The sequence below is a fragment of the Podarcis bocagei genome, assembly GCF_964188305.1.
Source record: "Podarcis bocagei genome assembly, chromosome: 12".
Taxonomy (NCBI): Eukaryota; Metazoa; Chordata; class Lepidosauria; order Squamata; family Lacertidae; genus Podarcis; species Podarcis bocagei.
In genome coordinates, this window is record NC_138137.1 from 38,979,088 (window position 1) to 39,051,176 (window position 72,089).

Genomic DNA, 72,089 nt, shown 5'->3' on the forward strand with positions numbered 1-72,089 from the left:
GAGAGTTAAAATGCTTTGGCCTGGTGGAGCCCCCACCGTGGGAAGAAACCTCATAGATGTTAATTATTTTTCTTCCACCTATTCCCTGTGTTAATGATGGTGTGCGTGGGAACTTATAAGCTCTCTTCAGTGAAGAACATTATTTAGAAATAGGTTATCCAGATCTGTTGTGACATGTTGCACAAATCCCTTCCTTTCAGAGACAGATCCTGTTTCCACGTCCTTGGGAGAGTCAGTACAGTTCATTTCCAGGTATATCGGATTGACGTTCAAGTCTTGCATTTGTTTGTTAACCTCTATGCACAACCACACCAATATTTGCATATGCTTTTTAAACTGGTCTTACTCGTACTAGGTTAAATGACGGACAATAATGATAACCTTCACCTAAGAACATGGCCAATAAATTAACTGCTCTCCCAGGCAGTTGAGTGTGAGAACTTGAATTAGTGGAGGGACACCACATTAATTTGGAAACGAGTCCCACAAATTACTGAGAATCAAGCCCAGAAACACGGACCGCGTTCTTTGTCGGACCTGTCTAATCCAGATACTGATTCGTTTAACTGATTTGTGGACTTAGCTGCAGCAACCTTCCAGCTATTTACCCCGACATCTACTTTAAGAAGAGCTATTCGGGAATAATGGCATCGAACTTTATCAGGCTGACAAATAACAGGTGCACGCTTACAAAAGCGACCCCGGTATTATTTGGGAGCAAGGCTGCAAATTTTTAATTCCATAAAATAGGTGATAGAGCTGTGCGCACACCATGCATTTAAAACACATCACTCCCCACACCCCAACATCTGGGAACTGTCGTTTACTACTCTCAGAGCTACAATTCCCAGCACCCTTGGTGGACTGCAGTTCCCAATATTCTTTTTTTGGGGGGGGGAAGCCATGTGCTTTAAATATATGGTGCAAATATATCTTTCAATGTATCATTGCTTTTGTCCTTAATGTCAGTAGCGTGCCGAAACATTACCTTTTAATGCAAAAAGTCCACTTTTACTACAACTTGTGTGTTTGTGCATGTGGAAGTCTTATTCCTGAGACTGATCGTAAAACAACGCAACTGACGCCGCAGTCCCTTCTGGCCAAGGGACTCGTCCCCCATCCGACGCAGCCGCATAGAGACGTCTACGACGTGCTCGCCAAGGCGCTCGGGACCAGCTGGGTATGTGACGCGTCACGTCCTCAGGGAAGCGAAAGCGATTTTATTAAATATGAAAGGAATCCTTCCGCCCTGCGCATGCGCATTGCCCGCCGCAGGCAACTAGGAGTTATCCTTGCTGTAGACTCTGAACTTCCAAAAGGGGTTTTACTTTTCCCGGGGGAATTTTTATGTTGTTATGAAGCTGCGATCATCGCCGAATTTCTTGACCAGTAGAGAGAAGGAATCCTGCGGGGTTGCGATCCTTAAAATGCCAAACGGGACCCTTCCAGTATTTCCTGAGAGTAAGCACCACTGAATTCAACAGAACTCCCTTCCGAGTAGACAGGGTTAGACTACCCCTGTTCAGAGTCTTTTAAGTTAAGAGGTTTGCCGTTTGCTGCAAAACCAGCCACAGGCTCCTCCTCGCTGCAGCGGGAATCGTAGGCTAGTTTACCCGGGAGTAAGTCCCTCGGGGTTAGCTGGGACTTACTTCCGAGGAAACGTGCAGCGGGGTCGTGCTCCACCAGGATCGATCGGAGTTGGGGGCTGCAGGTGGGGCTGTGCGGTTACTCGGGGCGCCTGCTCTGCTTCCTGCCCCGGAGAGCCAGGCTGGCGGGCCGATCCTGTCTCTAGCCTGCAGGGCCTTCACTGCCGGGTTGAGCCGGGCGCGGCTTGGCCCAGAGCAGGCCGCTCAGATCACGCCGCCCCCTCGGGGCTTGGCGGAGCCTCGCGGCCTCCGTCGCCGATGCAGAAGCGGGTTGTCTAACCACGCAACCACCCCAGCCAGACAGGAAAATCCTTTGCAGGATCTGAAAGCAGCCTATCCACACTTTGAATAGCTAAGTGGGCGGGGATCTCTCTCTCTCTCCTCACGCTATGCTTTACTGTGGATCCGGACTGTGTGCAGTGCAGACCCTGGGCATTATTTACTCAGAAGCACCTAATGGGGCTTACTCAGTGGGCATAAGATTGCAGCCTTTAAATCGGGGCCCGGCATCAGACTACAGGAGATGTTAAAACAGACCTCGATCCTACGTGGCCGCTGCAGCCCCCGCATTCCTTAGCACAGGGCAGATCTTTGGTGTCTGAAGAGAAGCACACCCTCCTCTTTTTCAGACTTTTGATAAGGTCTCGCCCTGCCACGTGACGCTTATAACACTAGCGCAGGCCAAAAGGCGCCGCAGTGGCGTTTGGCAGGGACCTGAGTCTCAGGTAGGAATAAGAGGAGAGAGGTGTCCTTTTTTTTGTAGGTCAGCATTGGTAGTGGAATGAAAGAATGTTCTACCTGATGGTTCGATTTCAGCTAAATCTAGGGACTTGGGGGGGGCGGTCCTACGTGTGAAATACGAACTGGATGTTTTGTATGCTTTCATAAGGGGGGAAACTCCACCCACCGCCTCTCAGATTCTTTCCTGAATTTACGAGCCAATGAGAGGAATCAGACAGTGCGAGACTTTGGCTCAGAAGTCCAACTTGGACGGCCTGCTTGACCTTAATTGACATCCTCCCGGCCTCCTGCTCTGAAACATGAGAGAGTGGCTCAGCGGCAGACTATACGCTGGTGGGGAGGGGAAAGTCCAAGGTTCAATTGCTGGCATCTCCCAAGTGCTGCTGCGGGAACAAAAATCCCATTTGAAACTCAGGAGAGCCGCTGCCAGTCAGTGTCGACAATGCTGAACCAACAGACCAACAGACTCTGAATCCGTCCAATGCAGCTGCCTATTGATTTCAGGGAGAGACTCTACCGTGGAAAGGCGACCAGGGGCGAGTTGAAGATATTGTATGAGAAATTGTACTGCATTTGGCAAGGTTACGCGGTGATACAGAGCTTACACAATAACAGTAATACATTGCCATGGAGGGTTGTTTTTTTGCGGGAGGGGCGCGCAAGTGGCCAGCTATAACCGATCTCAGCTCCATACCCTGAAGCTTGGGAGCCCATAAGGAACATAGTGTACAATGTCATTCGAGCAAGCACATGAACATATATTTTAACGAGGGAGGAGCAGGACAGGGATATGAAAGACCTGAGCGTTATCTATTCCAGTTGAGCAGAGGCGAAGGGAGAAGAGACGGTTCAGACGCTGCTTTCAAGGACGGTTCAGAGTCCCAAGATCCCGAGAGTGGGGTGCATGTGAACCCCAAAGGCATTCATTCCAGTGCTGGAAGAGGATCAGCTAGCCTCAAACTTTGGCTCAGAGGATTTGACCAGGCAGGAGCCACTTTTGGTCGGGATCTGCGGGTCGTCATCCTGCTTCCAGCCCTGGCCGGCAGCAACACCCGCCAGGCACAACCCAGAAAGAAAACGCAGGCGTCATGCACACGGAGTAGTTCTTCTATCAAGACACGTTCCTGAGTGCGGGGGGCGGGGAATGTAAAACTCTGCATGGCATGGGGGATTCTGGTCGGATACGCTTCTCTCCTGCACAACGTGTGAAGTGGCCCTCGCGTGACAGTAGCAAGAGAGTTTGCGAGGCTTGCCGCAGAAGCTCTTTTACTGATATTTCCTTCCTCTTTCATGTCACATATGGGGGCGGGGGAGTATCCACAACGTAAATGGAAAATTAAAATTAAACTCAGAAGGACAACCGTGTTATTAGCTTAAATCCTTGGAAGGAACAGAAACTCAGTTGTTTCTTTAAGGATTTTTGGCATCGGAGAGGAGAGGAACACACGAAAGTGAGTTTCGGGTTGTGGGGAATCTTCCCTTCGATAGTCTGACACTGTGCACACAACATAAGTTTAAAGAAACCTCCTCCAAAAATGTAAAAAAAATCCAGGAAACTAGTTTGTTAAGGGTGCTGGGAACTGTAGCTCTGTTAGGGGTAAACTAGCGTCCCCAGGGAGAGGCCAATGCCTGTTGATTCGCGACAAGAGCGTTTACTTTAAACTTCGCATCTAGCTCAAGCCTAGCACGGTATTGTATATCTGCTATAGGAAGCGCATTAAAAAGTTACAAATAGTTAAATAGCGAGCACCTTGGTTTCATCCACTGAATACATAGAGGCGACTACTAAACGTGGAGAGTGACTTTTTGTGAGTGAGGGGGGAGGGAAGAAAACAAGGGAAATAGAGAAAAGGGAATGGGTAAAACAAAGTCGATGTTCATTTTTATTACTTTATTGCAACTTTGTCCATCTAGTCCTTCGATACACGTAGGACACGATCAAAGCCAAATGCTTCGGTTTAACTGGTCTGGGGATCGCATCCACGCAACAATGAACCGCAGTATTAGGAAGGAAAGAGAGTTGAACTTAAACAGGACCAAGTCTGGAATCCTGACTCTACTTACTGGGGAGTAAGTAAGTCCTGTTGAATCCTATAGGACTGTCTTCGGAGAAGGCATGGTTAGGATTGCGCTGTAAAGCGGCTTAGCGGTTGCCAGGTCACTCACTAGGGAAAATCGCTGTCTTTCATTTCAAACCCGTCTAAAAAAATGACCTACCTTCCAGGGCAGCTCCGAGTACTAGCCATTTTTAAGGCACTGCTGTGTTTTTAAATGAGGATTAAGACACGAAGAGGAAGCCAAGAGGGGCTGAGGATCTCGTTGCAAGGAACTGGGGGCAGAAACCTGCGCGCGAACTACTGAGCAGAGTGCGCAGCAAGGTCTCCAAACGCAGACGAGGCGGATTAGCGCAGTAAAGGCACATCACTACAGTCTTCCATAATAAGATCACAAGTAACCAATCTCATGACCAAACTCTACCCAGTGCCTCCTTGCCAGCGGCACCCGCACACACAGAGCGATGCCTGGGCAATTGCTTTCTATGCAGGAAGGTCCCTGGTTCAATTCCCAGCATCTCTGGGAGAGGGAGCTCCGTCTGGAGAGGCGCTGCCAGCCAAGGTGGGCAAGTGCTGAGCTAGATGGAACAAATGGTCTGGCTCGGTATAAGGCGGTTTCCCCCCGTTCCTATGTTCAAGCTCCTCCCATTGGCCTTAATGGCAAACGCTGACTCGCACTTGCTTCAGATGCAACCATCAGGTGTACTTAGTGTACGCCTAACCAGGATCGCAGCCAACCTTGGCAGGGAGAGACTTTCTTTTTGTAGATCCAAGCGGCAAGGACGTCGCCTGACGGCCTTTCCCAACGAGCTGGAGAAGCGCAGAGGGAGGGGGAGAAAAAGGGCTCAAGGAACGCAGCGTTAGGATCGCGTTGCGCCGGCCTTTCCGTACGAGAGCCCAGCGCAAGGCGCCGCCGGCTGGCCGGCCCTCTCGCTCCGCGCCCGCCTGATGTCACAATGAGGCGCAGGCCGCGGCCTCCCTCCCGCCCCTTGATGGCGCCGGCTTCCGTTCGGTTGCCAAGGAGAAGGATACACACCGCGGCCCAAACTGAAAAGGCCCCGGGGGAAGACGGGGAAGCGCGGAGCCCGAAGGGCAGGTGGAGCTGCAGGACCCGCTCGGGTTTCTGAGTGGAGAGGCGAAGCGGAGGAGCAAGACCCTCTCAAGGCCGCGGGGGGATCCAGGGGGCGAGACACCACCCCACGGGGACGCTGCCGAGGCTCTTGGAAGTGGGTGACCAGCAAGAGCCATGAGTCAGAGGCAGGTCTTGCAAGGTATTTTTAAGGCTGGGTTTTGTGTACTGGGGGGTTTCTGAGCTTTACAGTTTCTTGAAAAGGAAAGGAAAGGGGGGGGGAGCGCGCCCACGCAACAGAATCTTCCATTTACCTGCGAGTAAACCTCCTTGAATTAAATGAGACTTTCTGAGTAGTCCTGGTAATGTGTACACAGGACAATACAGTAATCCTCCTAGGTGTATTTGCTACTGAACTCACTGGAGTTTACTTGCCATGAATTGTCTGTTTTTATATTTTATTCTATTATGTACTGTTGTAATTTGGTTTCTAACCCCCTCCCCCCATTAATCCATAAGCCTCATTGAGTCATAAAGTCAATCTATAAAAGTTTATGGAAATAAACTTTAAGCATGAGAATATGTTTTGTTGAATTCAGTGGGGCTAACTCACAGGTAAGTAAAGGTAAAGGGACCCCTGACCATTAGGTCCAATTGTGAACGACTCTGGGGTTGCAGCAGTCATCTCGCTTTAGTGGCCGAGGGAGCCGACGTTTGTCCGCAGACAGTTTTTTCCGGGTTATGTGGCCAGCATGACTAAGCCGCTTCTGGGGAACCAGAGCAGCGCACGGAAATGCCGTTTACCAGTAGGGTTCGGAATACAGCCTTTGCTTCTTGCTCAGGACAGCTTGTGTCATCATCTTTTCTTTGATCTATAGACTCTATAAGATGTCACAATACATTTCCTGCTTATCTGGGCCTGTATCTAATGTGTGAAGGCTTGTGATAGGAAGCCCTCATTGAAATGCACTTATTCTGCCTTCTTCCTTCTTTGCAGTCTTTGAGCAGTATCAAAGAGCCCGAACGCAGTTTGTTCAGACTGTTGCAGAACTTGCTACTAGGCCGCAAAATATCGAGACTCTTCAGAATGCAGGTAAACAAACAAACACAACAAAAAACAGTGCTTCAGAATAAAAAAATGCATAAACCCTTTTGTTTATCTTACCATAGAACTGAGAGCAGTCTGATACTTTGAAGTCCCCTTCCTTATTAGATAGCTTAAAGATGGTCCAATAAAATGAGCAGGTAAGACATATGTCTATCCATTAAAGTCAGCTGAAATATTAGCTTCATATAGCCACACATTGCACCAAGGGAACTCCCCACATGTGTGACTATTTACAAGCTGTTTGCAGACTATTTCAAGTAATGAAAGACAGAGCAGGGGTGGGGACTGCAATTTACCACTCAGTGCCAAGTCTTTCTATTCTAGGCATTGCTGTTAGAAGAGGAGGGTATAAAACAGGTATTAATTGTACAGTACTTAACAATTCCCTTCTCAGGGTGCTACTTGAAACAGCAGAGTAAACAAACTGTTTTCAGAATTCACAATGCTGCTTTTCTAAAATACGATTTTTCCCAGACAAGCAAATCTTATATCCGGAGAAGAAGACATCACTGTGACACAAAAAGAAGTTTTATGTTGGTTTTTAATTTAATTTAATTTTATAATCTTTCAAACATATATATAGTCCAAAACTTGGTTGCCGAAGTTTACATACATACACACATATATAATGTTATTTGTATGTTGTCTTTCCATAGTTCAAATCATGCTCTAGATGAAACATGAAAAAAGAGTGCATAATTACAGTAAAACAAAAGTTGCCATAAACAATAAGTAAAACATTAAAAAAATTCACAATCAAATTGCACAATTTCAACATAAATAATAAAAAATCTATAATAAGGATGCAGTTTTTAAAATATCAATAGCAGCAACGGTTCCCTCATATCTCCTAAACAATACCCCAGCCCAAGAGTGTGTTCAGCAACCTCAGCTTTCGTAGCAGGAGTCACTTACTGCCCTCCTCCCAGGCCAGATTACAGAAATGTTACTTACTTGGAGAGTGATCCGTTTAAATTTTAATATTTTTAGTTTTAGACTGCAAGTCTAATCACAGTTACTAGAGACAAAGCACCATGGAATGTAATAGGACTTACTTCCAAGTAAATATGCATAGGATTGTTCTGCTAGGCTACAGTCCCATGTTCCTGAACATAGTGGGGACCAGGCTACTTCTGAAAAAAACCCCAACCACATTCATACGATGGTGATGCTAAAACAATCCTAAGAACTTCACCAAATATAAAAATGCATGTTCTTCTAATTTAGCCGATCTGTTTATAAATAGTGACATGATTTGTACTTGCGGCCTTGTGTGTGTGTGTGTGAAATCCCACGTGCTTGATTTCTTCCATATTGACTATTCATGGCATAGTGCTCACAAACAGTAGCTGATGTTTATACCTGTAACTAGACTGTGCTTTGTCAGACTGCAGATGGAGTAGGTACTGACATGATTGAATACTCCTCAATACAAAATAATAATAAAAAATCCCTGCATATAGAAGATGTCTTACAAGAGCGATGTAAGAGCTCTTGGACCCATTCATGTTCATTATATATTTGTCAATATTCAACTTATATCTGATTTTCATCAATTAAATCAGTTGAAGCCACTAATTCCTGAAATCCTTTCATCTGTTGTCTGCCATAAGTCAACCATGCAAATTTTGTGAGTTTATGCATTTTTGCAACCTTTCAGGATTTCCCCAACCAATCCTTCTCCTGTTCTCCTACTTATCAACATTTACCCTGTTGTTAGTAAATTCCTAACCTAGTTCTTTTCCCCCGATATCAGTAAGCTTACAAAAATTCTTAAGCTGGTAATTTGTCTCTTCAATTTTGTAAGATGTATCTTTTCAAATTGAGCTTTTATCATGAAGTGCCCTGGGAAAAGGAAGAAGAAAGAAACACATTTTCATATCAATGGGCTTTGTGTTAAAATTATAGCATGTTAAGGTATGTTCTTAAGATGGGCTTTGAATGTGACACACACCAAAAAAATAGCTGTCACCTTTATAACCTATTGTAAGTACCTATCTTAAAATGCTATAATTTTGTGCATTATACTCTTGTGGATAAGAGGTATCAGAACAAGGCTGTAATGTGTGTAACCTTCATTGAGGAGGTTTTTTAAATAAAAAAACATAATGAAGATGTTTGCTTCAATAACAGCAGATCACGGTTTAAGGGTGCAATATCCAGTGTAGAAATACAACGAAAAATTTTTAAACTTGAAAAAACTGTTTCTCTAAAAAGAAACCTTGTTCCAGCCCTGAAAATAGCGCTCACCATCACTGAAATCCTTCTAATTTCAGATTATAACTTTTAATTGTTAATGAGAAATGATTACGGTAATATTTATATTTAAGCCCCATACTTGTACATCTCAGGATATTTCACTTGTGTGAGATTTTTCAATTTTTTTTAAAAAATTAATCTGTAAGTCAGATTTAAATAACGATTGCAAGAGAGGAAACTCTTATAAGAATTGCAGCTAGTGAGGTATGAAAATACAAGCTGGTTCTTAAATGCTGAAGGAAAAAGAGGGATATAAATAAACATTGTGTTTAACAATATGGTTGCTGTGGCTGATGAAAAATGTATCGTTCAAAAAGTGGTGATGTATTTTAAATCATATGTTCACCTATAAAAAGTATCCTTTTCACTTTTTCAGTTATATTTCTCATACTTCTTGCAGCACCTCTGAGTATGTTGGCATCTCCTCATGTTGGAAGGGACCTGTATGTTGAAACAATGCAAAGAATTTTGATGACTCAGCCTGCACATTTATCACCCACCATGCTGAATGTAGCTCACACGCCCTGATACAGTGGTCTACCTGGAGCTCAGTAAACCTTTTTGTTGCTGTAGTCTCGATCTTCAAAAGCAGAGAGGGTTATCACTACACTACATAGCTAGTGAACTGAGTTTTCCATATGCCACAAGTTGTGCAGGTCTGATTTACAAATATGTAGTGTAGAAGGAGATACAGTATATCCTTTCAGGACAAGGACAACCCCTTTAAGTAAGGACATTTGACAAACTGCAACTAACCAAACTGGGAAATCCAGTTTTTACTCAGTACAGTTGCACCTCGGAAGTTGAACGCCTTGCGAGTCAAACCTTTTGTCTCCCGAATGCTGCAAACCTGGAAGTGAGTGTTCCGATTTGCGAGTGTTCTTTGGAACCCGAACATCTGATGCGGGTTCCGCAGCTTCTTATTGGCTGCAGGAGCTTCCTGCAGCCAATCGGAAGCAGTTCCTTGGTTTCCGAACATTTTGGAAGTCGAATGGACTTCCAGAACGGATTCCGTTTAACTTCTGAGGTACGGATGTAGTAATCAGGTGAAGCAGCACATTTTAGTGTCATATTTTTCAGTCTTTCTCAGAATATAAGGCCCATGCGTGGAATGGTGAACTATGTCAGTATTTCTACCAGTGTGTTCAAGGAATACAGATTCTCTCCCCCCCCCCCCCCCCCGGTTTTGGGTGCTTAACACTCCTCATCACACCCCCATGCATAGCTCTTTCCAGTGCTGCTAATCTCTTTCTTCATCACTAAATTAACCTACAAAGAAATGACAAGCATCACAACATATTTTTCCACTGTGATTATTCTTGACTAAATATTTGTTGTTGTTGTTAAAAGTAGAATTTTCTTGTCCAAATCTTCTGACTGTAATGAATTGGTACAGTGGTCATATTTTGACTAGAAACTCTTATGACAGAAAATGAGCGTAGTTAATTATTTCCATAAAGGAATATGAAATTCAGTTTGAGAAACACTTGTCTAGCCTACAACAGAGAAATCTGTTATGCTGCCTCTAAATAAAAACCAAGGCTGGAATGAAGCTATTTATATGGCACTGAAAAGGAAAAGAATTGTGATTGTCTCCTTCTGCTATCAGCTTATCTATCACTAAGAGCTTTCCCTTCATACATACAACTAACGTAAGAGAATTGAGCTCGGGAGCAACTCCCTCTTCCCAGGGTTGGCCCAATATATTTTGCTGCCTGAGGCAGGGGAGATGTACCTTCACCCGCATTTCCACCCACAACTCCATATACAGAAGGCAGGCAAATTGGCAATTGAATTTTAATGAAATGCTAGTGATGGGAGGGTGTCTTCAGTTGAACCTGAGGGCAGCAGCGGGTGCAGGGTAGGCCACGTGGCACATAAAACAACTGCCAACGCCTTGCTGCTACTACCTAAGGTTGCCTCCTCGCCTAGCCTAGTGGAAGGCACGCCCCTGATTCTGCTGGTTGTGCAGATTGGCTGGCCTTCTGACAGCCGTGAAGTCAATTCCTGTTCTGTTGCCCGGAGCAGTATATAAGCTAAAACACACACCCTAGAGTGGCTATATCAAAGTCCCAGGTAAGCATTAAATCAAAGAAGCATACCAGGCATTGGGAGAGGGAGGGGAGCCTGAGCACAGCATGGGGGTCATCCATGATTAATTTGGAACCAGAGCTTCTCCCACAACAGAAAAAAATCTCTGCTGTCTTACTGATACACACCTGAAGTGCGTGGTTGCATAAGACCCAATTCTAATCTAATGTACTGGTTTTTCAGTAGAATTCGGTTTAACATTAACAAGATGGAGTGCTATGCTCCTCTTCAGTATTTCAGCCTTCTAGCCGTACTCTCCTCAACAGCATTCCATTCCCCTCTTCACCCAGTTTTCTGTTCCCCACTGGGCCACTGAACATGTTCAGTCCTGACTCAACCGATTTTTGGGGCTGCTTCTTCTTCTTCTTAATTCTACAAACCCTAGATGTTCCCCCAAGTCTGCTGATACATCCCTCTTATGTGTGGATTTTGTTGCTTTGTCTACAGGAGGAATAAAACATCATCATTATATTCATCATTTTATTTGTACAGTGGTACCTCAGGTTACATACGCTTCAGGTTACATACGCTTCAGGTTACAGACTCCGCTAACCCAGAAATAGTGCTTCAGGTTAATAACTTTGCTTCAGGATGAGAACAGAAATCGTGCTCTGGCGGCGCAGCAGCAGCAGGAGGCCCCATTAGCTAAAGTGGTGCTTCAGGTTAAGAACAGTTTCAGGTTAAGTATGGACCTCCGGAACGAATTAAGTACTTAACCCGAGGTACCACTGTATGCTGCCTTTTCGTAGTTAAAACCTTGCTCAAGATGGCTTACAAGATGACAAGATTTACATAATTACGAACGTAACAAAAGCCATAAACAAAAAAGAAACCACATCAAAAAGTACACAATCAAATTGAAATCATTTCCACATAAATCCTAATAATATCTAAAAATGAATATGTATAAGTTAACAACAACAACCTCCAACAAAACAGCCCAAACAATACCACAAGAATTGTCTAGCAGCTTTTGTAGCTGGAGTCAGTCAGTCAGGCCAGAAAGGCAGGGAGCAGATCTTCCAGGGCTCACAGCCAAGATGGTCTCTGGCCTCTTCAACAGCCTCAGCTTTGACAAAGCCCTTGGAATTTTATTATCAGAGGGAACAAGTAAGGCCACACAACAAAATGTTGTATTGTGTCCTTGGTGTGTGTGTGACCTGATCCTGTGGCTAAGGGGATTGAAAACAAGCAAAAATTAATATCAAGAAAGAGTCTGTGCTCTAACTTGGGTCTTAAACCATCTGCAAATAAAAAAGAAGTTTTTGAACATTTTAAAAGTGTAACCAGTCTGCATCCATTCAGTACAGCTTAAGGTTGCGGCATGCAGTTGAGTGCTTGATTTGGCCTACAGGGAGGGCAATGTAAGTAGAATGACCTTTGCTGCAACCTGAGAGATATGTGAGACCCTTGATGGGAAGTGCAAGCCAGCCTTAGCCTCATTTCTGCCTTGCAGTGTTCACAGCAAGCTACATTGCTGGGCTGCTATAAGCTACTTTCAGTGCAGCCCTTTTAGGAGTGATAGGAGTAAAGCAGTGAGTTATACTGAAGAGTTGTTGTTTACTACTGCCCAGCCTGCAATGTGGGGAACAAAAGCAAGGGTTGTTAGAATCTCTCAGCTTCAGTTCAACTCCTCATGAGCAGTAGGGGATCTAATATCACTGGACAACACTGCAGGGTTGTTGTGAACCAGTCAGAGCCTAGTATGCAGTGTGAACTACACATTACTTGTCTGTCATAAGCCATTTTGGAAAATGGACTATTAATTGCATTTGCTTGGAATTTGTAGGCTTCTTTTAATATTCTGTACTAATTAAGAACTGATTTAGAAAGAGTGGGAAGTCTTCTCTTTGCTGCTGCGTGGACACACTGGTGCCCAATCGTAGCTATATTAAAATATTGAATTTCTCCATCAATTACCATAGGCAGCTCTCATTTCCATCCCTGAGGACATGTAAAAATAGCTTCTCAGCGTGAGCCAGAAAATGACATATCCAGACAATGAGATTGGTCTGTCTAAGCTTTTTTATTTCTGTTTGTCTCTTCCTCCCTTTTTAGCTCTTCTTTCTTAGCATTTGGTTTCTGTTTCCTCCCCAGCAATCAGTACACATTTTGTCCCCACTGAGTGTGTATAGTCCCTCACTGGGTTGTTTTGGGATTCCCCTGCCTTAGGTTTTCCCCCATACTTTTTTTTTTGGGTGCTTCTGAAAACCTTGGGGTTTTCCTGAGTCCGCTGGTTCTTCCCTCTCTTGGGCTTGTCACTGTTGTTTTGGTTTCAAAAGTGCAGACGCTCTCTGAAATTGGAAGTAGGATATAAAATGGTGTTCTGATGTGCTTATTATCAAATAAAGGAATCCCAGCACAAGAGTACAACCAATCATTTGGTGTAGGGGCTGGAACATGACTATCCCCAGTGAGGAAGAGACCAGCATATTTATTCAGAGCGCAACTGTTTTTAGAAAAGGTATAGGCACATCTTTTAAATTTGACCTTTTAATTTTTCTGTGACGTTGTTCGCTGTAATGCTTTTATTGACCTTGATCTTTTACGCCACCATGGTAATTTTCAGAAAGGCAGTGTAACAATACTGAGAGCCAAGTGCGGTGTAGAAGTCAGAGTGTAGGACTTGGGAAACCAGGGTTCAAATACCCCCTTAGCCACGAAGCTCACTGGATGACTTTGGGCCAGTCAGTTTTGCAGCCTAACCAGCCTCATAGTCTTGCTGTGGGGATTAATTGAGGAGGGGGGAAACCATGGAGGCCACCTTGATCTCCTTGGAGAAGTAATAATAAAAAAGTAAACGCAATAAATAAATATATAGGCGGGATTCAACTAAGTTTTACTCCAAGTAGTCCTGCTGAAATTAATGAATGTGACTATGTTAGGTCCATTAATTTCGGTGGGTCTACTCTGAGTAAAATTTACTGCCCATCAGTTTCGAAGCTGCACTGCACAGGCGATTGGATTCTCTGCTACGTTTCTTGGGATACTAATCTTGGATCCTGCTGTGGATTTGTTCTGCTCCTTCAGTAACAGTTGGCAGTTGTGATAACAGATATATGGTACTAACTGAGTTTAAAAATAGAATAGCCCAAGTTGCCTCCAGTTGCCTTGCACAGACAGGTCTCTGCACTTTTACAGTGAATGCAAACATATGCAGAGATCCTCTCTATGTGGTTTGGGTTCCATGTTACGGGAGGAAGAGGAAGAGGAAGGGGGAAGACTGATTATCTGTATATTCCTCTATCAATCTACTGATCTAGACTACTTGCCCACCTATCCCTAGAGGTTTGGGCAGGCAGCTATACTAAAACGAAGATTCAAATCCGTAAATAAAATATGAGTCAACATGCCACAATACAACCTGGGAATTTAAATAACCCCAATGTTGATTTAAGTCTCTCCCCCCCCCCCCCGCCCAGTGTTCAGGTTTGGTCTTTGCTAAGTTTCCAGGGGAAGATCCTCAGCTGTGGCTTAATCCCTAGCACACTGTCATTTGTGGCAGAACCACAGTGTATAAAAACCAATGCTTGAATTCTAGGAGGAAAGGAGGAGGCGCTTTAGTGAAATCCATATTCCATCCCCTGTCCCTCCTCTCAATATTAGCTAAATCATACCCCACCTTCTAAAAATGGTAGCTGGGAGGGCACCACAAAATTACTGTCCCCCTGTAATTTGAATACTGATAAAAAAGGCTTTGGGGATCAATTTGGACCATTCCATTTGTGTAGAGTTGTCAACACCTGAAGGAAAGGTAGTTAGTTCCTTTGCTTTGCAGCGGTGAAAAGTCATCAAGTCATTTCCCATCCCATTGCGGCAGTAAAAGCAGGCATCCTTGTTGATTGTCTCACAGCTGGCAACATGCGGCCTTCAAGGGAAGAGCTCCTCTTGGGGGGAGCATTATGTCGTATGTGGGAGAATGTGATGCCTTTAGTTTAGAAGCCCTTTTGCCACCATCTCCTCATATGTAGACTTTTCCTTGTGTTCTCTTGGGAGTGCTACTCTTCAGCCCGATGAAAGGCTGCAGATGTTGGATGCTCAGGTCCCGACATATGGAGGTGGCGTGGGGGGTGGGGAGAAGCACTTCTTCTGATGAAAATGCTGCTGAAATATTGGCAAGCAATTTGCCCATCAACTTTTTATTTCTGCCCTGCTGTGATTTATGTTCTGGGTCTGTTTCTGCGTTTAATATTTTCTTTCAGGCATTGCCTTTTAAGCATATCTATATCCTTTTGGCAGTTTCAGATCTGGAGGTTTGGTCTCAATATGCATCATTATAGGCAGCTGGTGGCCAGGCCTTTTAAAATGGGGGTGGTGAAGTATCTCTTCTGAGCCAGTCAGCACTGATTGCAGGCACATTTCCAGCAGTGTATCCTTGCTTGCATTTAATCTCTCTGAAACTATCTCTATCCTCTCTTCCCCCAATCAACCGTAGGGGAGTTTTAGAGCCCCCTGTTTCTTAGAGTCCACAAGTGCCACTGGGATTTTATCCTCCTCCTGAGAATATAAGATTACTCTCAGAATATAGAATACCCTTCCGCTTTGCATGCAGAAGGTGACAGTCAGTGTACATAATGGACCAGTGGTCTGATTCAGTACAGTGGTACCTTGGTTCTCGAACGTAACCCATTCCGGAAGTCTGTTCAACTTCCGAAACGTTCGAAAACCAAGGCGCGGCTTCCGATTGGTGCAGGAGCCCTGGAAACAATAGACGACAGCCGCATCGGAAGTCCGACTTCCAAAAAATGTTCGAAAACTGGAACACTTACTTCCAGGTTTTCAGTGTTTGGGAGCTAAAATGTTCGAGGACCAAGGTGTTCAAGAACCAAGATTCCACTGTATAAGGCAGCTTCCTATGGATGGAGAGTTTTGTCTCCCCAGGACCGTCCTAAGACATTTTGCAGCCTGAGGGAAAGGACTTCACAGGGATTTTGACAGGTGAGAGGGACAACTCACCTGTCAGTCAGCTGACTTCATGAATCAACCACAGTGGTCCCTCGGGTTATAGACGCTTCAGGTTACAGCCTCTGCTAACCCAGAAATAGTACCTCAGGTTAAGAACTTTGCTTCAGGATGAGAACAGAAATTGCGCGGCGGTGGTGCGGCGGCAGACCCCATTAGATAAAGTGGTGCTTCAGGTTAAGAACAGAACAGGTTAAGAAGGGACCTCCAGAACGAATTAAGTTCTTAACCTGAGGTACCACTGTACCCCTGAAAGTTGGCTCACAGGGGTGGGGCTCACAGTTAACAGTCTGTCCCACTGAACCAAAAAGGTTCCCCACCCCTGCTGTGCTGCACCTGAAGACAACAGATTACCTTAAGGCATACAAGTCAGGTTGTGTCTGGTGACCACAGCTCTGACCTGTTATCCTACAAAGGGGTTTAGACACTCCCACACTTTGCAGTTGCTCTCTTCTCCTCCATCATGGAAACATTTCTCCCTACCTCCTGGTTGGTTGGTCTAAATCCCTCCCGCCCCCTTCTGAAAAACTCATTCTTCTATTTCTTCTCTTTGCCTTTCCCTCCATTAGTTAAGGCCTTACCTAAGCCACAGCATTGGACAGGGCTGAGATTTCCTAAGACTTTCTCCTCTTGCCCCAATCTCCACCTGTACATCAGTGATGGCCTGCAGACCCTGAGGAGGGGGTAAAAATTGCAAGGAGGCAATGCCACCTTCTCTCTCTTACATGCCACCAAGCCCAGCTCTGAGTTTGGGGTCCATCAGGTTTCAGGGGTACTGGGCAGGCTTTGGTTTTGCTATTGTGTTCTCGGAGTGCTTTTTTTTGCATTGGGACAAATGGCAGATATTTTCTGTTGTGGGAAAAGGTGTGCTCATTCAACAACATTGTTCACGTGTGTTCTAAATGATAAGAACACATTAGAGTGAGGCTTGGCTAGGGAGGATTGCTAAGGATGCATTTTGGAAGTGGTTGCTGTGTTGCAGGGGAGAGGGGTGTGAGGATGTAGCTTCTTTCTCCGTTCTTTTGTTTAGGTACTAATGATGTTATTTTATGGAGTTTATTGTATTTTGAATTGGATTTCTATCTGTAAAGATTTTCTTTTTTAAGATAGCATTTTATTTTCCTTTTAACTAGGCTGCTTTAAATGTATATTGCTTACCTTCCTCTATCATGTCTTATTTTGATATTTTGGAAGTGATTTTAATAATAGCAATAGCAGTGGCAATAATAATAATAATAATAATAATAATAATAATAATAATAATAATAATAATGTGATTATTTTTGAAAAGCCTTTCTGGATCAGACTAAGGTCTGCTGAAGATGCCCAGTATTCTGCTTTCAGTGGTGGCCTGCCAAACGCTTACAAATTGGACATGAAGGTGGTTGTCATTTCCTGTTAGTGGTGGTATTCTCAGAAATATTCTGCTTTTGTAGATGGAGATTTCATTTAGCTAGTTGTTGATAGGCCCAGCCGCCAGGAGTTTTGTTTAATCCTTTAAAAAGGTCATTTAAGCCAACGGCCATCATCATATCTTTGGTGTATGTGTGTGAATTCCCTAAGTTTATTATGTGTAGTGTGAAGAAGCATTTTCTTTTTTCTGCCCTGAATCTACTGTAAATTGACTTCATTGGGTGACCTGAGTTCCTGTGCTATGACAGAGGGAGAAAGATTTCTCTCTCCATATTGTTCATAACTTGTTCATAAACTGCTATCATGGCACTTGATTATGCACATAAACTCAAGCTTTAGTTCATATTTGTTCTTTTCATTCAAGTGACATATTTTTTCCTGCTCGGTAGGGTTTTTTGTTTTTTTAAAATAAAAAGAAAATCAGAAGTACATGTCAGAAACTGTGGCTGAACACTACCACTGAGTAATTTTGGTATTCTCTCTGGATAGTTTCACTTACCTATGGAACATACTGCTTCAAAAAACCTTGCATCACACAGTAGGCATACGCTAAATCTTTTACACAGGGACTGTGCCATTGTCTAGCTTTGACTCAGCACAAGTGCTGTGAGGGCTACTGTAATTAAGTATATAAATAAACAAGAGTCGCTGAGGGTTGCTTATAATTGCTATCTGAAGGGAATAGATTATAGAGGTTGTTCCCCAGTTAAGTTGTTTCTCATATATGTAGCACAATGTGGTGTTATTCCTTCAGGACATTCTGATGGGCTGATATGACACATACTTAAGTTTTGGACCGCACAATGGAATTTTTTTAATGGGTATTTGCATTTCTTCTTTGATGTAATTGAAACATATTAGCATATGTTTCTATACAGAATTAGACCACCTTTTAAAAATCATTTAGATATTTGGAACACTGTTATCACCACAGTGAGATGAGGTGAGTACTATTCTGTTTTTAGGTTTCCTAAACTAACTAGGACTGCACAACCAATTAAATTATTTTTATTGATCATATGCCCTTTAACTAATTAATTCATTTATCAGTTTGAATTAAACATATTTGCACACCACAGACACCAACTGCAGATCCTTTTTGAGATAATGAAGGGAGTTGCATTTTTTAAAAAATGCTCATTAAATTTTAAGATATTAGTAATTTTAAATTTTGTTTTTTTGAGACATGCACTGCTTCTGTTTTCAAAATATTCAGTGTAATGCTGAGATCTAGAAGCTTAACATTAAAAAAACCCTGAAATCATGATGTTACAACAGTCTCACATGTCCTTGGAACATCTCCAGATAGTTCACAGTGACAACCTTTGTTTAGGGCTTAGTGCTCCCTACCTAAGCCCATTGACATGTTTTCTGTGAACAGTCATTTTACATTGGTTTCCTGTAATTTATCATAAACTGCCAAGCAGCTCATGGCCCATAGTGGTTGGGTAAACTAGGTTATTTTAGGGTAGTGGCTGCAAGATAGCTAAGGTAAATTGGTGGGCTTATATTTAAGAATATTAACACAGATGAACTGCCCTTTAAAATTGTTAAAAGACAAATTTTCTCACCCTTTTGTTTGTGGGTGGGTAAGATGGGAATTTAGACTTGCATGTGAGTACAAATAGAATGTCATACTTATTCCAGATTAATTACCACAATGTACAACGGTGCAGTCTTATGCATATTGGGTGCATGTGTCTTTAGAACACCTATGCTTTATTATTTTCTTAATATTTTACTGAATTTTCTTGCTGTATTTTACATTATTTTGCATATTTTATTATGTACTGTCCTGGGAATGTTTTTTTTTGGATGGGTGGGATGGGAATGCTTAAAACAGATAATTTATTTGAGTAAGTACAGGCTTACTTTACAATAGACTAGAGCAAAAAAAGAAGGCAGAGGTCAATAAGACCAAAATTGCTGATTGAATTACATTGTTTTGAAAGGGCAGTACTTTCATTCTGGGAGCAATGTGGTTACTGCTTCCTTTTGACTCCATCCCATAATGCCCTGCTGACATTAGGACGTGAAATTCACATGGGACATTGCTCCTTATTCCCAGACAAAAATGTAGTATTGGCATGGAAAGTCACCATGGTTCCAACTCTTCCCACATGCAAACATTTCTGCTCCAGTCTTCCTGGTACAGCATGGGAAGTGACCACAGAGGAAAAGCAGATAGCTTCCTCTTCTCATACAAGAACCAGTTGTGATCCTCTTGAGATAATGCAGATCTCCATTTTGAGATCTCCATTTTTCTAATCCTCTTCTTTCCCCGCCCCCAATCAGTGGCGTAGCGTGGGGGGTGCAGGGGGGGCCGGCCGCACCGGGCGCAACATCTGGGGGTTAGGGTTAGGGGGCACAAATTACTTGCCTTGCCCCGGGTGCTGACAACCCACGCTACGCCACTGCCACCAATGGTTTTAAGCTAGTTCTCTCTGCTTCCGAACATTTTAAATTTTACACCTGCCATTCAAATACAGTGTGTTTGGGGGAGGGGAGGGTGAGCATCTTGCTGATTGACAATAGAGGTTGTCATTCAACAACAGATTCAGACAAGGGCTCTCTCAGAGGATAGAAGTCTACCCACTCAAGCTGATATTGCACAAAGCTGTTTGAAATTCCGACGTGGCAGCTCCCTCTCCAGAGCCAGCTGGTTGTGTTCAGCAGGAGCCATGGGAAGTGATGACCTTTCTTGGGTGACCCAAGAAATTTGCAGCTGTGTGCCAAAGAGTTGAGTTTTGCATGTGTCAGCAGCTGCACACCACCAGGTGGCCATGGGCAGGAAGCGGGCACAGGCAAATTTCAGACCACTGTGGTGTACCCAGTGGAAACTGGTTTTCGTGAGGTCATGTGTGGATTTCTTCAACTCTTTTCCTAAGGCAAATAGCATCAATGAAGGGAGGAGACGGCCCCATTATTGGGATTGCAGTAGTTCCAACACTGAAGGTGGCATTTGCTTTGGAGGAAACTTCCCCATGGGTGCCCTCCTTTCACTATGAGTAGTCAAAACCGTATCTGAGATTAGGTGACGGGTCTCTGTGTCCCAGAATGTGACTTTACAGGAAGAGATTAGATCTGGTGCATCTCTTTTTCTAGAAATGAATCACTGGCCAGTGAAAAACTGCAAACAGACTGTTGTGTCTTTGTGCTGAAAAAGTGTTCTTCATATTAACTAAAAAGCTGACTTAAGCGGTTGGAAGTTTTGCTGGATGTGAAGAATGTGGTATAGGTTGAGTTTGTTTGTTTGTTGTTAGTACAACATTCTAACCACTACACTACACAGTGGTCAATCGGATGCCTCTGGGAAGCCTACAAGAACATCATCAGGTGGTCTCTTTTGCTTCACCAGCTGCATTTGTGCAATATCAACAAGCCACCAATAGTAGAGTATTAATATCTCAGAAAATTAGTTTAATAATTTAGCAGTATAAAACTGTATCATAGGTTGTGATTACTGTGTCTTTGCATTTTTGTTTTTTTCTTCACCATTATATTCATGCTAACACACCCTTTCCCCTAATATATGCATCCTTGTAAAGATTGTTTGGGGACATGCATCACAAATTCTGTGGAAATATGGATTTCAAAGGATGGTTCTCATATTGTTTTGGTTCTCATATTGCTTCAAGAAGGGCAAATTAGGTATGTTGGCCTTTAAATGTGAACTGAATTGAATTTCTCCCCGATTCCTAACGGTGTCGCCCACTTTGGATGGGTAAAAGGTGTACTGCAGGAATGGTTCTTAACACAGAGCTTAGGTTTACTTGCAGCAGATTTCCTTAACGTTAGCATTCACTGTGTTTTATTTTATTTTATTTTTCTCTTTTGAAAGTAGCATTTGATTCGTTTCTCTAATTACTGTGTGGACTTTCCCTCCTTTCTCATAACTCAGGTGTAATGGCTCTGCTGAGGCCGCTCCTATTGGATGTGGTTCCAAATATTCAACAGACAGCTGCTTTGGCCCTTGGGAGACTTGCCAATTATAATGATGACCTGGCAGAAGCTGTAGTTAAGGGAGATATTCTTCCGCAGCTCGTGTATTCATTGGCTGAGCAGAATGTAAGGAACTATTATTTTCTTAAAGAAGCCTTTTCTCACTGCCATATGGGGTTAAAATCTTCTGCCTTATATTTATGTTTAATATATGTGCCTGTTTTATGTATATTTTATAGATTGTATACATTATGTTTTTTAATGAAAAACTATTCTGTCTTAATTAGACTCTGTAGATTCATCTTTTGTCATTGCCACAACATACATGCTTAGTTCATTGATCCCTCTTGATAGAAGTTGTCCATAATTGTAATTTAATGACCCTTTAAAAAAAAAGGAAAATGAAAAGATTTTATTCTTACTTCATTAACTGAAGTATATTACTGGTAATTTTATTTCCTGAACTGTTTAATGAAGTGATGGCATGGAGAAGGTTGTTTTATCAATGAAATAATTGGAAAACACACACCCAGTAATTAGCTATTTGTTAACAGTGACTGAGTAAAATGCATGTAAGACTAAATTTTGTAGCATAAATGATACCACAACACATGAGAGTCTAGAAACCCTTAGCAGTTTAATATCAAATGTATTTGTGTTTGAGTAGCAAAATATTTTTAAAAACTTTTATATTTGCTGATAAATGGGTTGTATTATATAGTCAAGTAGTTCAATCATTTTGATCTTTTTGAAATAGTGTACAACATACATGGCATTTGTGACATGGTGTAGGTCTTGCACCAGATTGTTGGGGTACATGCATCCTCCGGCTATTTCTTTTTTTAAAGACCAACTCAATGAAGTTGACAGAAAAGGGACTTTAAGGACCTGTTACAGTGTTTCCCAACCTTGTACCCTCCAGATCTTGTTGTACTTCAGCTCACATTAGCCCCTCTTGGCATAACCAATAATCAGGGATTATAGGAGTTGTAGTCTTAGGGTTTCCAGGTTCCAACCTGGTGTTGGATGCCATGTCTTTTAAAATCACCAGCAAAGTCTTGCCTGTACAGTCCTTGGTTTTCTCATCCTCGCCCTTTTGCTGCTTGCATAGAATCCTGCTTGTTCCTGCTCTCTTCTCCTTTAAACAAGGACCCTCTTTGGAATCCAGAATTCCTTATATAAGCTGTGCTTTCTGGCTATACTTGTTTTCCTATCAGTGAACTAATAACTTCCTTTTGGAACCAAGAATACTCTAGAATGAATGAAGTACCAAACATGGTATTTCTCACATCCCTGCAGTGTTTCAGCTAAATTTGTGTGCTGCTTTGATGTTTATTGTCTGATCTTACATTGTCTTCTGTTTTTCTGTAAAATCTTTTCCCTGCCAAAAATGGTCAGTTTTGCCCTGAGCTATAAAAACATTCTCACTAGTGAATCTTTTCTTCTGCTTGTTACTCAGATAAATGGTTCCTTAGGAAGATAGCTGGTGAAATTGAAAATCTCTCTATGGTGCCAGCTACTTGGGCATTTCTTCATGGTTTGCCATAAAATGTGGCAGCAGAGTGGCAGCTATTAAAGTCTCAGCACTGATGTGAAATTTGGTTAGTCTTATTTTTTCTCCAATGCTAAAAGTTATCCCTGAGCTGGCTCTGAGTGTGTAAAGCATGTTGGTGCAGTGACATCAGCCCCTGGGTCTGTGACGCTTTGTAATGTGTATTATTTCAGAAGTACCGGTAGTTCATTTTGAATAATAATAATGGATGCAGTCCTTTGGGAGTTTAGCTGTGCAGGCACCAGTGAAATGAATGGGAATTGCATAGATAGGCCTCCCTGCAGATTTTACCAACCAATATTAAAAAGCCTTTGAAACACAGCCTCCTGCTTAAAACATAATTATTTGAAAGTAATAATATGCATGCTCTGATGCACATACAAGTACTTGCTAATAATAATGCTGGCACTCTTAAACTGTTGTCCTCTGAGCAGCCATCAACATTTTGCAATATTTTATAGCCAGTCTGCTGACAGGGTTTATTTTTTCCTGTTTCAAGATCAAGGTCTTTTCACACTGGCCATTCTTACGGTATTTTCTCATTATTTTTAAAAGTGGGAGTCTTGTTTAGATAGTATCTTTCTCATATGCAAGCCTTGCACAATTCTTTGCAATATGTGTGCATGGACAGCAGCTAGGCAAATCATTTCAGGTGTGCTGATGACCTGCTGAGGCCTAGTTGCACCACAACCTCAAAATCACACCCTCTCACTTTCCTGGTTCAGCTCTTGCAATCTGTAAAGTGGGTTCCATCCTTTTAGTCATTCTCACCTCTTTGTGTATGCATCTGTTGAAACAGGCCTGTGCAGAGAGGGGGCTGCAGCTGGGTACACTTACCCCAGGCCTTGGAGGGCTAAGCTGGCCAGGTTCCCCTCCCAGGGATGGGCTGCTTTTTTGTTTGAGTTCATAACTTTATTCTAATAAGACTCCCACCTCAGGCCTCAGGCAAGCTCTGCATGGGCCTGCATTGAAATGGTGGAGCTTGTCCACCTTTTACCACACAGATTTCCAATATGTACAGTCGTACCTCGGAAGCTGAATGGAATCTGTTCCAGAAGTCCATTTGACTTCCGAAACTTTTGGAAACCAAAGCGCAGCCAGTTGGAGGCCATGGAAGCCCCGTCGGACGTTTGGCTTCCAAAAGAACAGTCGGAAACCAGAACACTCACTTCTGGTTTTTGATTGTTCGGGAGCCGGAATGTCAGACTCCCAAGGTGTTCGGGAGCTGAGGTACAACTGTATAGCATGATGACGGGGAAGTCAGCTGTGACTTTGCCCTGGTTCAGGCACAATACAACTGGCCCCAACCATTTTGTGCGATAGAGAAATGGACCCTTGCCTCTAGAGGTGTTGTGGTTCCCCCACAATACCCATCATTTTAGACAGCTGATGGAAGGGAGGAGTCATACCCTCCAATGTGTTGCAGCGGGAAACTGGAATGCCCATCTTCTGGGGCTCACCCACTGCGTGAGTCACATGACCTGTTTGAGAGCACAACACCCGCAAAATGTTCATTTTGGGGCGCCATGCTCTTATGCAAGAGCACAGCCCCCCAAAACGGGATGTCCAGTTGAGGGGTCTGGAGGAGCTTGTGTTCACTCTCCCAGCACATGAAAGAACTGGAGTATCTGACTCCTGAGTATCTGTTTTCCTTTAAAAACACCGCCAATGCTGTACTTCAAACCAGCAGTTTGTTCATACTTTTACTCCGAGTTATAGATGGTTCCTGATAATGAACAGTCTGTTGGATAGTCCCTTCAAAGCACAGATGGGTTGCTGCTTGGGGAATATTGCTTGGCTGTAATAAAGTATACGGACATGACTGTGGCTTGTGGGAGGGGAGAGGGAGGTTCTGCTTGGCTTCTACAGGGTAAACCACAATGTAGCATGCTGGGGGAAGCAGGGTTGCACTTTTAGCTTAAAGTTTCCTAACCTGCTAGGACGTTCAAAGACCAGTTTAGTCATCTGCTGCATATCAAATGTATCTCTAGAGACCTCGCAAGAGCATGCTGTAAAATTCCCTACATAGGAAGCTGCCTTCCCTCAAACTCAGTATTGTCTGCCCTCCAGGATTTTAGACTGGAGCTTCTTCCAGCCAGAGCTGGAGATGTTGGGGATTGAAATGGGGACCTTCTGCATGCAAAGCAGCTACTCTGACCCTGACCTCTGGCCCTTTCCCAAATATACGCCCTTTGTATATACAGTATTCTCACAGTGAAAAATACGCCAGAAAGCCCCTCATGCCCTGGTGTGATAGGAACAAATTGCTCTACTTGTATAAAACCGTTTAGTGCAAAGTTTTGCTGTCTTGCAAGACCTTAGAAAAACCCTCAGATAATTGCAGTGTATTCTCCTCTCCCTGATGCTTCTGCAGCGCTTCTACAAGAAAGCAGCTGCGTTTGTATTGCGAGCAGTTGGAAAACATTCTCCCCAGCTAGCCCAGGCGATAGTTGACTGTGGAGCACTAGACACGCTGGTCATCTGCTTGGAGGATTTTGACCCTGGAGTAAAGGAAGCTGCGTCCTGGGCCCTTGGCTATATAGCGAGACACAATGCAGGTAACAGCATTCCTAGCGTTTGAGAAGGTTTTTGTGTGTGCTAACATGGTGACAACTGTCAGAGGGGACACAGAAAGCAGCATGGTCACAGCTCCTTTATTGCCAAATAAGCAGGTAACAGGCCAAGCAACATCCATTGTAGCTTCATCGGATAGCATGTCCCAGATGCGATATTAGCAGATAAGAGCTATTGTAGCATAATGGATAAGAGAGTCCCCAGTTCAAATTTTGCCTTAAAATTGAATATGGGGATATTAATGCTGACCCACCATACAGAACTGTTGGCAGGAACACAGAGTTAATGCATGCAAAATTATTTGAACACTCAAAAAAGTTCCATATAAATCAGGAGTGAGGGAAGAATTAAGGGAGGCAGTAATGAAACCACAAGCACTACTTCCTAAATCTCCCACTAGTATCTAGTGGTTGTAGCTCTGTGGGCGGGGCATAATTACAGTTCCCAGGACTCTTTGGCGAGGAGTCCAGTGCTTTAAATGTATGGTGTGGATCTGCCCATAATCACAACTGCTTTGTTATAGAGTTTCTAGGCCATATTTATTTATGTATTTGCAAGAATATTTATAAACTGCCAACTCACAAATAATATTAGTAGAATGTACAGCAGAGGTTTGTGGTCCAGATTCTTATCTTCCCCACTACCATCCCCCTACAGGACAAGGGCCAGCCACCTGTCAATCACCTGATATTTGAATGATGACAGCACCTATGTGATTTGGGGGGCTTGCAAAGGCCCATACCCCATGCAGGGGCCAAATACAGATCCCTGGAGCCCTGGGGAGCTGCTGTTCCTCCTGTTTGTTCTCATTGCCTGTTCACCTGCCCTCTCCAAGCATGCAGGGACAAGAGTGAGGAGGTGAAGCAGCAACATCCCCTATCCTGTGCTTTCCCTCTGGGGTGGTTGTGTGGATTGGGCTTAGAGGGAGAGGGCATGTCAATTGGCAGTGGGGCTGGAAGCAAAGAGGAGGTGGGCCTACCCAGAAAGGTGTCCCAAGGATCGCCCTCCCAAGCCTAGAACTAGTACTTTGTAGAACAATATGATAATAGCTAGCTAATATATAATATAATATATAAGACCTGTGTTCCCTGTTTCCTCTCTGCCAACTTCCTTTTAAGTATGTTTAGAAACCAGAAACAGGCAAGTGATTTTTTTTTAAAAAAGTGTAGAATTATACTTACATCCTTGGCCATATTTTTCAAATCTTCCACTAAATTATCAGAATAATTTGTTTTCCAAATCACAGAAAGCTTGCATGACAAAGCTCCTGAATAAACTGGAGGGAAAATAATTACTTAGGAAAAAGCAAAAAGAGAGCAAGATTTATTTGGGAAAAACCAGAATATAGGAAAATAAAGGAAATGTTGAATAGATTTCTAGTATGTACACTATCCTAGTTTAGACGGTGAAGACTAGAAGACAGGGGAAAATACTTGTTACAAAGAGTTCGTAAATTACCAGAGCATGCTTCTAGAGAGCTATGCCTCTTCTCCTCTCATGAAGCAATTGTAGATTCAGACACGCAGAGAACCTGTGTCCATGGAAACAGTAATACATAGCAAACAAAATGGACCACACAGCCAATCAGGAAATCCTCTCTCTCATACGGATCACAGTCTTTGATTCTGAATGACATCAAACCTTGTGGGGCTGAGCCAAACCACAAACCACTTTTCTGAAGTGCTCCAATTAACAGTGGACAATCAATATGCAGATGGTTGTAGGTAAGAATTAGAAAGCGAACTGAAATCTGATCAGTACAAACAGTGGTACTGGAATCCTAGTGGGTAGTAAGGCATACCTTGGAGTTTAAAGGAAGACCTTTACAATGGTGTTAAGGGGTTTCCAGGTGCATCTTGACCATCTTAGTATGTACTTCCCAATCTTCTGAACTAATGTTGATTTTAGCATGCAAGATGGAAATCCAGGATGGCCACAGTTTTGCTGATAGAATAAAACCAGGGGAACCTGCAACAAAATGTTGCAGTGTATGCCTGGTGCGCCTCCTTGGCCAACCTGGAACAGTGGTCTCATTCTTAGCTGTGGGGGAGCAGGGAGATTTTCAGGAGGGGAACAGGAGAATAGGATACTGTACATTTCCCCCCTTTCCACCATATTGAGGTCTTCCCTATTGTGCCATAGCATTGGAGGGATCAGGTTTTCAGGTTTCACTGCAAGCTCCAGACCTGAGCATTACATAGCAGTGGGTGGAGTTCTAGAGAAAATTCCTTTATGTTTCAAGGAGGGGAGATTTTTAACCTCCCAGCACACATCATACTAAGCCTAATCCACTCCTCCAAGATTTTTACTATAAATTCTTAAGAGCTTGAACATGCATGTTTCTTGTCTCCCTCCCTCCACCTCCAGATTACATGTTTTTCCTTTACTGACACCTAAACATTATGTACACCCTGGAAGCTTATAGATCCTAATCAGACAATGTTTGTTTTAAATTTTAACTTACACATTTATATACTTCTACAACGCCAGGGTTTTTTTAATATATAAAAAATTGCTGGCTTACTCTTGCATGACTCCATTTCGCTTTCTGACAGGCATTTGACCTCCTAAATTCACTCTTACGGGGAATGATACAATCTGATTTATAATATATATATTTCCCTTGTATCACCTCACATAGGTCTTCCATCTGCTCCCTTTATTTAAACTTAACATTCTTTGTTCAGAACCCTTCTGTGCCTTTCCCCTGAACTAGAATTAATTCCCATAGCCTAATTCTTTTTTTAAAAAATCCCTCCGCCACCACCACCATCCCCTTCTTCATCTAGGTTGTGGGTGTTGGAGTGAAATAGTGTTGTTTCTGGAGTGTGATAAACAATGCAAAATCTATATAGTATTCATTTTCTGAGAAAGGGAAAATAAGCTTTTATACATAAACATGCATGTACCTAAACTTATGACAGAGCTCTTCAAATCTGTAAATGTAAACGAGAATATTTTCAATATTCTGTTTTAAGATGAGATCATATTCATTATATTTTATCTACAAGTTGGCTTGACACATGGGAAAAGAGGGAAGTCACAAGTCAGACATCTCTTCAGATAACCCTATAGTATTTAACAGCAACATACTAAAAGAGCAACAATTCAAGCAAAGGCCTATTAATTAAATGCACTGGCCTATTAGCTTAAGATCCTTTTTAGATTTTTGTTTGGATTGTTCAGTTTCATTGTTGTATAGGTATCATATTTAAGCAAAATACAATACCATCAGTCAGATTTTTAATGATTGTAGCCAATGGCTGTTACTATATGAATAATACAAAACCAAATAAGAACATCCAAGAGTAAATTAAAAAACTTTCAGGACTGCAGATTATCAAACCTTTAAATTATAAAATCCACCAATTTATTTAGATTTCAAACCCTGTGTCAAACCCTGTTTCTAATGTGGAGGACTGGAGCATTTTGGCTGAATGGTGCTCTTTAGTAACTATCTATATAATAATAAAATATATAAACTATGCCATGAGCAAGCACATCAGTAGAGAATCCAAGTTTGTGGTTATAACACAGTGATTGGGAAAGTTCCATTGAAGGCTTTGATTGATGGACTGTAAATGCAAAATCAAAGTTGAATCCTTGAATTACAACAGCTATTTGTTGCCATGGCAGTGTAAGGCAGGTTAAATGTTAAAGATAAGAGAGTATGTGCATAACAAGGAGAGGACCTAACAAAACCTTATTTAAGAACCTATAATAGCCCATTTGAAATTAATGGGGTTTGTGTTCATTTTTCATCATCTCCAAAAATAGCCCTTGTTCTATTCCATGCATTTGCTATCCCGCAATTTTCTACTTCAGTACTGAAGCTAATGACAAATATGTGGAGGGAGGGTAATGAATTTCTGCTATAACAGTACGCTGACTATATCAGTTAATTGTGGGTTCTTGGGTTAAGATGCAAGCAACTGGCCATGGCAGCTTAATGCAACTGTCTGTTGCAGTGATTTAATGTAGGGAAAGACGGTTATTGGTAGTTTACTGATGAGGAATGCACTGTTGAAAGAAAGAAAGAAAGAAAGAAAGAAAGAAAGAAAGAAAGAAAGAAAGAGAGCGAAAGAGCATTTTGATGTCCAAAATTAGCAAGCCAGATTTTGCAGTGGAGTATACTATTATATATAGATTTCTTCTTCTTTTTAAAAATTGAGTGCATTTATTTAGGCATGTTATTTTTTTGCTTCGTATACGAATGGGGATTAATGCCATCTAAATTAGCTTTGTGGGAGAGGGGGACACGTTTTGGCATTTTGGCTTTTCTTTATTGTTAGCTGTGCAGAAACTGCTTGCCTATTGATCAGTGCCCCAACAGTCAGGGCTTAAACAGCTGACATCTGCTTACTCTTTTTAAACACACACACACACACACACACACACACACACACACGGTAACGAAACCATTTCAGCCTAATCTACCTCAAATGTGTACATGTAAATGGAGGTCCATCTATTGACCTGTATTCTTTTCAGCCAAGGATTGGTCCACATGGTTTATGAAACTAGGAGGGCTGATTTGAAATGCAGATGTCAAGGCACTGAAGTACACCCTCCCCTCTCCCCCTCCTGCTGTATCTGTCAGGGTGAAAAATGGCTCGCACAAGGGTCAGTCACCCATACTCGCTTAATTACTTTCATTGGACCAACAGAACTGTCACAGGCTGTGGTGGATGCTGGAGCCATTCCTCTCTTAGTCCTCTGTATCCAGGAGCCAGAGATTGCTTTGAGAAGGATTGCAGCTTCCGCGCTCAGTGATGTTTCAAAGCATTCTCCGGAGTTAGCACAGACGGTTGTGGACGCGGGGGCAATTGCTCACTTGGCTCAGATGATCCTCAACCCCGATGCCAAACTAAAGGTACTTTTCAAACTATTTCCCCCTTCTCATGACATGGAACCCATTTTCAGCTGTGATGGTGTGTTGAGAAAAAAAATGTATTAATCTAAATGTTGGATTCTAAAGGACTCTTATCCCAAAAGACACTTAGCTAACTTGACTATTGTAGAGATCCGACTGCTTTTAATGTGACTTCTGCATACATAGTGGAAATAACTGGTGGGGGAAAAGTGAGCCCACTCACCTTTAAATGTTGAGATTATTTTGTTTCTAATCAGCAGTCCATATTCAGATATCTGTGATAATTATCTCAAGGGCTAGTCCAAGGTATAGTGGTATTTTCTTTACATTTGAAACCTTCCTAACATTGATTCAGTAGGTCGAATATATAGTGTGAAGTGTTGTAATGGGGTTCTTAAAATGGTAATTCTGCATTCTTAAGCACATGCATTTGGTCATAGTTTCATTTCTTTTAGTGGTACTTGGTTCCTACTTAATCAGCTGAGAAACTTGGTACAGGACTGTAGGTTTCTCATAATATATATGTTTTCTTTTTTACTGTTTAATTTCATAGCTATTTTCTACAGAAAATCATGACACAATAAACTGGATAGTTATTTAAAGGACCTCAACTTCCTTTGTCTTTTTAATAATATGGTATTTTATGCCAATTAACAGCAAATGACATTTTCCACATGCATGTTTAATTAAAATAGTTTTTTTTAAAAAAAATGTTATTTCAGATATTAAAATTTAAATTATAACAGCTGATGAAAAATTGTGGGGTCTGTACTTTGTAACATAAAAGAAAAAAGCAGTTACTTCATGTGTAATGCTTTTAAATGAGACCAATAAACTGCATGTCTTCTGTTTTGAATTTCTTGTAGCATGAGTGCATTTTCTTCCACTCTGATTCCATATTTTATTTACTCAAAACTAGCGCCTCTGAACTTAATGAGACTGTCTTTAAGTAAATGTGTTTTTCTTGATAATTATATTTTGTTTGTTTGTTGCTTTGTTGCTGTTACACTAGGAGGACTGCGAGTTTTGTAAAAGTTGTGGGTGGTTTCATTCTTTCACAGCATGAGAGGAAGTTTTCTTTTTTTTAAATTGTTCTATATGTGTGTGTGTCTGCGTCTGTAAAGTGTTTGCCCAATAAGCCATTTATAAAACAATCCTTCTTATTTACCAGCGTCAGGTGCTCTCAGCTCTCAGCCAGATAGCAAAGCATTCTGTGGATCTGGCAGAAATGGTGGTTGAAGCAGAAATTTTCCCTGTTGTACTCACATGCCTGAAGGACTCGGATGAATATGTCAAGAAAAATGCTGCAACTCTAATTAGAGAGATAGCAAGGCATACGCCTGAGGTAAAACCTTGAGAATGCAAATACAAGGTCATGTTATTAGTGTGTATACTTTAAATAAATGTTAAAAATTCCCAGTATTATTCTGTCATTAGGCAAAGTGAAAAGCTCTGTGGAATTTCCATTGGTGGAAAAAAAAAAGAGGAAATGTTTGTTGCTGTTATTGAATGTGTTTGGAATACAAATAGGGAAATGGGCAAAATAGGCTTTCCTTGCTTGTGGGTTTCATTATGGAGAGTATTCTTAACGTTTAGGACACAAAGGAGAGTGTAGGGAAGGCAATTATGAAGTGCGTTTTTTCTTAAACTACCATTCAACACACAGATAAGTGCTGTTAAGATCTCTCAAATCAATAGATTTATGCATGTTTCAGGGTGCATTGAAGTGTGGCCCCTCAGTTTTTGCGACATGGCCCCTTCAGGATGTCCAATCAGTGTGAAATCCATTTTTAAATGTGCTGCCCTAGCAAGATACTAATACTTACATTACCTTTAAAATGCTTATTGTATACTGATGTGAAAATCTCTGAAAACATCATGTTTTTGAGCAGATCTGAGTTAAGCTCAGTGCATGGACTATGGACTAAAGTAAAAATAAACTGATAACTAAGTGAGATCCATCTGCCTCCATTGAACTAAATACAGTGAATCACATACTGCATAATTGTCTTGCACAGATTCCCTCTGAAACAAATGTGGGGCTCCACATGTCAGGTTTGGGACATTACTCCTTACATTTCTTCTGCAAACGTTGTGGAACCTCAATACTCCAAAACTTGACTTTAAAAAACCCCCCGTCTTGAAATATTATCAACTAGGCTGAGAAGGTTGTAAAGAAACAAGAGTGTGTGTGAGGGGGAGCTCCCCCCTCTTGTGGTTCGTGAACATTTAGAGCACACTAGGGTCTCATTATTGAGAGCTTTTTATTAATTTAAGCCACAAAACCCCACGTCGAAATCCGATATTCTCATTATTTCAGGTGCTCTGGGGCTTTAGGGAAAACCCCCCAGATGCCACAGGGATAATGTGAGAGGTGCTGCTTTCCGTAGCTCTGGTGCTGCTGGGGGTGGGGGGAGGAGGAAGGATTTGGGGAATCCTTGCTGTAGTCAAAACTTCCTTTGTGCCACAGGAGCACAATCTCCACAGGAGTCCTCGCTCTGCTTCTCAAAGCTCATGCATTTGAAGCAGAGGATTGGGAGGGGGAGGGGCTGCTTGGGTTGCAGGCTGGAGCAGACTCTGTAGATGAATCTGGTATTGCGCTCCAGCGCCGAGGATTTATTTCTCACCAGGCCTTTTCTCGGATGTAGGATTTGATCTTGAGAGAGTCCTGTTGATACTTGTTCTTCAAAGGACAGCGTACTACATATACACAGTTAGTTTTCCAAAGCGATTCAGCGAGCAAAATTGGCATCAAATGATGAAGCCAAATTGAAACAACGCACAGTATTAGTTTCACTGTTTGGCTTTCATTTGTCAGGCTGGCTGGTCTTGTTAAAAATTCAAGCAGTGCACAGCCCTTGTATGACTTTAAATGCTAGCCAGAGAGGCGGCTATTAAATATTGGAAAGCAGATTTATTTATCTTCAACTGAGTTGCTTGAGTAAATAGCCCTCGAAAAAGGGGGGGGGGGGAAATGGCTTTATTTATTTATCTGAGGGATTTATAACCCACCCTGCCATAAAATTCTGAGGACAGTTACAAAATTTAGAAATGCAGCAAAATAAATTTAAAATGTACAACTTTTGAAATATACTAAAACAGTAAAATCAACAGGAGCAGTATGAAACCCATAAGCCCCGCCAATATAAAACAGACCAAACTGAAGTAAAATAAAATTTAAAAAGTCTTTGCCTGGTGCCCAAATGCCATCAGTATAGGTGTCAGGCAAATAGGTCTGGTGTCCGCCCCCAGCATGGTGAGACAAATGCCAGGTCCACTGCTGCAGACATCAGCTTCCTTATATATAAAAAAAATCAGCACAGCACTCTGCAAAAGAACCATGAGGTGAGGAAGCTGTAGCCACCATAGTAATATCCCCAGAATCCCTCCAGCTTCTGAGGTGGGGCCCAGAGACATTCTGGGGAAATTTCTGGGGAAATTAAGTTGGTGGTGGCTGCAGATGTTTCTCACCTGATGTTTCTCTGTTGCTCACACACTCTGCTGCTTTCTGTGCCACTGCTGCCATCGGGTAAATTTGTGGGTGCCCAACCTCAGCAGTACTGTAGGGACCACTCCGGGGACCACTGCGCAGAACCCCTACAAACCTGGCAAGCTTCTGTAGACAAGCCTCCTTGGTGACAGCATTCCGCAATTGGAGCACCTCCAATGAAAAGGCCCTTTCCCCAGTAGCCATCCACAAAACATTGGATGGGCAGCGTACCCCAGAATAGGGTCTCTGATAAGGCTCTCATTTTAGATAGACATATGTAGAGATAGGGTTTTTTTAAAAGAAAAGTCTGTTTGAAGGTTTCTTCACTGTGATAAGAGTATAGTCTTGAGAAGTAGTGGCATAAGCAGACTCTTGGAAAAGCATATTTTTAAAATCCATTAAGGATGCAGTCCTGCACAGTGATGTGTGTACAAGTCCATGGATTTCAGTGGAACTTTTAAGTAAATTTGTGCAGGCTATGCTTCCATGAATATCATGGGTGTAGCTGCCTCCCCACCCCCAACAAATCAAGTAAATAATTAAAAATACTTAATTGACCAAATCTGTCACAGATAACTCAATTCTGCCCCACCCTCCATAAAGCCAGGCCCCTTCTAAAATAAATCCTGGCTACACCCATGATGAATATCCTTTCTCAGTGGTGAAACATGTTCACTAACTGCTACAGTGTTCTGCTTTTAGAGACTGTTTTGAAAAAAAGAGAACACAGTTGCTGGGGACACTTTGCATCACTGATCCAAAAGCTCCGATGGCTTTTAATTTGCTTTGCAAGCACACTTCAAGGTGCTGATTTTAACCTGTAAGGTCTTAGATTAAACAGTTCCAGACAGCTATGTCTATAGTTTCCTCTCCTAGTTTTGTTATAATTTAAGTTAGAAGGAGAATGCATGCTTGGAGAGCTGGGTTCAAGCTCCCAGGTGGCTGTGAAATTCACATATGTGGCTTTTGGCCTCACTGCTTAACCTACCTGGTAGGATTGTTGTAACTACAGAATTGATAAAACTCTGTGGATGTCACGTTGAGCTCCTTAGAGAAAAGGCAGGGTGGCAATGTGATAAATTAAAGTTGGCAATTCTGTCTGTGTGATGAAAGCATATTCTTGATGGCCTCTTTCCAATTACCTCCTCTTGGATACATGCCAAAGCCAGAGAATGAATATTTTCTGGAAGTATTTGGGGTGGGGGCAAGATCCTATTTAGACTAATTTAAAGGTCAAGATTACTATTGAGTGAGTTCTCTCTTGGGATTAACACTGAACCTTTCAGGTAGGGATGAAAATAAAAAAACTAAAAATGCTAAATGAGTTTTGTATTGGGTTTAAATAATCTTCATCCAGTTTTCTTAGGACTCCAGCGGTGCCTCAACACACCTTCGCTTACCAGGGTTCTTGGGAATGTTCACCCTTAAAAAGGAAGCAAGGCTCTGCTCTGAATGCTAAACCAAGAGCATTCATTCTGTTCTCAGAATGTTCAGCTTTTCATTCATTTGTCCATGATAAATTTGACTTAATCCTTCCCATCCCCAATTGGCTATGTCTTTTTGAAAAAAAATAGAGTAATTTGTAAAGAAGTTGTGGCAAGAAAGAGATGACACTAAAGAGCAGGTCAGTGGGAGAAAGAATAGGATCCTTGGGATCCTATTCCCGCACAAGCTTTTTCCATAGCTCTGCTTTAATTCCACAGACAATATAATTTTCAAACTTTGCTTGATAAGAGCTGGAAACTTTCAGAGTTTACATTTTACACAGCACAGTGCACATGTAGACACCCAGGAATGTGAACAGGCCTGCGTTTAGTGTATAGGCATAGTCCTAAATGTTTGAATGTGCTTAAACCCACTGAAATAAATTTAGGCTTGCCTTACTCTTTATTAGGAAGTATACCAAGCACTTCCATAGCTCAGTGGTAGAGCATATGCTTTGCATGTAAAATATCTCAGGTTCAACTCCTGACATGTCCAGATAGGGCTGGGGAAGATTCCTGTCCGAAACCCTGGAGAAGTGCTGACAGTCACTGTAGACAGCACGGACCTAGATGAACCAATATTCATATAGGTTGTTGCTTATGCACATATCTTGAACAAAAGGGGCATCTATATGCCTGTGGGTGACAGCGGTTTACACCCTACGCTGTAACTCCTTATGTGTTGCATATGTAACAATGTATTTAAATATACTCCCCTTTTGTGTGTGCAGCACTGCTCTTCCACTGAAGCAAATGGGAAAGTCCTTGTGGACCAAAACCTCTGAATCCACGAGAATAATCAAATCTAGCTATTCACTTACAAATCAATACATCCCAATGCTTACTAGTAAGCTCCTTGTCTTCAGCTGATTTCTGTGGAGCAAAATGGGTTTGCCCTGGTTGCTAGGGCCAGTAGAACAAAGATGATGAACCTGTTCCACTCCTGATATTGTGAATTCAGCCCTATGGCCAATAGTCAGGGATGATAGGAGTTATAGTTCAGTAACATTTGGAGGACCACAGTTTCTCCATCCTTTCAGTGGAAGGCTGCATTGTATTATACTTTGCTAATTTGAATACATCTGTAAGTATCTGTTTAGCATATAATGTGGCTGATTAAGCACTAGGGGCTTCTTCAGCTCAATTATATCCATATGAATAGAATGGCTCATTTTTTTAAAAAAAATTAATTTTTGTTGTGCATCAATAGGGATGGAGTCACTTGGCCATAGACTGCTTGACTGCACTGTTTGACAGTTACTTGAAATCCTTTCTGATTTATCTGTTTTCAGCTTTCACAACTCATAGTGAATGCAGGGGGAGTTGCTGCTGTCATTGACTGTGTTGGTTGCTGCAAAGGAAATGTTAGACTTCCTGGTATCATGATGCTGGGCTATGTGGCAGCTCATTCGGAGAACCTGGCCATGGCAGTGATCATTTCAAAGGTTAGTTCTTGCTGGTTGCTATAATCATAATGAGATTCTGAGAAGATGATGCATATGCGCGTGGCTGTGCAGGCTAGGTGTCACAACAATGTGTTCGTCAGACTGGTGAGGATGCTGAAGACAAAGAATACAAGTTTGTTTTTCATTAAAGTTTTGATCCCCTGATAGCCATGAAGCTCACTGGGTGTCTTTGGGCTGGTCACTACCTCTTAGGCAGCCCATGTGCACTGTTTGGAGTCCCTTGAAGGAAAGGTGGGATATGAATGGCTTGCATCCAATGGTGGCTTTACCTTGCTGAAAAATGCTTCCTTTCAGTTAAGGTGGAAAACCCAGTTTTTGCCTATCACTCCCTTTCCACTTAAGTTCCACCTGAAAAGCTGCTTCTGAAGAATCAGGGACCCTCCAGAACAGTATGGAATATGTTGCAGAGGATTGTGTTGGATAGGTGAGGTTGGCAAAAATCTGGATTGTACAATTGGAAGCCCTGTCTGCTAAGGCAAAGCCACCATAGGATGCAACCCAATGTAAACAAACAAACAAAACAAACATAAATCTCATGTACCCTCTTGACACTGTAAACCAACGGGAAAAGCAAATGAATATAGGCTAGCTACTGATCCAAACATCTTGGATGTTTTTCATGAACTGTAGGACAGGGATGAAAATAACATTTCACACTTCAACTGGAATTCTTCTTTCATTATGTAATCTAAGCACAATTAGATACCAGCCTTGCTGGTTTCAGTGGCTCTTGCTTCCAAAAGAATGAACTTTGCATCCCACTTATAACCTATTCATAAAAATTATAAGTTGTATTTAAAAGATTATGTGTAAAATCTTTAGAAAAAAGGTGTTTGTTTAATCCCAATTTAGAAAGAACATTTTTAGCACAATTCTGCCAGAGTTAAACATTTTTAAATCCTGTTGATTTCAAAGGGAGAGTTATGTACATATTTAATTCTCTCTCTCCCTCTCCCTCTCCCCCCCCCCCGTGTGTGTGTGTGTGTGTGTGTGTGTGTGTGAGAGAGAGAGAGAGAGAGAGAGAGAGAGAGAGAGAGAGTCCGTGTTAAATCAGTGTCTAAATTTGGCTGGATTGTGCCTTTGTTTATTTAATAACTTTCATAATTCTTTTTAAAGAATTAGAGATAATGATGTCCAGAGTTATTTGGGGAGCATTTAAGAAATCAGAAAGAAATTTATTGTTAAAAATGTCATTGAAATATGATAACTATGTCCACTTAAAGGTAGGGTGTTTGTGTTTCTAAAGCAAAAAAAATCACTTGAATGTATTAATTTGTGTTCCATAACCAGAGTCATGCTCTTACTCATTGTGCCTGGAATGCAATGGAATAGCAGGGCCTTGGGTTTTGTTTTTTGTTTTAAGAAAGGTTATGGATTAGTTTGCTAGCACAGTCTTGCATTTTCATGAGATGCTAATCGAGTTGTTTTTCTAAATGGTAGAAACAAAATTGGCAATTGGCTTCTTATAATAAATATTTGATGTCTCACTTTAAATTTCTTCAAAATAAGAATTCATAAAACAAACATGTACCTGCTTTGCTCCTGCTGTGGTACATTTAAAGTGTGCGTGGTGGTGGGGAATTAAACGCTGCAAAAAAGTGAAACACATTTATGCTGTGTTCCATCATGAAATGACTTGCAGTTTTGAACCCTTGTGAATGCTCTTCTATTTTGGTTTTCCTGCATTGCTTTATTTGAAATGGCTAGACTGCTAAGCAAGCTTTTGTGTCTGAGATGAGGGTTGCTAGATAACCTGACAGTGAGGAAGAAAATGTAATATTTCACGGCGTTGTGAGCAATATAGGTATTGATGCTATTGTGTTTCCCTCTCCCTTAAAAAAATGTATCAAATGGTTCCTGGTGGTTAGTAGAATGTATTGATGCTTTTTAAAAAAAACCCCAAAGTGTTCTAATTATAAAATTGTCAGGACTAAAAGCCAACCTGACTGATGAAAGTTCCAATATACATCTGTAAGGGTCAACGCTCACATTAATAATAACTTGTTAGTTGTGTTTAATGGCATTGTGTGGAGCAAATGAAGAAAAGCAAGTAAGAAGGACCTAAATATCCTGCTTGGAGTGGTGGAAGAAACAACCCTGCTCCCTCCAAGCATCATGGCTGCCCCCCATCCATTCATTTATGTGAGGCTTGTGTGGCAGCCTCGTGCAAGTCTTCTTGAAATGAACGGAGGGGGCACAGAGGGAGTGCTTGGTTGCTTTCCAGGAAACCTGGGAAAGAAACCTGAAACCCTGGAATTTCAGTGCCCGATAAAAGCGCCAGCTTTGCTTTCTGCTTTCTGCCTGAACTGTGGCACCTGCTCTCTGAATCCTTTGGAAAGCAATAAACGTGTCAGCTCTAACAGCCCTTATCTCGGATAAATTTGCAGATTTAATATTCTTCTGATGCTTAAATATGTAGCGTTCAGGAGTAATCCTTGCAGACGGTGCAAGTGACAGAGGCATCATAGGTGCTTTTGAGTTGAGAACGTATAAATACAGAGAAAGGGAGAAGCTTTTAATTCTATCCCCTCCCTCCCCAGCAATCTTTGCAAGGTTCTCCAAACCCAGCCTGGATTCATAGTGTTTTGTGCTTTTGATTAATACCACAGGGGGTTCCACAGCTGGCAGTGTGCTTGTCAGAAGAGCCAGAAGATCATATTAAGGCAGCAGCTGCCTGGTCTTTGGGACAGATTGGGAGACACACTCCGGAACATGCCCGTGCTGTTGCAGTAGCAAATGTCTTGCCTGTGCTGCTTTCCCTGTATATGTCACCTGAAAGTTCAGAAGATCTTCAAGTCAAAGTAAGTAGATTTGCCTGACACTTTGAGACAGGGTGGGCTAGAAAACAAATAACGTTCGATTATGGGTTAGCAACCAGTTTGGTGCTAAGGTACTGTAATAAGTATTAGATTTCCGGGAATGGGTGGCAATTTGCTCACCCTGTCTGGGAATATATAGTAAGCCAGATGGCTGCTGCTAAATTGCATAGATCCGTTAGCACAATTTTATCATTTTATCAAACTACAATTGGTGGATGTGCCAGGCTGTTTTAAAGGTACAATATTCTCATTTAGAGACCTTCTGCTTCAACCATACTATCCCCATAGGCTGTGATTCAAGCTACATATGTGAAAGCAAGTATCACTATGAAATAGGAACCTGCCGTAGTTACAGCAAGTCAGTTTATTTGTTCATCTGGCCCAGTATTGTCTGTTGTGATTGGCAGCTTCTCCCTAGGGTCTTAGGCAAGCATCACCTGCTACCTTACCCTTTTAACTAGGGATGCTGGAGTCAGGTGCTCTTCTACTGAGTTGCAGTCCCACCCACTCAGTGGGACATGGCCAATTTATGCATTAGTGCAGCAGTGGAAGAGCCATTTCCCCATGGCTGCTTCCCATGCAACTTTAGTATCAATGGGCCACATAACCTAGTTTCTTTTGATGTGAGCATCTCCTAGGCCTCCAAAAGTGGTGTTTGCATGTAAAGGAAGCACACTGTTTGGTTCAGCCATCTTGTTCCTTCATTGATTTGCACTATATATGCCTTAGAATGAGGTGGTAAGAGTCCTGAGGTGTTAGAGTAGATTACCACTTCAGAACTATGTGAAAACAAAACTCCTTGCAGATGGAAAACTAGATTACCAGGAAGAAAACTTCAGATGTGCTTGCTTTCTGCTTGAAAGTGATTTGTTTTAAACTTCAGCAAATGGTATTTCAGAGAACATTCAGAAATGTCATTCCCCCTACCTGTAATCTGAAATGGTACAGTCCATTCTGTTCCATCAGGATTCCACCACCTTCGTTCTGCTTTGCACATAGGCCAGGACATTGCCAGAGAAGCACAGGGTGAAGCTATATGGAAGTGGCTCCCCCCAGTGTTTCAGTAACATATCAATTGGGCCTTACCTCCAAGAAAAAAAAATATAGTTAAGATCAGAGCGTTCGTATTTACTGTTTCTGCTGTGCAGGATATGACATAATATTGTCTGAGTCATGGAAAGTTTTGGGGCCTCTCTAGGTTTTTGCTTCCTTTTGAGGATAGCAGCTGGAGTGTAAAGTGTAAATCAACTTGCTTAGAAGTGTGCAGGCTGGGGAGTGACACGTGGAAAGTAACAAAGAGCGTAAGTTGCACTCTCACGCAGGAAACATTTGGAGCCACACAAGCAAGAGTCCACCAATCTAATCTCCTCCTCTCTCCTGTTTCTCTCTTCTTGGCTCTGCCTTTCTTAAGCTCCATTTGCTACTGTAGTTTGTGCACACATACCTTCCCAGATGGTCAGCCATCCAAGGAGCTACAAATCATGCCTCTCTGAAACCAGGAGTCATAATTCATTCCAAGCATAGGAGAACCACATGAGGGGAAATCTCTTATTACAACAAGGGCTTCCTGAATTTTCTTGGCCTTTTCCACAGCTGGGGTTATGGCATGGGATAAACCTGTGCAGAGCGCAGCTTCTAGCTGCTTTTTTGGGTAGCTGCCTGTCAGTTGTGGTAGCTGATTATTTATATTCATTTTATTTCAGCTTTTTATATACTAGATAATCACTGAAGTTTCTAAGTGGTGTTTATAAAATGGAAAAAACCTTACAGTGACTAGAATAAATTGAAATTAATTAGAAAAAGATGAAATTTCCTTCAAATGCCTGCTGGAATAGAAAGGTCTGTGTCAAGCATCTGATCTCAGCTGGGAGGGAGTTTCACAGAATCAGGCCCATAATACTGAATGCATGCTTTCTAGTGGACACAAGCCATGCATCTGAGCCACTAACAAGAGCCTTCACTGATGATCTCAGTGACTGGGCAGGGATATAAGGAACCAGGTGTTCCTTAAGGAATCCGAGACCCAAGTTGTTAAGACCCTTGTAAATTAATATGGGACCCTTGAACTTGGCCCGGTAACATATGGGCAGCTAGTGTTAGCTTTTACACTCTGGAATTAGGTGTTAGTAGTATTCTCTCTTCACCAGCAGCCTATCCACAGCATTTTGCACTAGCTGGAGCTCCCAGACTATGACCCAAGGATATCCTACATAGAGTTCATTGCAATAATCAAGTCTTGAGGTTAAATGACTCACTGTGCCCAGGCCATCACTGTTTGCAGCATTCGCCACTGCAGGGGGCAGTGGAGGAGGAGAGGTCAGGGCCACCTGCCCATGCTGACTGCTGGAATCTGTACAGGTCAGGGCCGTCCATTTTTCTCAGGTGCTTCTTGCTGACCAAGTAAGCATCATACCATCCACAGGGTAGAGGGGACTAACCCAGGCCTTGATGCATTTACACGCTTAGGTAATTTGAAAGTTCTCCGCACCCTAATCCATATGTAAGCTCGTTTACAAGCTGTGATGCTACGCTGCACTGTGTAAAAGCACATGGGACTGGATGCTAGTCTGTTTACTGCAAGGGAAATCATTTGCAATGCTGGGTGTTGTCCATGCCTATTTCCTGTACCAGGTTGGTGTCAGCTATTGGCACTGCTGCATCAGCACTGGAGCAACACATTCTTGCTAGTGTTTTGCAACTTAAAAAAAGAAGAAGATATATGTTTATAACATGTCAGCTCCTATACCAAGGATCTGAGTCCTTTCCCCGCACCCCTATTTTATCACTGGAAAAGGCTCTCCTCCACCTACCACATGCTATGTTCGTTTACTTTGTCGTAGCCTGTCTTATAAATAAGCCAAGGATGTGTTTGCTTAAAGAAAAATGTAACTCTATTACAATATGCCAGAAGTTCAAAATATGTGTCAGCAGCTGCAGTATGTGAAATGGCAGGCTGTGCCCAGCACAGTGCCTTTCCGTTTGTGAAAGGTGTGGGTGCGTTTCACGGATCTCAGAAGCCAGTCAGTATTGAGGCCATGGCACACTGGGAGAGGACATCAACCCCCCACCCTGCCCCAGTGCTGCAATCCTGATGAATAAAACCCTCCCCTGAAGCTGCTATTGCACCTGGGAGGATGAAGTTGCCACTGGTGTCAAAGACTGCATCGGAAATCGCCTTATGCCTGGTCAGACCCTTTCCCCCTCTGGCCCAGTATTGTTTATTCTGACCAACAGCAGTCTTCAGGGATCAAGCAGAAGACTTCCCCACCACCTTCTACATGACTCTTTAGTAATAATCATAATAATAATAATCACAACAATTTATTATTTCTACTCCGCCTATCTGGCTGGGTTTCCCCAGCCACTCTAGGCGGCTTCCAACAGAATATTAAAATGCAATAGTCTATGAAACAATAAAAGCTTCCCTGAAAACATTCATTATTTAATCTGTAACCTTCTGCATGCCAAGTATGAGCTATAGACCCACCCCTCTTGCAGCAAATAGCACCTTAAAGAGGGATTTTAATTGGAACTGCAGGACTTGGGCGGGGGCAGAGTTAACATCTCATTCCTCCATGCCACTGTTCAGATCCTGATTGGGGGCAGGGTTGGCTGCAATGCTATTTAGTTTTTTAAAATATATATCTATATCTGTGTGTTTCACATTTATCTAGTTTGGCCCTTGGTGATAATGCACATGCTTAAAATGACAGTTGGATGTCATTTGAGTTTATGGGTGGAGACTGGTAGAATCTGATAGGCGCTAGAGATGCATCCAGCCATCGCTCTCAGAAATTCTAAGTTTCCACAGATCCTCAGGAAGGAGCCAAACCCTGTAGACCGACATCTCCAGAAACTCATACTAACTTTTAAGTTGAAAATAGAAACAAGGACTAGAAAACAGGAGGTAATCCTGATAATTTGCGGGAATTTGAGTGTATACAGACTGTCTACTGCAAAAGGCAGAGAGGGGATACAGAGAGAGGGGTTAGGTAGGTGGGTCTATCTTGATAACATTGGCGCAAGCCTCCCTGAAAAATTGATGCAGCAAAGCTGGAAGAGGCAAATGGGAGAAGAGTGATGTCACTCGGTCTCAATGTTGCATATGATGCTGCTTGAACTGTTGTGGCACAAGGATATATGAACATATGGAATTGCCTCACATTGAGCAAGACCATTAGTCTATCTAGTGCAGGACTGTCTACTCTGACCAGTAGCAGCTACCTAGGGATTGGTCTGTGTGGTGCAATGGGTCAGTGCATCTGGCTGTTAACGAGAAGGTTGGTGGTTTGAACCCACCCAGGGACGGCTGTGGACAGGATTCCTGCATTGCAGGGCGTTGGACTAGATGACCCTCGGGGTCCCTGCCAACTCTGTGATTCTATTATTGAACCCTGAACCTTATACGCAGGTGGCACTGTGGGTTAAACCACAGAGCCTAGGACTTGCTGATCAGAAGGTCGGCGGTTCGAATCCCTGCAATGGGGTGAGCTCCCGTTGCTCGGTCCCCGCTCCTGTCAACCTAGCAGTTCGAAAGCACATCAAAGTGCAAGTAGATAAATGGGAAGGTAAACGGCGTTTCTGTGCGCTGCTCTGGTTTGCCAGAAGCGGCTTAGTCATGCTGGCCACATGACGTGGAAGCTGTATGCCGGCTCCCTCGGCCAATAAAGCGAGATGAGCGCCGCAACCCCAGAGTCGGCCACAACTGGACCTAATGGTCAGGGGTCCCTTTAGCTTTATCTTTACTCTATTACTGCCGACCTAAAACACTCCCCCAGACATTTAAAATTATGGTTTGGATTGGCTGCTTGTTTCCTTGATGTCCTTGATGTATTTGAATTCATGTCTTTCAATTCAAATACAGCGTTCTGGTTTAATTGAATGGTGAATGTTAGTTAACCACACAAAGGGCTTAAACACCCATGGGTAGCTCGGTTGTGTCTGCCTTTAAAACTCCAAGAATGGGAAGCTGGATACAAGCTGTTAGTCACTGTAGTATTTTAATCTACTTGCAACGTTAGTACAGAGGGATAGAATATCATGTCATTATCTAATTACATTTGAGGTTAGTAGAGCCTCAGGTAGTCACAAGGGAGAGACAGGTATCCCTGCAGGATACAGAAGATCCATTTTGGACTACAGAAATGCATACTGAATGTGTGGAGTCGCAGGAGACAAAGTACATGTTAGGTCAGCTGCTCTCAACCTTTTTGCTGACTCCAGACCACTTGAAAATTGCTAGGGGTGTCAGTAGACCACTTAATACATTTTTTTCACTGAAACCATTGTCAAAAGCAGCACCAAATTATGAAAATCACAGGTGCCAGGCTGCCGAGACAGGCCCCCTTAATTTGCAGATTTCTAGGGAGGAAATACATCATCACTGCATTATGAAAATTGTAGGCCTTAGATCAGAGCCTTATTAGTCTGTCCAATAAATCCGTCTCTGATCAAAACAGCCTTGATCATCAGAAAAAAACAAATTGTGCTGGGTTAAGCACAAGTATTTTTCATTTGTTCTCTAACCTTTCCATGGATCACCTAAACGGAGCTTGCAGACTACCAGTGATCCATGGACCAGACTTTGAGCATTTCAGAGTTAGGTCATATCTGCATCAGACAACTTTTACAATATTGGAGCTGGCGAATGCCAATGAAGTCCTTGCCTCATGCCATGCCGAGTCAAGATCCATTTGAATAAACCTGTAGGCTGTACGTTACACTAAACGGTACCTGTTTTACACAACGTGGCCTTTCATTTCAGTTGGTGCCTTGACTTCCTCCTCCAATTCCATTGGGGCTGCAATACTTAACACCCACAATCTGACGCAAGTTGACACACGTTTAAATCTCGTTGATTTCATTGGGATATAACAGAACACAGAACAGTTCACTAGGTTGTGGCTTTTTAAAAAAAATGTGTGCATCTGCTTATTTATAAACTTACTGCCTTCTAAAATAAATCAGACTTGAAGCACAAGAAACATTTTCAAGATTCCTGGATCTAGAGAGGATACTTACAAGTTTATTCATTATAGAAATAACAGAAGGCTGGGTTTTTCCAAGCAGACTTGGTAACTTCTTGATGATGATTGTCAGCCAATGCCTTACTGAAAACGTTTTGTGTTTTGATAGACTAAGAAAGCTTTAAAGAACATCCTGCAGAAGTGCACTCATCTGCCAGCACTCGAACCCTTATTGCATGATGCTCCTCCAAACATCCTGAAGCACATAGTCGGCCAGTTCAGTAAGGTAAATTAGCATTTGCTTACACTTCCTAAAGGCTCCATACGTGGCCAACATTTCTAAAACCAATCTGGGTAGCTTGATGAGCACATTAGCACACTCAGGGCCGAGGGCAGCTGTTGTGCACAGAAAGCAACAACAACAGTGGCATAGGTTGGTCTTTACACTTAGGAAATAAAGACCATTCTGTGCTGCTGCTTTCTTTCTGTGTTGCGATGCTTGTTACAGCTGCTTTTGGTCTTGTTCTTGTGCATCTGTGCAGGCAGCTGTACCTGAATCCAGTTCTGGAGTGTTTTGTTGAGGACACTTGAAATCACTTGCTGGGAACAGCCAAGAGTGCAGCAGGAAAAAGGCTTTGCTCTGTAGATCAAGCCAAGGGAAGAAGGGAAAATGCCCTTGCTATATATGCTGGCCTGTCTAATCCATAGGCTTCATACTGCCTGCCAGGTGCAAGGGGCAGTGCTTGCATGAACCTGCCCTCTCAGGCCCATGCTCACATAACCAGTAGTGTAGTGGCAAATTCAGAATTAGAGGGCCCCTTCATAATAGTCTCAGCCATGGCCTCTCACAACTCCACCTGCTCCCTTCTAAGATTGTGCAGTAATCTTGTAAAATAATAACAACTAGGGATGTATTCTGACTCCCCTCCTTTCACTCTGATTGGCTCCAGTCAGCACAAAGAATGGGAAGATTTCTCAGTAGCTAAAAAGCTCCCCTTTCATGCCAATAGGATGCTAGAGACAGGGACTATGCTGCAGAACTAGTTACGGGTCTTTGACCCTCTGCAACCACAGACCACTGCATCTCTGTGCATAACTCCTGAGTCCCTGACAACCAATGTCCCCTCTTCTTTAACATGTTTTTTAATATGACACTCCATGGTTTTATGCCTCAGATGGAATGAATAGTCAATGTTTTTCTAGAATAAACTGAAATTAGGAAATGCAGGAAACAAGAAATCCAGCCACAATATATTTTGTTGTCTCTGCAAACCTCAAGCCAATAAATGTATAAGAAAAGGGGCTCCCTTCATCAGTTTTTGGAACTCTAATAGAATTCAGCCCTATATATCTTACTACAATAAACTGCCTGCTTATATTAATAATGCAGTAACTTTTCAGGGCTATTGTTCAAAAACATATTGTCTACTATGTTTTAGCCTTCCTATTTTTATTATTATTACAAATGTGAAAGAAAGAAATCAAGCCGCTTTTCTTTGTTCTTCTTGCAGTTTTTAAAGAAATGAGGGCAAGATATCCACTTGAGACTGCTTAACCCAAATAGAGCTCTGAGCGCTTATCCACACTTCCTCTTGTCCTTTTCCCCAGAGAAAACTACTCTTTAGCGCTCAATCGGAACAAATGGCAATTGAGGTTTCCCCTGGATTGACATGTGTTCTGATATATTGCTAAAGAGTGGGCTTTCCCTTGGAAAGCAGTGGGGCAAGGGGAAAACCACTCAGAACTGTGCTTTCTCACTGCAGCACACAAGTGGAAGTATAGATGAGCCCCGAGTCTTGCAAAAAAGGGGGGGCAGAGGGAATTACTTGAGAATTTAAATAGAGGCAATCCCTGCACTGGAAACAGCACACTTATTAGAGTCCAGTGGAGCCCTGTTTCGTAGTTTACCATATCACTCTTGTTTTAAGGACCACCCTTTATTTTGAGAGCTGCCCCCTCCCAACCCCAATGTAATCCCTTGCTCTCTGCTATGTGGCAAGGATGCTTTTGGGGGGGAAGCAGGGCCAAAAGAACTCTGCATACATTCCCTGCCACATCCCATTCTATGCTGCAGCTTACCCTTAGTAGCCTCAGCTGAATCTGTCTCTCTGTTGAGTGGTACATGCTGGTTTCAATACTCAGTGGACCTTAAACTATTAGAAATATTCATAAAGGCGAAGGTGAAATGAAGGATAACCTTTGTGCTTTTAAGATTTTATTAGGAGGGTTACAGCATGAATCAGATCAAGAGGAAAAGCTAGTATAAATGCATGCTAAGCAGAACAAAACAGTTTGAGTTTAGAGAAGCTTCTACTGAAATGATGGGTTGTATTGCTGCTATGGACAGTAAGATCCTGATGTGGGCTTTCTGTCCAGAGCAGCCTTTGCCAATCTGATGCTTCCAGATGTTGTTGGACTCTGACTCCCATCAGTTCCAGCCAACATGGTCAATCGCCAGAGATAGGAGTTTTAGAGTACTGGAAAACATCTGGACAGCACTAGGTTGGGGAAGGCTAGTCAAGAGAATGTCAAGTTTAAAAAACAGAATATTTTGTATCTGGGGAATTTTTATCTGCAAAGCTAAAGTTGCCTTTGCACCTTCTTCCTGCTATTAATGTGCACATAGGATCAGGATTGCTAATGTGGAACAGGAAGCAGAAGAGAGGCATTTGTAATTCAGATATGCATGCTGACCACTGTAGGTTTTGCAGTCGTGTACAAATCAGTTTGAGCAAAAACTGCTTTAAGCCTCCTGCTTGTTAATGAAAGTGCCCTGAGCAGTGAGAGTCTGCAGTTCTTCTTCACTCTCTGGGCACAGTCCAGTGGTATGTTTTTCTGCACAAGTGCCTTTGCTATTGTTCCCTTTCCCTCCTCCATTTCGTCTCAGCAAGGCTTGCAGAGGAGAACGTTCTGTTAGATTGTGCTCTTGGTGTCCCTCAATTTTGTTTTTAATATTAAAACTTCACAGGAGATAATAACCTTTGCAAAGAAATGCTGAATTTCTTACTATTATATGCTTCATTTTAAATAGGTTCTGCCCCATGATTCCAAAGCACGGCGCCTTTTTGTAACGAGTGGAGGCCTTAAAAAGGTTCAGGAGATAAGAGCAGAGGCTGGGTCACTTCTTCAAGAGTATATCTACACAATTAACAATTGTTATCCGGAGGAAATAGTCAGGTAAGGGTGGGAAACGATGCTGCACTTTCATTTATGCTGTCCGCAAAGCAATATCAAAATGCAAGAGATTTATAAATACAATTTAAGTTCCTATGTGACTTTCTCTTTCAGTCTGACATTGGGTTAGGGGCACAACAAAGTAACTGGACTTTTTCTTCTTCTTCTTATCATTCATTTGTATTCTGTTATGTGTACTGTATTTACTTACTTGGTTTTTTTGAAAGGGACTCTAGCCAAGATCCAAAATAACAATAACAATGTACAAATATTCTACGCACCTAAAAGTGCCATGCGACATATGGCAGTGAGGGGAGTTCCCAAAGCAATTTGTGATGTGGTCTGCGTTGGGATGGGCTGCTCAGATGGTAAAAAGGGTTTTAACAGAATCAACCCCTGAGTACACAAAGGTACTGGGTTATACCTAGAAGTCTTATTAGATGGCCTGAGGTCCTTGGACCCAATATTCAGGATGCATGTTCACAAAGTAGGCAGTAACACTACTTTCTGTACAGTGTCCATCCACCATACCACAAAGGGCTGGATAGCCAATTCCAGGAGAGAGAGGGTAGCTTCTGACACTAATGAAAATGTGAGGAATGGACTCCAGTTGCAAATCCACTCAGAGCAGACAGAATAGCCCTCCAGGATTTTAGATTTGCTAGGCTACGGATCGCATGTAGTATCTGGCTGTCAATATGATTTTATCCTGTCCACAAAAGAAAATTGTGAGGAGTAGGATGTAAGGGACATGGCTGTAGCCCGTTTGTCTTAGTTTCTGGACTTTCATAGCCTCCAAATTTCCTGTCTGTCTGAGTCATAAGCTCCTAAAGTGGAACGGACCCATCGTGCTCCCATAGTCCCTCCTCCAGGAAGGCCTAATTGAATGGGCTCCCAATCAGCTGTGTGGTAACAAAGAGGGAAGAAGTTGGCCATCCCTATGCCAGGCCATTGCTCCTTCCAGATTGTTAAGATGCCATGCGATTGCACTCCCTCTGCTGGTCATCTGCATTTTCCATAGCATTCTGTAACTCAGTCCTGTTGGAGCCGGGAAAGTTTCACCTGCAAACTGAATCAAATTAAATGATCTGGAATTTCCCCATAAAAGAAAATTCCTTCGATGGTTCAGTGTCTTAAACTTCTGTCACCAAACCGGAGCACATCATTAAGTGGATGTCAGAGATTTTATTATGCTGGCCTGGTAGGCAGATGTGCTAGAGGTATGTGTGGCCTTCCAGATGTTGCTGAACTGCAACTCAGAACATCCCTGACCATTGGCCAAGCTGGCTGGGGATGATGGGAGTCCAGCAATATCTGGAGGGTCATAGGTTTCCCCACCCTTGTGCTAAATCAGGGGTAGGCAACCTAAGGCCCATGGGCCGGATGCGGCCCAATCGCCTTCTCAATCCGGCCCATGGACAGTCCAGGAATCAGCGTGTTTTTACATGAGTAGAATGTGTGCTTTTATTTAAAATGCATCTCTGAGTTATTTGTGAGGCATAGGAATTTGTTCACCCCCCCCCAAAAAAACACCATATAGTCCGGCCCACCCCATGCTCTGAGGGACGGTGGACCAGCCCATGGCTGAAAAAGGTTGCTGATTCCTGTGCTAGATCAACATGACAGTCTATTTTAATCTCGTGTTCAAGATTTAAGATGTACAATATTAACTGGCAGGGGGAGGTTAAGCACATAGTCTGAGCCCATCACTTTTTAGTCAGAAGTAATCCTGTTGGTTTCAGTGGGATTTGCTCCCAAGAAAGTGTGCATAGAATTGTAGTTTCATTGAGAGAACACCATCAATTTGCTAGCAGAAAGAGGGAAATTATGCAAACTCTCTGTTTACATAGCACTCAGACATTGTTAATGTATTAGTGTTCTCTGTTACACAAAGGTTTGCATACTCCCACACCAACAGATGTTGGTCCACTGAAATATCATCTTGTTTATTTTATATTTCCACTTCCTTGCAGTTTCACCTAGAGAAGTTAAGGGTATTGTTCATTTTTACATTCATAAATTATTTACTCTTTGTCTAGAAAAGGCAACAGTGATGCCATTTGAAACGTTAAGAAACTAGTTTCTGCCCAGCTTCTTGCTTTGCAGTTTCTTACTGTCTGTTGATTTTTGTTTTGTCTTAAATGCCACACACTGCTTTTAAATCTGACCTTTGTGCTGGGATCTAAGGGAAGCTGGGACACATTTTTATACTTTGATTGCATGCCCAAGAGGGAATCGTTAGACAGCAGTAAATTCCTCCAAGTAAAATCTTTAAGGGATCCAAACAACATTAAGCAAATTCTCCAGAGGGAGGCCTTTGGACGCTTGTGTTTTTCTTTGTCATCGCTAAGCAAAGCTGTAATAGAGCAGAGGGTACAATTTCAGGTTTCAGTGAGAATGGAGGAGAGCAAGATTCACAGCAAGGGTCAAAGGTCTCTTTTTGGATAGAAAGACCGAACGACAATTTTTTAAAAAAAATATGGTGTGAATACTATGTATGCCTCATAATTACCTCAGATATATTGTAAACTGCCCTGTGATCCTTGGATGGAGGGCAGTACAGTGGTACCTCGGGTTACATACACTTCAGGTTACATACGCTTCAGGTTACACACTCCGCTAACCCAGAGATACTACCTCAGGTTAAGAACTTTGCTTCAGGATGAGAACAGAAATCGTGCTCTGGCAGCAGCAGGAGGCCTCATTAGCTAAAGTGGTGCTTCAGGTTAAGAATGGACCTCCGGAACAAATTAAGTACTTAACTCGAGGTACCACTGTATAGTATTCTTATTATTTATTATTAGTGATGATCCTGAAGACTCACATTTGTCCTCTCCAAATGGTGAAGGGGAATGTGTAATTATTATTTTTTACATATTATACCAGGACAAGCAGAGTTGGGCCAGTGGAGGGAGGGATTCAGATACATAGTGACCAGTGTAAAATGTCTTTAGAACTAATCAACCCCAGCACAGGCCCAAACACATGGTTCCATTTCCTAGGCAGTAACATCAAATTGCAAATTACTAGGACCATAATACACAGCACAGAAGATGTGGAAGGTAAAAAACAACAACATAGGCTGCAATCCTAATCCCACTTTCTTGAGGATAAATTCCATTGACTAAGTAGTTGTTAGGATTGTGTTGCAAACTCTCTTGAACTCAGTGGGAAATACTTCTGAGTAGACATGTATAGACTTGTCTTGTTAATATCTAGTGGACATCGAATCCATTCTTCAATATAAAGTTACAAGGTTTGAGCAGCGGTGGACCTAATTTGGGGGTGGGGGGCTGAAGCTTGAACTGTTATGGGGGGGGGGGAAGCCTTCACGGCCAGCAAAAAGGTTTTTTACTTTGGAAAAAAGGTGGGTAATGAGGGGAACATGATAGCAGTACTGTATATGACATGATGTATGATGTGGAGAAACTGGACAGAGAGATGTTTCTCACCCTCTTGCATAATACTTAAAGCCAGAGTCATCCAATGAAACTGAGTGGTGGGAGCTTCAAGGCAGAGAAAAGTCCTTGTTGACGTACCGCATGGAGTCCAGCTCTCTCACCCTATGTTTGGAGGAATTTCCTCCTAAGATGCTTCTTCCCATTTACAGTTTTTATAAGTAGTTGTTTTGATTTAAAAAAAATAAAAAACGGGTGCCCCTAATATATTGGCCCACAAATTATTATTTTAAAATGTTGTAGCTGATAGAGCCAACCAATTACCTAATTAACTAAAGACTGATGCCCTAATAGTTGCATACTTGCTTAAGATGAAATCCTAACTCTTTGATTTATTCCTCATAAACATGCTGGTATGTATCATGTGTCATCTTTGGCCATGACCCAGCACAGAGTGAAATGCACTTAATCCCCCTGATTTCTTTCAGCAGGTTTAAGTATGCTTAATTCTGTGTTCAATGGTAGTTTGGCATTTAGCATGTTGAGTTTTTAATCAAGGCACCCTTGTTTCTCTTTCAGATATTATTCCCCTGGATATTCTGAAGCACTTCTGGAAAGGGTAGAAAATTATCAGCCAGTTCTATAAACCCTTCATCACTGGTGGCAGAGCATTCCGCATCCCCCTATTTCCAATCTGTGTTTTTGAGTGGCAAGTGACTATATTTCTAGTCTGGGAGATATTTAACTTTCTATATTCTTCTGTTCCCAATCAATTATGACAACAAGAAGACATACCCTTTCCATCTTTAATCTACACTTGGTTTTCTGGAAACCTTACCTAAGAACAAAGACTTTTACACACCTGTGTTAAGAGGCCTGCATTTCTCAGAAGTTATTGAGGACCTGAAGGGGCCAGTGCTCTTCCCGGATATACCTGTGGTCTTCAGAGCAGTTTGTCCAATCAGGTCCTTAAGACAAAGAATAGAACGAGAGGATTACAGCCTCATCCAATAAGCACTGGACCAACATAGCCTTTGTTCATTTCAGCAGGGAGGTGCAGATTGAGATTACCCAGTCCAAGTAGGAAGTGTCTTCAAATGAACAAACAAGTGGCAAACTTTCTCACCCCACTTCTTCACTGACCCCTGTACATAAGTACTCTTTCCATGGCACCTTGAGGAACCAAGGTGCAACTGGCAAATTGATGGGTATTTCACCTCCCCCCCCCCCAAAGATACAGTTTTTGTCTCTGTAAACTTTGAGGAGTGGATTTCAAAAGAACTGTGATTTGGGTAACAAAGTGTTTGAAAGGATAGGTGGTGAGTGATTAAAGGGAAACTGAAAATAAGCATGCCATTGAATTTTACTTGAAAATTTATCAACTCCGGAAAGAGAGAATGTTTAAAATAATATTTTAAAATTGTACCTTGGCAACTTTCCACATACTCAAAATGATAGCACTGGATACTAACAAATAAAACTACATACTAAGTCAAACAGAATGTATATGACAATTTCCTTCAGCCAACATGCAGGTTTTTTTCTTTTGTGCCTGTCTTGTTTGCCTAACATTCATAATAGGTAAAAGTTAAAAGGTGTTTGGAAGAGGGAATGTTACTGCACAAAAGCTACAAAGCTAACATAACAAACACCCTTAAATTCTTGTCTGTCTTCTGGGCTAGTGCAGACTACAACAGTTGGTTCAGTTAGCCACTCAGCCTTAAGCAATGAATAGCACCCCAAGAGGAAAAGTCTTGTGTTACTTCTGAAAGATGTTTGGGCTTCCCTTGATGCTCAGTGATAAGGTGGTGTCATGAGGAAGTGAATCACCCACCACCAAGACTGCTTTTTTATGATGTTTGTCACTGACCTCAGCCTTAAATATCTCGTGACCAAGAGGAGTGAGGTTTACTTTCGTCGGTCATAATTTTGAATGCCACCTCCACCAACCTTCTTCTTCCTTTTGGGTTCCAGCAATTGCACTCCATCCTATAAAATCTTGGTAAGCTGGTATGACCTGGAAGGCTGGGCTGTTGGGGAAAAGGTGGGAACTCTTAATTCACTCCAGAAAGTGGTGTGGTTTTTTTAATGCCACCTTCTTCAGCATTTTCTTTCTTTGGTCCCCTCCTCAGGATGCCTTTCTTACATAATTTGGAGAAGATAACTAGACCATACACCACCAGTAGCAATCCTGTGCCTCAGCTAGTTCAGGGCACTTGAGCCTGAGTAAGACTGGTCATCCTGTTGGAGGGGCCAAAGAAATGAACATGATCAGCACATCAGTTGGTCAACTCTTATCATCCTCGATCATTGGCTATGCTGGCTGAGACAGATTCAGTCTGGTTCACATTTTAATGTGATTTCCACTGAGATAGCTCATACTTAATGCCTTTTTGCACAACCAGCTGGGCATGTGATAGTGGGGAAAGGTTTGCCTGTACAGACACATGCCCATAAACTGGTTGCATGCATTTGCAGCCACAGGCAGATTTGACTTTTTAGTATGTCACTTGAAATGTGTCTAGTTGTGATGGCACATGAAAGCCAGCTCTCGCATATTAGATTAGATTGGTTCATTTGCAAAATAACAGTATGAAAGTAATACAGAGTAGTATCAATAGAGTTAACTCAGACCTAAATAAACTGCAACATAAACTTAAAATGCTGAATTTCCCTGGCAGTTCACAACACATCCCTTTAAAAAGGAAAAAATAATAATCTTTTTTAGCAAATATTAGAATGAAATAGTAAAATAAAATTGGATGTAGATCTTGTGTATGACTATGGATGCACACATCCTGCCTGTCAAATTTATATGCAAATAAGACAGGAATTTAGATCATAATATATCACTTAACATTCTCACCAAGAAGCTAATGCACCTTTTAAAATAATGCAAAATACTTCTAGCCAATCATTTCTTTAATCAGTACAAAGATTCATGTATCTAGTATCTGGTGTGTGTGTTTTAAAAAAATAATTTCAATTGGCTCCAAAGCTTATGGCAGCTGTACAGTTTTTTATTTGGCTTGCACATTTTGAAAGCGTTCTCAAGAAAATCCAGCAGGAATCCAAGTGACACTGCCAGTGTTCACTCTATTGTATAAAAATTAATAGTTCCTTGTTTTCCCGCCTTTCCTTTTAAACAATACATAAATAATATCGGCATTGGCAAAAAGAAGCCACATGCTGCAGCCAGCCCTATAATTTGGGTTAGTGTGAATACCAATTAGACTATTACTGTTGCACAGTATTTGGGCATGTTTAACAAAAGATTAAATTAAAGGATATATAAGGAACAGAAAACATGTTTCGGAGAAGAGGATGAACCTGATTCTTTGTGCTGGCTGATGATTCGGAGCCTCCTTGTGTCAGCCTAGCCTTTCCTTATTTTAAATTAGCATATCTTGCCAGCTCTTTCTGGTTCTTAGCCACTTTGGTCAATATAAAGGACCACAGAGTGACATGGCAAAGATTTGTTAAAACCCAGGATGGACATTTATCATCCCTCCACCTGCCTCCCAACATGTTGACCTAACTGACCATGATAGCACCTCCCTGTTGTTTCAACATGCTAAAATCTGGAATTTAGAAAGGTCAAACCCAGTCCCAGTGCCAATGTACTATATGTCAATAACTCATTTCATCAAAGAAGCTCTATAACATAAAAAAATCACAATGCTTGTTGATTTTTCAGCACTGGGGGAAAAAAGATTGTGTGTTTTTGTTTATTGTGTGTTTGTTTATTGTTTTTGCACCTTTTTCAGGGCATGGTATGCCAAGGCAAACTATGACAGCTATTAAGCTCAATTTAAACCCTTACGTGACTTAGGACCCAAATATCAGTTGGACTGCTGTCATGGACTGGCTGGATGCAGCTGAGTGGTGGGAGGCAGCAGCTGGGGAACCCCCAAGGAAACCACCAAGGGAAGAAGGCTAAGAACCAGAGGGTTGGTGGTGGGACGATGAGGAGTGATCAGAGGGAGCAGACTGGGAGGAGGATGTGTCAGCCACTGAAGAGGTAACAAAGTTCAGTGAGCAGGAAGAGGCTATGGCGGAAAGCAATCCATAGGCAGAAGCAGAGGCCAGAGAGGAGGTGGGCCAAGAGGCAGAATGGAGGCAGGCTCAAGAATCCAGGGAGTCCCCCCCCCCCTTCTGTTGTGGTGGCCAGCTCCCCTACCCCCAGTCTAGATCACAGAGAAATGAAAAGAGCCGAGCTGAGATTGGTTGTGCACAGACGCAATTTGTGCTGGCTTGGGAAGAGCAGGAGCCTTAGTGAGTGGTGGGAGCAAGACCTGCTGGGATCATTAGGCCTGCACTGTTCTGTTTTCTTTGAATAAAAAGTTAACTGCACTTATACCGTGTTTTTCTATTGCTGGCATACGCTTGACTCCTGCTCCTGACAATGCACCCATCCACAGAGATTGTCCTCGGAAGTCCTTTCTTCAGCTGCCCCTGCTGTCTGCAGTATGGCAGGTGGCGACTGGAGACTGCCCTTCTTCAACATTTGTTGAACTGCCCTATAACAAACCAGAGTGAATGCTCAATAGATAGCCAATGCTATCTAACGTCTCACAAACTTTGTGCAAACAAATCAGGATGAATTCTGAACAAACTGGAAGCAACCTTTGTTTAAAACTCCATGGAACTGTGGTTGTTGCTGTTTCAGTAAAAATATTTTAAGAGTGGGGAATTTGTGTATGGGGGTGGCCTGTTTTCACCCTATGGATGTCAGAAAAGCTGTGAAATAATTAGGAATGTGGGGGATAAATATGTAAGTTGGACATTGTCTCGTCAGTGAGGCCAAAGACTGCTGGACACAAAGCAATCTGGAAAATTATACTGCTAAATAGTACCTATGACCAGACACTTCTAATTAGTTTACAGGTTTTTAAAAGGCTGATTTATTGGTAAGGCAGCTTTTGTATGTAATAACATAATGCTGCATAATTGTTTGCTGGGATTACACTCTCCCCAAAGCCACATCCTAACAAATTTAAATTCCTATGGACTTGATAGTGTTGAGTCTTTCGTAATTTTGAAAGATGGAAAAGCTAAGGATGTTCCTATCCTCACAGCACCTGTGTTGTATTTTTCTTTAAACCTTAAAAAAATGTATTGCCAAACAGCTTGAATCAGTTCAAGTTGAGCAGGCTAAAATCCATTATTGGCTTGCACAGTGATGTTTACGCTAACCATACAAGAGAAAACTACGGAGACCTCAAATTCCCCTTCCACATCTCTTTAGCTGTACAAATACAACTGAGTTGTCAACAGGAATGTCAACATTCTGGAATACTTACACTGTAATCACCTGTATTATTCATGGACAAGTAAAATGCAGATTGCAACGAATGTCACAACATACAGTACTGCTTTTATTATATAGTCCTATGTTTGCTACTTCAGCACAACCACTTAGTACACCATTACTAGATGTCAATAAGTATATTTCCTTCCTTTTTGCTTGATGATCCTTTCCCATTTGACTTGGGGCCAGCTACACATTAAGTTAAACACATACTTTAAAGTATATGTAGACAACTTAATTTTATAAAATGCATCTGCAGAGGCACCCAATCCCGCAAGGTCTATGAAGACAAAAGGTAAAGCAAACCAACAAAAGTATGCAGATCTACTAAAGAGGAATATATTACAGATTAACAGTATGAGCCCTTTGCACAACTTTTGAGTAAAGTATATGCAATGCAGTGGTTAAATTGCTCACGAGGAACGAAAACAACCATTGTTAGTAGCACATCTTTGTTTCTTCAACAGCAGCGACTAATATATAAAATGGACAATGCATCCCTGACTATTTTACAGTAAAAGTTGGTAACCTGACTATTTAAACATGGTTTGGACATGCTATTTTTAAAAAGGACAAGATTTCTAAGCTGAAACAGAACAGAATATAAAAGTCAGCTCAGTGGCAAAGTTGTTGCTTCTCCCCACATAAAATATTTTGGACTCTTTGAGACTGGCCCAAATTGTGGAAGCCCCCAGCTGCTACCATCACAGAATTTATCTTCCCTCACGTTGACCCTGTTTTCTGTCCCCTGCCGTTAGTAGTTATTCTGGCTTCATTTCTCCCTTTATTTATCATTTTGCTATATCATACTTTGCTCCTGATTTTGGTTTAGAAGAATTGCTGTGAGATTCGCATTAGGCAAGGATTAAGTAAAGGTGGATAGGTGGTGACACTACTATAGTAAACCGTAGTGCTGTTAGGATAGGACTTTGAGGTCTAGAGTCCCACTCAGCCAAAGGAGCAGGAGTGTCTACAAATGCAGAGCACATTTTGAACTAAGAGAAGGACAGTGGTACCTCTAGTTACGAACTTAATTTGTTCTGGAGGTTCATTCTTAACCTGAAACTGTTCTTAACTAGAGGCGTGCTTTCGCTAATGGGGCCTCTTGCTGCTGCTGCGCTGCCGGCACACAATTTCCGTTCTCATCCTGGTTCTCAACTCGAGGTAACTCTTCCAGGTTAGCAGAGTTTGTAAAACTGAAGCGTTTGTAACCTGAGGCTTTTGTAACTTGAGGTGTTCGGTGTTCTATTGCGCCAGAAGCGGCTTAGTCATGCTGGCCACACGACCCGGAGAAACTGTGGACAAACACTGGCTCCCTCGGCCTGTAAAATGAGATGAGCACCGCAACCGCAGAGTCGTCTGTGACTGCACTTAACTGTCAGGGGTTCTTTACCTTTTACCTTTATTCCCTCCACAGAGTTACAATTCTTAGGGTGGTTTAACAATTTATCCCTCTTCCCAAGGAATTCTGGGTATTGTAGTTCTGTGAGGGGAACAGGAATCTCCTAACAACTCTCAGCACACTTCTTTGGGGGAAAGCTATGACTGTGGTATTATACTGCTCTAGATGGATGGCTGAATCTGCCAGTTTTGGTTTATTTCTGCTACTCATTCTTTCCATCCTTAAGTTCAATTGGCACATGTTTTGCACTTTAAAAAAAACCACACACAACAATTTCTCAGCATTTCAGTGCATGTTTCTCCTTGTATTTATGTAGACTTATACATAATTTTACCTAAGATGAATTTTAAAAGCATATTAGGCAAATGTTTAAGTTTTGCCAATATATGCATTTTAATGCACACTTTCCCCTAATATGTACATGCTTGTATACAAGTTTTGGGTTGAATAACTGCATTACAAGATTCAGAGAAGTGTGAGTTTCAGAGGACAGCTGCTTTTCAGTTCACATGTTTGCTTTGAGAAGTGCAGATTAGAATATCCCCCACTGTATTCACTATACAGTGGTACCTCGGGTTACATATGCTTCAGGTTACATACGCTTCAGGTTACAGACTCCGCTAACCCAGAAATAGTACTTCAGGATGAGTAAAGAAATCGTGCTCTGGCAGCGCGGCAGCAGCAGAAGGCCCCATTAGCTAAAGTGGTGCTTCAGGTTAAGAACAGTTTCAGGTTAAGAACGGACCTCTGGAACGAATTAAGTACTTAACCCGAGGTACCACTGTATATTTAAATGTAAAATACTTTTTTTTTTTTGCTTGTTTGCAAAAGATGCGAGAACAAAATGGGAAAGAGAAATGCTCTGCTGTGTTGCATGGCAGAGCAAAAGTCTGCATATTTATTTTCCTTGCAACTCTATTCTGGCCACCAGATTGCTTGATGTTTGCTGTACACAAAGAGCAGAACATGTGCTTCTCATCTGTATGACCATCTTGGGAAAGGCCAAGGAAATTATAAATATCTCCCACTGTACTGTTCTCACTTTTCAAAGCAAGGCGAGCCTGCAGAGAGATTGCGTTTCAAACTGAAACTCACTTTTAAAAGAATCAAGAAAAACACAAGCTGCTCGGCCCTTGCTTGTTTGTTCGCCTGCACTGAGAGAAGTGGAAGGAGCCAGGAAGGAGGCAACGCACCGGCCTGGATGAACAATAGCTCACAACCTGATTAACTATGCTTCCACAACCCCCAACATTGTGACATGCTTATCCTCATTCATAGGCGCCGACTCCATGGGGCTTGAGGGGGCCCGAGCCCCCTCAAAAATTCGTTTGGGGGGGCTCAGCCCCCCCAATAATCTCGGGCGGCGGTGGGCGCGTCCGCGGCTTTTATAGGGCGCCCGGCGCGCACCAGCTCGATAACGGGCACCGGCGCGGCGGGGGGCGCCGGGCCGGGGGAGGGGGGCGGCCGGCCTGTCTCCTTGGCAACCCCATTGAGCAGCGCCGGCTCCCCCGGGAGGGCCATCCCCCCGCGCCGCCGATCGCCAACACCGCCGACGCTGTGGCTGCCCGAGCCCGAGCCTGAGCCTGAGCCCGACCCGAAGCCCGAGCCTGAGCCCGAGCACGAGCCCAAGCCCGTCAGTCAGTCAGTCAGTCAGGAAGGAAGGAAGGAAGGAGAAATGAGGAGGGAGACGAGGGAGGAAAATTGCGCGCAGGGTGAAGAAAGGAGAAGGGCGAACGAGACGAGCTTCCAACCCAAAAAAGGGCTGGAAGACTGGGAGGATGCAGGATCGGGAAAGAAAGCGACGCCTTCCCCGCCCGCGACGTCGCCCGCTTGTCATTGGCAGCGCAGCGGGCGCCCAGAGGGGCTGGGCACCGGCGCAGGGCCGCTCCGCAGCCGCGGAGGACAGCTGCGCGGCTAGCAAGGTGTGCCGCGTAGAGCGCCGCCCTTGTGTGGCCCGGTGGCCAGGCAAGCTCGGGCGGGGACCCCCATGCGAATCTAAGACGGGAGAAGAGGGCAGAGCAAAGGGGGTCCCTTCCCCAACCTCCGGCTTTGAGACTTCCCTGCGCCCCAGAAAAGCGAAAGGATTTTCTCTCTTTTTTATATATATAAATATTTTATTAAGTTTTCAAATACAAAGTTAGAAACATACACTGAAGAAAAAAGTAAAAGAACAAGAAAAAGAAAAAAAGAAAAAGAAGAAAAGAAAACCAACCATTCAACACATTTTTTATATAACTAACTGGACTTCCTCGCATCTCCCTTACACTGCATTCTTTATAATAAAGATATCAGCAAATTATTACCTTGTTTCGTACCTTATTTTGTACTTTTCAAATACTATACCTCTAAATTTAACATACTTTTCATCAGTTACTTATATCTTAAATTAAACATAGTATTACCTTAGATTTTGACCTTTTCTTACTTAAAATATAATTTCCTGTTTCCCAAATCTAATTGCTGAAGCTATAGTTTCCGAATCGTGTAAATTTTTAACATTCATACAACTTATATTGTTTTTGTAAATAGTCCTTAAATTTTTTCCAGTCCTCTTCCGTTGTTTCTTCTCCCAAATCTCGGATTCTGCCAGTCATTTCAGCCAGTTCCATGTAGTCCATCAATTGCGTCTGCCACTCTTCCAGTGTGGGCAAATCTTGTGTCTTCCAATATTTTGCGATAAGTATTCTTGCTGCTGTAGTTGCATACATAAAGAAAGTTCTATCCTTCTTTAACACTTTCTGGCCAACAATGCCCAAGAGGAAGGCCTCTGGTTTCTTGGGAAAGGTATACTTAAATACCTTTTTTAACTCATTATAGATCATTTCCCAGAAGGTCTTCACTTTTGGACAAGTCCACCAGAGGTGAAAGAATGTCCCTTCAGCCTCCTTACATTTCCAACATTTATTATCAGACAGGTGATATATTTTTGCAAGCTTGACTGGGGTCATGTACCACCTATAAATCATTTTCATAATATTTTCCTTCAAGGCATTACATGCCGTGAATTTCATTCCGGTGGTCCATAACCTTTCCCAGTACTCAAACATGATGTTATATCCTGAGCCCATTTTATCATGGCTGATTTGACTGTCTCATCCTGAGTGATTTTCTCTTCAACCTGCCCTCCATCCTCTTGCAGAAAACTCTTTGCCTGCCCTGCCCGTATCTTGTTTTTGCTTTTTAATTCCACACACGCACCCTTCGGACTTCGTGGCAATCGGGCGCGCGGGTGCGTTTCCTAAGAGAGTGAGGACCCCCGCCTCCTCCCCACCTGCTCCCTCGCCAGCCAGCCAGCCGCGCGCCCTAGCCGGAGAGCCCCGGCCGTCCCTGTCGCGCAATCGGCTGGATCTCCCTTCAGCAGGCCGTGCTCACAACTCGGCCCAGGGACCCCCAGCAGCGGATCTCCGGCTCAGCTGAAGAATCCGGCAACAAGCCCCCTCCTCCCCAATCGCTCCGCCGAAATACGCTCCAAAACCCCCCAGATAGGCCGCCGGCCGCCAAGTCTAGTGGCGCCCTGAGCGAGGGTCTCTCCCCAACACCGCCACCTCGAACTGCGTTCTCCCGGCTACCCGAGTGAACCAGCGGCAGGACCCCGGTATGGGCCCCCCCAATATTTTTTATAAGTCGGCGCCCCTGCTCATACTGCCAGGGGACCCCAAACACCACCACACCATTGCCAAAGGCTCCGTTCTGTCACTTCCAGTGGTGGCTGGTGGGACCAGTAGGGCAGAAGGCAAGGAGGGTAGTGCCAGAGCCAATGACAGGTGCAGACAACTACTTGCACTTTTGTCCTCCACAACCACTTTGGTTGAGTTGTATAGGGGCTAAGGAAGATGATGCTGACAGCCAGTGCCACCCCCTGGACTGGTTGGAGGTAAGAAGGCAGGAAGGTGTGGACTGCCTGAAGGCAGAATGAGGTTGGGCGTGTGTGCCCCATTTGCCCTAATGAAGCAGCCTTCACTGGCTACTAACAGCCTGCCCTCCACTGATTTGAAACCCAAGAGAGGGTGTTTGGCTAAAGGAATGCTGGGGAAACACAAATGTCCCAGGCAGCAGCCCTGTTCAGGCGTTCGCTCCATACATTCTCAAGAAGTTCAGGATAGTATGCACCAGCTGTGGGGAGTGTGTTGGGAAGAGGGAGGAAAAAACCACCAGCGATTCCAGCAATTCCCACCTGCCCCATCTATGCTACCCTCTCTCTATCCAGTCTCAGGCACTTCCCTCTCCCACTGCTCTCACTACAGCAGCATCCTCCACTTGTTTCACTACTGTTTCATTCCCAGTAGCTTGAAAAGGGCTGAAGTCGAGTTGCAGGCCTCAGCTCATTACGTAGGCCCAAAGTGGACAAAGTAGGAGAAGCCTTCCCTCTGGTTCTCCCTGCCCCAACAGTGCAGCGTGATGCTGCCAAAGCTAGGTTGTATAAACATTACACCTGGCCTAGTCTGCCCAACAACAAGGCAGTCCAGACGCAGGTATGTTATTGTCAGGAGTCTGGCTGGCTCCCCCATTTCCCAGCAGTGTGCTGCACAAACAGGCTTCTACCCAATGCTGGGAACTGCCCTGAGTATTTGAAATGTTCACTCCTGAACCAGTGTAGCAGATAATATGCTAATGTTCACTAATTCCTAGACAACCTGCTACAGATGAGAAATTATGCTAATTAAGGATTATCTTTGTTGTTGCCTTTTTCATTTAATACTCAGATTCTAGAATATATATCTATATATCTATAGATATATCTCACTTTTTTATTGGCTAGCAGGGTAGCCATATGCCCTACTTTAAGGGGGGAGAGTCCTTAGTATGAAGTTCTCTATAGTCTATAGGTAAAGGTAAAGGTACCCCTGCCCATACAGGCCAGTCGTGTCCGACTCTAGGGTTGTGCGCCCATCTCGCTCAAGAGGCCGGGAGCCGGCACCGTCCGCAGACACTTCCGGGTCACGTGGCCAGCGTGACTAAGCTGCAACTGGCAAGCCAGCACCAGCGCAGCACACGGAAACGCCGTTTACCTTCCCGCTATGAAGCGGTCCCTATTTATTTACTTGCACTTAAGAGTGCTTTCGAACTGCTAGGTGGGCAGGAGCTGGGACCGAACGGGAGCTCACCCCGCCGTGGGGATTCGAACCACTGACCTTACAATCAGCAAGTCCTAGGCACTGAGGTTTTACCCACAGCGCCACCCGCGCCCCCTGTATAGTCTATACCTATAGGTATTAAGATTTTCTTGTTTTACAGAAGTATGTGTAATGTCTCTTGTATTTTTTCCATGTAACATTTTTACAAATCAGTTTCATTTGTTGAGACATAAGAAGAAAATGGGTGGCGTCGGGTGGCGATATTTCTATTTTGCTTAATGTACGTAGGGTTTGGTGTCACGGTTGCTCGTGCAGGTTCTCTGTTGTTCATTTGTGTTTCTTTGGTGGCGAGAAAGGTTGGGGTTGGCCTAGGGTGTGGTTGTTTGTTTGTGATTGGCTGTGGTGATCTTTGTTTTTGTGTGTGAGTGGGTGTTTTGGATCAGGTTACCCATATTGATTTATATGCTGTTGGTGGATTATTGTCATTGTCTTGTTGGGCTGTGTACGTGATAAAGGGGAGCCATACCGGGGTGAAGGCGTCTTCTTCTGTTTGTCCCCGTGTCAATTTCAGACCTATAGGTATTAAGCAAACTCATGTTCTTGGGTCAGTTAATCCCAGGGATCTCTCATAAAAGGGTGAGGCAATTCAACAGTTAAAACTTCATTAATACAAGAATGCTAGTAGCTTCAAATGTTGTGGGAACACCTGTAATTAAGTATACAGTATGAACAAACAAGGGCCACTAAAGATTCCTTATAACTGCTACCCAAAGGAAAAGAGATTTGCAGAGTAGTTCCCAAGGCAAGTAAGTTCTTATACCATAATGGGAGTAATTTGAGCAAGAAATTCTACTGAGTTTGATAAAGCAACATAAGATATGGCACACAATTGTGTTTTGGAACACAAAATGGAATTGGTTTATGAGTGTTTGCATTGCTTCATTAACATGCTTGCCTATTAACGTACTCAACAATATGGCATTAAACCTCCTTTTCAAAAGCATTTATATTTTTAGAACCTTGTTAGCACCACAAAGTGACAGGCTGTGAGTACTATTCTCTTTATGTAGACATTTTGGAGATAATGAAGGAAGTTGCAAAAATATTTTGAAAACGTTCAATAGTAACTAAGTTACTATGATAAAACTTGGCTTTTGTTTTCTGGAGGATTGAAGGGCTTCTGTTTTCAAAATAATCAATGTAATACTGAGGTCAAGAAGCTTAGTATTTTAAAGAAAAATAACATTTAAATAATTATGTTTACAATAGGAAAAAAACTTATTTGCAAAACTTAGCCACCAGTCTTACTGTCGCATTCTGTATACTTGGCAACTACTATTTTAAAACAAGGACAGCTTGTAATAGTCCTTCAGTTAAATAATTGGCTGAAATATTTCAAATCCAGGTTTTGTTTCAACTCCTTCAGCTGACACAATTGTGGAGTTTTACTTGATTAAGTCAATGACTTATTAATGGCCAACGTATGGCTTTTGGTTCAGAAACCTACAGGAAATTAAAATACAATATAAAATAGACAACACGTCAATTAAAAAAAACCACACTTCAAGCCTACAAAACAGAGACCAGCTTATTGTATATTATTAATTACTGCTATGTATAAAGGGTTGGATTTAACTTTCCTGTGAACAGAACTCCACTCATGGGATGCTTCTGCACTAGAAAGGATGTGTGTGGAGAAAAGACAACTTTGACATATCTCCTGCCCACCCCCACAGCCCATTGCCAGCCATTAAAAGCTGCTCTTGGAAAAAAAAGAGAACCAGAACATTTGTAGTTTAAAAAAGTAATGGCTTTTTATCCTTAAACTACGGGGCATGCACTGATCATAGCCAAAGAAGTATAACGGCAAGTGCAAATGGCACTGAGAGTGCCATTGTGTATAGCCACCATTATAGAATCGTGAGCATAAATCATCATAAATGAGCAATAAATATAATCTCTGGAGGGGCTCTTATTCAGACTGGGTGTTATATTAAAACAGGCACGCATAAAGGGGGCAAGGTATGGTAGATTAGCAGCCGTTTGGCCTAGTATAACTTCAGACAGGTAGAAAACATAATTAAAAGAAAAGCTTTTTATCATGGCTCACGTGTTTGTATGGATACGATGAGACTGAGCAAGTGGAAGCTTATGTTACATGTTTGCACTGGGCCTAAGGGGGGGGGGAATGATACTTGGGTCCTGCTACTAGCACACAGAACTGGAAGGTTACCTGGGGAGGACTGTAGAGCTCAGGTGAGAAAAGGTTCCCTGTCCCTGCTTTAGAGATACAGTGGTACATTGGTTCTCAGACACCTTGGTATTCAAATGTTTTTCGGAAGCCGAATGTCCGATGCAGCTGTTGGCTATTTTTCCCGGGGCACCTGCACCAATCAAAAGCTGCGCCTTGGTTTTCGAACATTTTGGAAGTCAAATGGACTTCCAGAACAGATTAAGTTTGGCGCTTTTGTTTTTGCTATTTTGCATTTTTGTTTTTGAGGCTTTTTTGGTTAATTTGTTTTTGTGACTGTATGGAACCTAGTTCAGCTACTGACTGATTGTGTGACTGCAGAAATGGATAGAAGCCCTCCATCCAAACAATGGCTATCATCAGTGCAGGTAAGATTTTTTAAAAAAAAATTTTATCATCTACAATACTGTATTATTTTATATAGTACAGTACATTGATTATTGCTTTCATTTTGTGGATCAATGGCCTCATTAGATAGTAAAATTCATGTTAAATTGCTGTTTTAGGTGTTGTTTTTAAAAGTCTGAAACGGATTAATCCGTTTTGCATTGCTTTCTATGGGAAAGCATGCCTTGGTTTTGGAATGCTTTGGTTTTGGAACGGACTTCCGGAACGGATTCAGTCTGAGAACCAAGGTACCACTGTATACAGGCTAACCCACCTCTTCCAAATCAGCTGTATTTGTGCCTAACTATACTTCTCTCTTGCCAGGATTAAGTTCCAGTTTAAGTTCCCCCAAAGGTGAATGCCATGCCAGGGGGTGCCATATAAAGAGAGCCGGGCGTAACCAGTGCCCCTCGCTTTTCCCGAACACAAGATTGCTTCTCCAGATGACAACCACCGATATCTCCAGTTATTATGAGGTATTAAAAACAGTCTCATTTAAAACTGCCCAATAAGCAATCCAATGAAGAATGGGCTCGTATCTGTAACAATTGTATAGTTGATTGGTTCACTCCATTATTATGCCTCTGCATGACTAAAAGAACAGCACTTGCAAAGTTTTTGCCAGGGACGACTTTTATTTATATAAAAACATGAGCTACCTTGGGTATCTTGCTCTGGGGTCCTAGCAATAAAGAGGACACACAGCTAGTATTGCTGGATATGCAGCGAAAACTCAGAGGTAATGCGAGCCGGCAGCAAGGTAACCCATAGCTACCCGCCAAACGCTGAGCAATATTCTTATTAATCTTTTCATGCTTTGCCGTGGGCCCCTTCAAGGGGTGTCTGGTTTCACAGTGTGGCAGAGCAGTGGGAGCCGATAAGCTGCACACTTCTTTCTCCCAGAGCCACCGCAGAAAAGAAACGCGAAAGGCCGCTGAATCATGTTACTGGATGGTTTTGCAGAATAGGACTGAGGAACATTGTTCCTTCGAGCTCCAAGCTCTCTCCATTATCAGGCCGTATAGAAATAGATATTTGCAAAGGCAGCCAAGCACACTCTTCATTTTTTAAAGGCGAGAAGGCAGGCTTCCAATCGTGCCTGGCTCACTGCTTACTTTAATGCAGCTTTGATCTCTGTTCCTCTGATGTCATCTACTGCAATCAGCAGGGGGAACTTGGATAGTCAGCCACTCTAGAAGCAAATCTACACAGCAAACCTGATTTTTAAAAATTAATTCCCTCTTCCTAGAGAAGTCAACGGAGTTTTCATAGCACTAGTCTCACTTCCAAATACCTTGATTATTGAGCATTTATCCTGATTTGTTTGTCCAGAGATTATACAGCTTCCCATCAATGGAATGTTTTACCATACTTTCTAGTACATTTATCCTTCACTTTCCTTACTGCAAAAAGTGTGGGAATGTCCACTGTACCCCTCAAAATCTTATACCAGCAGAGGAGTCACAAAGCTCCTGGCTGTGTTTGCTGCAACATACTATTATAACTACCCTTATGGAAGTTGTTACTATCACGAGTAGTTGCCAAACCATTTTTTAAAAAATGTACTGGGTTTTTAAACATGGAACAAACTGGGCCCGGGCCTGTTCCAGAGGGGCAAATCAAAGATGAAAAGTGAAAACATCTGTTTGTGTTTTTGAAACCATGACTGAATTGTAGTTTGCTCACAGTGAACAGGTCATGCAAGGGCTTCACCATGGACCAGACAAGAGCCTCATCATTCATTTTGGGATGCCTCAAAACTCTGTTTCTGAACACATGCTAACAGTCTCACATTTGCCCATGGGCAAGCAAACTATATTCCCAATGGGGTGAGGGTGGAAAGACATATGTGTAATCTCACTGTATACAAGTTGTACAAGTGACAATAAAGTATTTCAATGTAGCCACACAATGTGGGCATCATCCTTCAGGGATGAGGGATCAGACATGAGGAACCGCTAACTGCTGGCAAATATAAAGTGATCACCACTCAAATGTTTGGTTTCTGGGGCTTCCCCCACCCACAAACACCCTGCCTTTTCGTTAACTTCTGCATCTGGCTGGGATTAATGTGAAAAAGCAATACCAACCTGTCAACTGTGAAATACAAGCAAGCCTGAAAATTAAAATATGCAAATCTAAAATGATATGCAAATCTACAGGCTTAGGAACACAAAAGGGCAGAGGAGGCTGCGTGATGGCTGAAAAGCTACGGCAGGAGACAGAGAGTTGCTGGCCACGTTATTCCCGACAGCGTAGAATCAAGTTACGTTGAATAGATTTCAGAATATATATTCCTACCACACACTATTTGATTTTACTAATGAATTCAGGAATTCAGCCCTAATATGATTCACCCTGGTATTCAGGAGAGGTTTATTAGTTCTTAAAATGCTTTATGCGATGACAGCCGTTTGTCATTAAAACTGCCAGCTTTTGTGATAACGGGAATATTGGAATCATAATGAAAATGCTGGCGCGGTTTGGTGCTTCTGCTACAAAACACACACACATGATCCCTGTCATCCCGTATCATGGTCTGTGTGTGATCACACCACACACACACACACACACACACACACATATAAATATAGCCTGCTCCCCACTCCCCACCCCTCATGCATTTGCAGTGGTACGAAAAATAATAGTATACCAGAAAGAATATGAGAAAGCGCCTGTCAGGCCCACACACAGAGACGCAGCACATACATGCAATATTTTCTCTCTCTCTGGGCATTGCCTCTCCACACTTGTGACAACCCTGAAGGAATGTCAGCGACAGCCAATTAAACAAGCAGCTGTCACCCGAGGTGCAGATCAAGTCTAAGGTTGTGAAAACAGTAATAGGAAAAGAGTGTCCCCAATGAGGGCAAAAGCAGCTTATCATAGTTCAGGCAGTTCCCTTGGAGACTGAAGTGTCTTTCAGTCTTACGCACAGTCTGTCACACAGAAGTATCTGAGCAAAGATGGACTCTCCGCGAAACAAGTGAACGGAAAACAATAATTAAAACCCAGCCTGCCGGACGCTGCTTTCTAAAATCCCAACTGGATAGAAAAGAAGAGACAAGATCCTCCTTGAAATTTGAGGAGCGCAATGCATGAATGGGCCCACAATCTTCACCGGAGGTTGATGGCTACCACCCTATAAGCTCAGAAGCCTCGAAACCTTCCAGGAGTTTGTTTAGATTACAACATCCTGACAGGGGAAAATGTATTGCGCAGGGGTTTCGTTAAAAGCCTCAGAGCCCTTCCCTTTGAGGTCACTGCTTTAAATTCAGCCTGGGTCTTAAGGCAAGGTCACATATACATGGCCATATTTTTGAGAGTAATTATAGCACTGTCGATGCTCCACCAGTGTTATTAGCGACTGTCAGAAAGAGGTCAGGCGTGTTTACAGGAGCAGGAGTTATTAGCAGTAGTAGCTGCTGTGCATGGAAAGTGTCTCTTCCATCTGAGCTCTGGGTTAAGGAACATCATTCTCCAGCCCCACATGCGTAAGGAAGGCCGCCATCTCACTGTGTAAACTTAAAACATTCTGACAGCTTTATCCACAGTATGGTTTGGTGAAGTAGTACTTATGTTAAAGCTGACTAGGGTGCCCAGGTGTCCTGCTTTACGGACGACAGACGTCTAGCTGAAGGGCTGCCAGAAGACAGACCTCTGCCTGAATGTGTCCTTCATTTGGAAGGCTGTCTGGCTGAATGTTTCCTGTTAAGAGCCCTAAGAAGGGAGACTGAAGGCCCTGAGGTTGCCCATCAGCTGTGAGCACCAGTCACAATCTTCCTCCCCACTATAGTTGTTTCTAAATTTACAGCTATACATATAAATGCAGATCTGTGCCCCCTTTTGTCCTTTTCATTTAAGAAAATACGCTGGGATAACCTGCACATACAAGCAGGGCTTTTTTCAGCCAGAACTCACTGGAACTCAGTTCCGGCACCTCTCAGCTGGGCACCATTGCCATTATTATTATTTTTTAAAAATGTATTTTTATTAAAGATTTTCTTGATTTACAAAAGTATGTGCAATGCCTCTCTCTCTCGTCCCCCCCCCCATGTAACATTTTTACAAATCAGTTTCATTTGTTGAGACATTAGGAAGAAAAGGGGGAAAGAGGTGGGGGGGGGAAGGATGGGGGGGGTGAGATGTTTCTATTTTACTTACGGTAATATATGTGGGGTTTGGTGTCAGCGTTGCTTGTGCAGGTTCTTTGCTGTTCACTTGTGTTCCTTTGGTGGTGAGAGAGGTTGGGGTTGGCCTAGGGTGTGGTTGTTCATTTGTGGTTGGCTGTGGTGGTCTTTGTTTTCATGTGTGAGTGGGGTGGGTGGGTGTTTTGGGTCAGGTTAGCCATATTGATTTGTATGCTGATGGTGGATTTTTGTAATTGTCTTGTTGGACTCTGTGTGTGATAAGCCCCATTGCCATTATAGGAGAAAATGGGAGATGATCATGGCAGCGGCAGAGGAAGCCGCTTGGGTGCCTGGGGTGGCGCGGCCAGGGGCAGGGTGAGTCGTCCATAGCGGTGGGGTGCACTGCGGGGCCTCCAGAGTCTGCCTGCCTCCTCCCACTCAACCACCCTACAGCTGGCGGGGGGGGGGGAGGCAGTGGGTGGACCGTTTGGGCAATGCGGAGCTTGCGTGCGCCCAAGCCACCGTGTCTCTCCCAGGCCAGGAGAGACGTGTGACTTGGGCACATTGCAGGCCCCGCGGTGAGTGCCGCCCGGCATTTTGTCACCCCCCCCTCAGTGGTAACACCCAGGGCGCACCGCACCCACCATACCCTCCTTCCTCCGCCCCTGGTTCATGGTGAGTTCTGGCACCTCTTTTTCTAGAAAAATAGCACAGCGTACAAGTACTCTGAATTATCACAGGCTAGGGATTCTGGAATCTGGCCAGCAGAGACACAGTGGGGCCACCTGAAAAGCAGCAAATTTGTATTTATATTTTATGAGTGAGAAAGCTAATAAACAAATATTTTTAAAAAATACTTTTGTTAAACTGCTGGGAGTCAGAAGACCATGCTGATTTACTGCAAGGCATCCAGAGATCTGCCAGCTTTGTTAACGTATGACTACTTCATTCATGTCCTCTGCTTTGCCTCAGCAATAACCTGCAAGTTCCAATCAATGCTTGAGACAGTGACAATTTACTACTGGTGTTGTTGTTGTTGTTTGTATTTTTAAAAGGGGAGAGCTTTTGCAGGTTATGTCCCCCCAGCATGTCTCTGTGTAACTCAAGGGATCAAGACAAGGCACACTTCTAATTTAATTAAATATCCAGGAGATTCTTCCATGATTACTGTGTAAGATTGAAATACTGTACGCTACTAACAAAGCAGTCCTCACTCAGAAACTCACTCATTTTAATTTAGAAGCTCATATGCCACATTGTGAACACTGGCTAGGCTGAAGTAAGTTGTTTAATTTAAGGATATAGGAAGTTGTCTTATAGACCCAAACCATTGGTCCATCTAGTTCTGCCAGTAGCTCCCCAAGGTTTCAGAGGTTAATCATTCTCAGTCCTGCCTGGAAATGCCATGGATTGCAATTAGAACTTCTGCATGCAAAAGGGTGAGTTCTGCCA

At 42.7% G+C, this 72,089-nt stretch overlaps 1 protein-coding gene across 2 annotated transcripts; it reads left to right on the forward strand.

The window, feature by feature from the left end:
• Positions 1–4,983: 4,983 nt before the first annotated feature.
• On the forward strand, positions 4,984–53,429 carry SPAG6 (sperm associated antigen 6). Of its 2 annotated transcripts, XM_081163240.1 has the most exons (11): positions 4,991–5,712; positions 6,508–6,603; positions 21,245–21,411; positions 25,212–25,395; positions 30,079–30,284; positions 31,456–31,629; positions 36,551–36,703; positions 39,334–39,525; positions 45,679–45,795; positions 48,541–48,686; positions 52,661–53,429. In XM_081163240.1, exons 1-11 carry the CDS (start codon positions 5,688–5,690, stop codon positions 52,725–52,727), a joined length of 1,527 nt encoding a protein of 508 aa, XP_081019366.1. In that variant the 5' UTR covers positions 4,991–5,687; the 3' UTR covers positions 52,728–53,429. The 2 variants fall into 2 exon arrangements, with proteins under 2 accessions (XP_081019367.1, XP_081019366.1); XM_081163241.1 differs by lacking the exon at positions 31,456–31,629 and having other exon boundaries at positions 4,984–5,712.
• Positions 53,430–72,089: the final 18,660 nt, after the last annotated feature.

Excerpts from the sequence above, each read along its gene's own strand:
- SPAG6 (XM_081163240.1), top strand. The coding sequence starts at position 5,688 with ATGAGTCAGAGGCAGGTCTTGCAAG. Across the intron at positions 6,604-21,244 it reads CGAGACTCTTCAGAATGCAG|GTGTAATGGCTCTGCTGAGG; the intron begins GTAAACAAACAA and ends CTCATAACTCAG. Across the intron at positions 45,796-48,540 it reads TAGTCGGCCAGTTCAGTAAG|GTTCTGCCCCATGATTCCAA; the intron begins GTAAATTAGCAT and ends CATTTTAAATAG.